Raw genomic sequence first — 72,089 nt, 5'->3', positions numbered from 1 at the left:
GATCAGAGGACACTATCAAGTTTTTTAACATAAAATTATTTTCATGAAGTTGCGACTTCATATCATGAAAATTGATGTATGTAACTATCAACTTTTTAGATAATTTACTAGAGTGAGTAAAATAAACACAGAAACCTACCCCAGCCAACTTGCATAAATGAAAAAATTTATCATAAGGATGTGGTAGTTTAAAAATCAAAAGAAAGTGGACTACCAAGCGTCCGGAAGAAACTGAAACAGTGCAACTCTGGGAATCAGAGTCAGTACCATTAGAATTCATGAGTTCCAAATATCTTTCGTCTGGGCATTGAACTGGGCAGGTTTTCTCTCTGTTCCAGATTCTACTCCCAAGATCCTGGGAGAAAAGTTCAGAAAGATATAGTATGGATCCTATGCTTATAGTGCCTGGCAAATGTTAGCAGCTCAATACATTGTTGAACAAGTAAATAAATCAATGACCAATCTCTCTGGACCTTATATCACTCAATTAGAAAAAAGAAGAAGAAGATTGAATCTGATTATCTGTGAGCTCTGTATCAGTTAGCTAATATGGCTATAACATAGTATGTCAAATTAGTAGCTTAATCCCCTCCCTCCCCCCAACACAAATTATTATTTTTGCCATATGGCTCTGGATGTCACAAGTTTGAAATTAGTCTGATAGAGCTAAAATCAGTGTATCATCAGGCTGGTTCCTTTTGGAGACTCTAGGGGAGAATCAGTTCCTTGCTTCTACTGGGTTCTAGAAGCTGTTGGTATTCCTTAGCTCATGGCCTCATCACTCCAACCTCTGCTTACCTTTTCACAATTCCTGCTGCTGGTTTTGATCCTCCTGCCTGCCTGACGATCCATGATAATCTCATCTCAAGACCCATAATTTAACCAGATCTACAAAGTCCCTTTAAACATGTAAGTTTAACATATTCACAAGTTCTGGGTGTTAGAATATGGACATCTTTGGAGGACCCACCTAAGACCCCTGTCACCTCTATAGTTCTGGAATACTCTCATTGCCAATGGCAATTCTGGAAACCAGGTAGAGCACCTGGTCATATGGTCTGTGTAGCTACAATCTATGACAGGCAAAGCAGGCAAAGCTGGCAAAGCTGGCAAAGCTGGTAAAGCTGTACTATGGTGAATCAGAGTTGTACTATGGTGAACAGAGTATGTATGGAGTGATTCTGCCTGCGGCTATGCGTCTGCGCCATACATTTGGAGATAAGAGCAATGATTTTTGTTTCAGTGCCTTTGCTAATTCCACACCAAAAGAACATTCCTATGAGAGGACACCTTGTTTAAAAGAGAGCTTTCTCTAAAGAAGTCACTCACGTGAAGTTCCCACATCCCCAGAAGCAAGTCTAACTCAGGACAATGCTAAAAACTGTAGGAGACTCCCCAGCACTGAAAAGATTATTTTGCCCTATACTCATTTATAATTAAAAAAAAAACAACACAACTCTAAAGCACAAAATAAATGTAAAGAACTATAACAAATATCTAATTTTATCCATGATAACTAATGCTTGTTTTGAAATATTTCTACCAAATAATTTCATTTTATGAATTGACATCTTCTTCTTATGACTTCTTGTTAATGTAATAAATTCTTCTTAATCTTTTCATTGGATAATATAGCCCTTACAGAAAATAACACAATTCTTAATTATCTAAGTCAGTAATTTCTGCATGTCATTATGTGATACCCTGGAGTTTTATTAATGTCTTTAAGAGGAGCTGTGTTATTCTCCATGATATTATAATTATTTAAATTAGAATGTGGATCCAACACTTATAATACCAAGGATATAAAAAAAAAAATCCCACCATGGTTCTCAGGGTTTTAAATGTTTCATCTGTTAAATAAAATCCCTTTATCTACAAGCATTCCTTCTTTCATTTTTTTAAATCAAACATACTATTAAAGGAGCCTCTGAGCAGCCTGAGATGGAACAGTTGACATTGTTTGAGCAACTGCTTTATACCAGACTATCAGCAAATACTTGATAAGTGTTTTATCTTACATGTAATACACAATTGAATCCTCAAACCACTGCAGGCATTATTGTTATACTCATTATATGACGAGTAAACTGAGGCACAGAGGGGCTCGTTAAATTGATGCAGGTCACACAGCAGAGCAGAAATTTGAACAAGGGGAGTTGGTCACTTTCTTAACCATTACCCCACGCCAGTTCCTAGCATCACCACTGGGGTTAGTCAGATTCAAGGGCTGTCTATGTAGCCTTTGCTTTTCTTTCTCTTTATTTTCTTTTTGTTTCTTTTCATTTTGAGAGTAATTTTATGAACTCCAACAGACTAATGGTTTGAACAAGACCAGTACATCACAATAATGCAAAGAATATTTCCAAAGATGTTTGCCAGATCTAACCCCAGAGATTCCAATTTGGTGTGTAAGGCAAGTAGATCCCTGTGTGTAGGTAAAATTTTTCTATGTGACTCTAACATGGATTCCAGAGGAAGAACCACTGTACAAGGTCTTATAGATACTAAAAAAGTTGCAAAAATTGCATAATTGCCTTCAAAGACATGGAGGAATCTAGGAACTCCAAGTGGGGTTAAAAAGTCAGTTGACAAAAGCATGGAACAACTCCAAAAAGACTGGCTCTACTCTAGACAGAAAGAGAAGTTTTCAATAGAAATGTACCGGGCTTGAGACCTGGCTTGAGACGTCATAGCAAACATTACAAAATTGGGAACATTTAAAGATAAGTCAGCTGCTCATAGCCCTTTGTGGTCCCTTTTCTTGCGTTATGACATGCCTTTGTATTCATGAGAAGAAAGATAAGGTGGAGTGGAACAAAAGAATAAAACTCCAGATTAAAAAAACAAACACGGAACATACATGGTATTTGATGTTAAATAGCCCCCAGGCAACTTAAAAATGGAGCAATCTCACTCAAGAAAGAGTCATGGAAAATAACTCTATGCCTTTTATTCATCTCTAATGCTTTCTGCTCCCCAGGCAAGCTCTCACAATTCTGGAAAAGGGTTTAACAGGCTTAAAAGGCATGGAGCGAAGTCATTTCACAGGATCTGTGTGCTATGACATGCTCATACTGATTTTGGAGTCTCTCTGCATTACTTCATATAAATGATAAAATAATTTACACCCCTTCAACACCGTGACTCCTGTCTTCTTTTAGTTTCTATGAATTTATTCTTTCTGTTGTTTTAGCCAGAAGACAACATTTTGGCTCTCTGCTTTGTTTATGCTTATGAGAAAGGCAAAGAAAATTTGTTTATGTATGCTTGTATATATAGCTAATTTTTAAAATTGGACTAATGTAGTACCCTCTTCTGCTTCCCTGTTGTGAGTTTCCATATGTAATCAACTGACACCGAGTAGTTTATTAGGCTCTACTAAGTTTTTTCCACAGCTCTGGGGCCATCTTATACTGTTTTTGTCATTAGAGCCTCACACATGGCGTTTTCAGTAAACCTTCACTTCCTAGGACCTGGTCTTTTTCTCCATTTAACTCAAGTTTTTCCCATGATTTGCTTTTAGATTATGTAACTGTTGCCATATCAGACATGGTTTTAAGAAACCATCACCACCTCTCCTGATTTTGAATTAGTATTTTAGTTTAACCATGCAGGAGAGAAGTATCAACAGTCACTTATTCAAGCGACAAAATTTTTAAAAAATTTCATCCAGTCACGGCCTGGAAAGAATGAACTGAAATAGCTTCTCACTTTCCTGACCTGACATTGATTTTTTATTTCCATGACAATGATCCCATAATCAACAAATATCAGTTGAATGCTCACAATTCAAAAAGCAAGGGACTGCCAGGGCCTGACCGTGAGATCCGTTAATAATAAGTCCCCACTCCTTCTTTTCCTGTTTTGAAGAGAGTTGGAAGTTTACCCAGCAACCACACCATTTGCTGCTTCCCCTCTTACTACACAGAGAATCTGCCATCCAGTGCGGAGACAGTAGATGCCAGAGACATACTTTCCCAGACTCCCGTGCATTCCAACCATGGGCATGTGTCCCAGACATGGCCACCGGGACCTAGAGGGCAGTCTCCTGAGCCTTGAGTAAGAAATGGAGGAAACAGGACAAGAACATGATTCTTATCTGTGGTCAAAGGATTCTGAGAAAGGCTGCCCCCATCAGACTTCTTTGAATGCAGTTGTTTAAGACACTGCCAAGAAATTCAGCAGCTATCATGCAATCGTGAAGGGAAAAGCTTAAGAACAAAAAGAAACATTCTCTGAAAGAGCAGAAAGGTAGTAAGAGCTCAAGTCTTCTGTGATATTTTGGGCCATTGGACTAAACCTGGAATTTCCCTGCATCTGTGTTTTATATTATGTGGAATGATGATTGGACTTGTAAGCACATCTATCGTCAGTGGGGTAGTCTGTATTTTGCAGCCAAAGGCATCTCAACTAATACACCTCCTTAATTCTTCGTCTTCCTTCAAAATTTAAATGAGGCTTCAATGTTCAAAATAGCATCTTGACCCACCCAGTAGGACCTCCACTTTCATTCCCATCCAGGTGGAACAAAGCCACCCCTCCTTTCAATTCCAATGTTACCCTGGCATACAGGTCACTTTCCTAGAAACAATGTAGGTCCTCAAAGCCCCCTCTCATCCATTAGCTCTCAAATCCAAAGTAACAGTGTCTTGCTGATGTGACCACTTTCCTCATTTGTTGGTGGCAGGCAGAGTTCAACGCCTTTAACTAAAAGGGGGACTTTGCTTACACTTAGGAAAGACAAGGATTGTAGCTGAAAGTTTAAAAGCCGAGGGAATTCTATGCTGCAATGTATTAAAGTCATTAATGGATCAGTCTCCTCCTCAAGATCATAAACACCTTGAATGAACATATGGTGTCTTCTTTTCTTACATCTTAGTTCCTCCAGGACCCTGCAGAAAGTTTAGCAGGTTAGCTAAATGGGCTAATAGTTATAGAATTAAAATGTTTAAAGCTCAATGAGTCCTTAGAGAATCTCTAATATAAGGTTCTGATTTTACAGGCAAAAGTGATGAAGACTGGAGAGTTTATGTAACCTTTCCAATTTGTAAAGTCGGGGGTGGGGGAGAGGAAGAGGCACAAGCTAGGACTACCTACCACCCAGGCCTACTGTCTCCAAATCCAGTGTTATTTCTGCTCTACAAGGAGGATGAATGCATGTGTAATCTAGGTGGGCAAAAAGAGTATTTGAAAAATGTAACTAAAAATGCATGCACACAACAGTAAGTGCTATGCATTGTTGCAAGAGGGGAGAACATATTTTGGACTAGGATGGTCAAGGTTGACTATTATATCTGCCAGGCAGCACAATAGTCTGGCTTCATGGACTTATGGTCATTACTGCTCTGCTATCCGATTGGAGAGGCCCTCCATGACTTTCCAATCTGCCTCATGTATTCTCTCCATAGCACCTTCAACCCAACTTCCCATGTAACTCAGTACATGTATTTATGTGCTTGTCTGTTTATTTAACTTGTACCTTCTCCAGAAGGGCAAAGACCATGTCTATTCTATTCCTCACTCTATATCCAGCACCTGCCATAGCCACTGACAAATGGTAAGTAATCTATATCCAATCAGTCATTCACTGATTCAATAATACCCCAAGTGGTGGGTCTACAAAGATGAAAAATATAAACAAAAGCTGTGCTCTCCTGGAGCTTATAGTCTGCTGAGGGAAAAAGAACATAAGCAATATAGTATAGCAAAATATTGCATATTTAAGAAATTTCAGGTGTCATTAGTGTGCAGGTGCACTGTTACTCTTATGGACAAAGAGAGAGACACCATAAACTTTGCCATGCTGTTAATGTTTCTATGGATCCTAACTTCAGAGATAAAAAATAGGAATAAAAGGGCATCTTAGAATTGAAGAAATGCCGTATATTGTATGTTAGATAATGACACATGTTTTAGTGAAAAAAATAACGATAGACAAGATGTGTCAAGAGAGAGTTCCTTGGATTGATGAGTGAATCCAGTTGGAATCAGGTGTGGAGAGATGAGGAATATCAGAGCCATGGGGAGTTGGAAAGAATTAATGTGCTATCCAGGAACAAGCCTTGAATTCACATAATATTTAGTAACTTCGGTGGCAGATTTATCCTAACCCCCGCCTGACAGTCACTTGCTGTGTGGGCTCAAGCAATGTTTGAGTCTTAGATTCCTAATCTCAAAAACGGGTATTATGAATGGTGATATTTAAGATACTGTACGTAGAAGATCCTTGAATTTAATGAATATCAAATAAATGGTAGTTTTTGTTACCTTAATTATTTTATTCAGCAACTCCTGAATGAAATTTTAGTTGATTTCCTGTTTAGTTCCTTGCTTGTTTGCTTTAACTCTTGGACCATCACCTTGACTTGCCTGCTCTGGGCTTTTACCCACCCCTCTATGGACTCCAACCGCCTCCTGTGTCTGTGCTTCGCACCTTCACTTGTCGCCTACCTGTCTAACTTACTAGATTATAAATTCCTTGAGCATGTGAACCCTGAATTGGTCACATCCATCAGATGCATAGTGCGGTGGTTGACACCAAGTAGATTTTTGAAATACACAGAAATAGCCCATGGAATTCATAGGTCAGTGCTCATCTTGGGCTTTCCCCATCAAACTAGCCAATCTCTACCACAGGCAGTTGCTGCTTTCAGTCTGGTTTGGAGGTTTAGCCCCAGCAGTCCCTTCCCATGGTAAGCTGTTCAGCTGTGCAAGGTTCTAAAAGGAATGCAAATGTTTCTCACTTTCTTGTATGGGTGCCAGAATTTACATCCACCATTGCCCCATGGGAGGGTTGGCATTTAGGTAGTACAAACCAACAGGGAGGCGACTGGTTTCCCTGCCTCATTTAGACAAGTATGCCATTGGGAACGTCCATTGCAGGCCCACTAGCTGGCATGCCAACCTGCAAAGTCATTTCTTTGAAAATGACCTAGCTCTTTTTATTTATTAAGAACTGAGTAGGACATTTAGAAATGTGGAAAACCAAGTTCCCCATTAAAATCTCTCTAGGCAAAAAAAACCTTCTTCTGCCTCTACAGGTCAAGAATCCATTAGAAAAAAGTCATCCCAGCTGCCTAAGGATGGTCTTGAGTCCAGCCCCCAGGCCCCAAAACTAACCAACTGCACTTTGACGCAGGCGGGCAGCCAGCCAGGAAAGGCCGAGCTCCAGTGTCAGACTCTCCCTGTGACTCTGGTCTGGGAGTGGAGGGAGTGGGAGACGGGGAGGACAGCAAAGGAGGCCAAAAACAATCAACAAACTGCAACTTGTCTGCTAGCCAAGCCACTCAGCCATGGAGGAATCCCTCAATGTTGTTGACTAGTTTCTGCACCAGGAACAGGGGGCCAGCCCTGCGTCGGGTGAGTCACTGTAGTCTTCCATCTTGGCACTCAAATAATCAGGCCAGGAGGAACTCTAATAACAGTAGACAGAACCCTTTAGTCTCCAGAAGCTTAAGGTCAAAGGATGGATAATGGCTCTAATCGAGGTAAACAGAAAGAGCTAGCAAGATGTGATGGACTAGGGCAGTTTTAAAAGAATCTGGAGTTCACGCTCTTGTTCTAATTTTGAGTTCATCTCTTCTTAACGGTGCCACCTTAAATTTGTCACTGGTCTTCTCTGGGTGCTAGTTTTTTGGGGGTTTTTTTTTGTTATAAAAATATCAATCGTGTTTTAGCTTATCTACCTGTCAGTTACTGGGAAGGCCAAATGATTAAATAATCAAATGCTACTTTGTCGCTTTAAAAGCATTGCACACATGTTGGGTTTTCTCTTACTGCTTAAACTGTAAAATAATAGGCATTTTAGATAGGCATTAAAGTTATGAATGAGGACATCATTCTTATTTAAACGGTAGACACTGTTTAGAATGAAAGCAGGTTCTGTTTCCAAACAGGCAACTTGGCACAGTAGTCCGCAGGTGGTCTGTATTGTCCCATCCCCCTCCTCCCAACCATTCTTTGAGTGTGAACAGGATGATCCCTTGATCTTTCTGCTTTATTTGTAATGTGTATGGCATAGCTATGCAAATATGAGGCAAATGATGGCTTCTTTATGCACCACATTGTCTTGCTCTATGGACAAAAGTAAATGTGAAAAAGTACTTTAACAAGAGCAAAATGGTTTACGAATGGTGTTTTAAGCATAGTTCTGATCATGCAAACCCTTTGAGCTCCACTGTCTATTAAACAACAGTAGCACCTCGCATTCAAAATCACCCACACTTTCCTTTCAGCTCCTTCCTTTTCTGCAGCCATAGCAACAATGACAAGTCCTCCTGCACCTGGGCTGCTCATCTTCCCTCTGCTGGGACCATGTTTCCCCCCACCATCGTCATCGACACACATCCCACCCCCACCGTCCTCTGGGCCTTCAATAGCCTTGTTTTCCCTGCCTGGAATCTATTCCCCTCTCATATCTGCTTCTTGAAGTTTTCACAGCACCTATCTTTCAGGGAGCCTTTCCAGACACTGTCTGTCACCAGCCCCATTTCCAATGCATCCTCCTGACCCCATAAACTCCAGGAGACTTCATACCCCCCTCCCATCATTATGCCTTTTGACCTCCTACCCCACTTCTTTTTTTGTAACTTTTTGTGTAACAGGACAGGCCAAGCTCTCATTACGAAATGGGATAATAACCTCTCAGAAGGCAAGGAAGACAAGTACATGGACATCCACCTCAGGTAGGTTTCTGAGGCAGGATTGAAACAAGTTAGGAAAAAATCCTGTCAAGTGGAATGACGAAGCAAGAGTCAACATCGCAGGTGGAGAAACCAGAGCCCCCGCCGCGGTGCATGATCAAATAGCAACAGTTTATGGTGGGAAGCTCCTGCTGTGGTCGCAGAAGTCAACTCACACAGAGCCTGGCTAAAGAACAGACCGTTCCAACATGGAGGAAAAACTCACCAGAGAACAACCCCAAAGCTCATTACATCATCAGTATAATGAAAGCAGACACCACAAGTAGAAGCAGGGAACGAGCCATATCAGTAAAATCTGCCCCCGCCACCCGCCCAACCAGAAGGCAGAGTCAGAATTTGGCACCACAGAGCTTACAGACAGCCCACCCTTGGAAACACCTAAAATCCCACGAACTGACAGATCATGCGCACAACTCAGTGGTGAGGTGGCCGACATCCACTCGAACGCATACTTTTGCTTCTTTCTCTACGTGAGGTGGCAGCACCTACGTCTTGGCCTTTTTTTCTCTACTTGAGAAAAACTTGCTTTTGTTCTCACTCCAACTCATTTTTGAATTCTTTCCCACATGAATCAGGAGCCCCGAGGTCCCCGACCATTCCTGGGACATTTCCACAGGGCTGGATCCGCGGCAGGCGCTCCCGGACACACAGGTCTCAGCTGACTTGCCTGCCGTGGTTGCCAGGAGGTTTTCTGCTTTGAGTGCCTGGTTCCTACTTTTAAATAGGTAGTAACTGGAGCATGGACATTCTTTGAAACTATAAAATCTCTGCTTTCAATGGCCTAGCCAGCGTGTCCACCCAGCACAGGGTACAATCACATCAGTGAATCTGATTGCAAGTAAGCCCTGATATTTGCGGAGAGCATTGCTCTAAGCACCTTGCATGTATTTTCCCATTTAATACGTGGAACAGTCTAAGAAGTGAATCATATTATTAGCTCCTTCATTGTGTAGATGGAGAAACTGAGACACAGAGAAATGACAAGACCCCGGGCAGGACGGTGAGAATTTAAACGTAAGCGGTTCAGCTTCTGAGCCAGAGCTACACGGGCTCTGTAGCCTTCAGTCAAATGGCTTGACCGCATTGATTCCTAAACCACCAGAACTTCATCCTATATTACCTCAGCCTTATCTTAAGTAGGTTTTTTTGTAAAGGCCACAGGAAAACCCCCCTTCCACACTTCCCACTGCGCCTGCCTGCCTGTGGGACTTCTGCTTTTGTGGTCCTTTCATCTCCTCCACATCTAACCACCACTAAAGCAGCAGCAGAGCTTCCTTCCAATGTAAATTGCGGTAAGTACCAGGTTGTTCAGAGCCCAAGGAGGTACTGAATCAGCCACTGTTTGTTGCTCCCTCTAACAAGTATCTCTTTGAGATTCTAGAATGACTCAATCACACGTCTCACACCTGCAAGGAAGAATCAGCTGCCCTGAGATCCGAGCTGTTGTGAGAGTACACAGTTCGGAAGGGCGAGGCCGTTTATAGACTCGTTTAGTACAATGATGCACCAGTGAGGAGAAAACAGCCCTCGTTTATGTAACATTGAAAATTCAGGATCGGTATCCTGGACCGGAGCCCAGGGAATACAAATATTGAAATATGACAAATGATGATACCCCAACGTTATTATTAACCAAAGTACAAATATCTCTTTAAAACTGAGCAGCAAATGTTTCATCATATTTCAAATCAATTTCTGTAGGGGACTCATAAGCCATGAACCTTCTGAAATTGAATGCAAAATTTATGTGTGCCGAAGTACAGTTTTCTGGGCAGCAGACCTGTAGCTTTCATGAACTTGAAAGTCCCAGCCACGAGGCTTTCTCCTGCCAGGAAAGTGTTCCTATTAGACACTGCCTGGAATTAGAGCCACTAAATCACCCTTTCTAGGCCCAGACTTTGGTCTCACTGGGCAGAACCCTCCCAGCTGGTCTGGTTTAGAAGTGCCAGGTATGTCTTTGCCTCCACAGGCACTCCTCCCAATAGAAGCAACGTGTCTTTTGAGAGAAGAAATCATAGCACAATAGTGTCCTTCCTACCGGGACCGAAAAGGTGACCTTGACTATCCTCAAGTTCCATTGCTCTCACCTGTTCGATTCTCTCTGACTACATGTGGTGCTTACAGAAATACGAACCTTTAAAGGCCAATGCACATACCCGAGGAGGAACTGCAGCAACAGAACTTGGGTTGCTCTGCACAGTGTTTATATTCCTCCAAAGCCAAGCCCCATCCTTTCTCTCATCCTTCCTCTGAAGTTCAGGCTATCCCCATGTACAGAGCTCTTTCTCTGCCCACTTCCTTGCTCTGGATCCATGTTATTATGTCTATAATTTATTTTAATAGTTTAGCAAAGCATTTTCTTATACACACATTACTCAAGTTCATTTACTCTCTACTAGGAGTCAGTCACCTTAGCCAAGATTCCCATTTCCCAGGAAGAGAATTAGCATTGCATCAGAAGGTCCACATTTCGGGGAATTGGCCCTGCTCGCCTCACAGCAGCACTAGAGACTTTGTCACTAAGCATAATTGTGATGAAATGGGCTCTGGCTGGTGAAATTATGGGTATTCAAGGCATGAGACTGGCCAGAGCATGCATTCACAATATGCGCGGTACATCCTGCAAGTGGGAAAAATTTGTTTTGGGAGGAGACAGGTAAAATGTCAGAGCTTTTATAAGGATTTTATGGTCTACAACCCTACCTGAAAAAATCCTACACCTTAATGTTTACTTCCTCTCCTTAAATTAAGTTAAATTAACTTAAAATTTTCTCCTGTGAGGGGAATAAAGAATAAAGAAGTGGGGGAGTATCAGGCTAACGTATTTTAACATCCTCTGCACCCTTGTAGGAATGTAGCCAACTCTCTGTGTTTTATTTTTAGGGTTGATGAGTGTGGTATTAGCTGTGACTTATCATATATGACCTTTGTATACGTAATTTGTTGAGAGTTTTTATGATGATATGATGTTGAATTTTTCTTCTATTGAAATGATCATATATTTTTAATCCTTTGTTCCATTAATGTGGTGTATCACATTCATTGATGTACATATGTTGACTCATCCTTGTATCCTACAGATAAGTCTCACCTGATCATGGTATATGATCCTTTTAATGTGTGTTCCTAGCGTTTTGTTGAGGACTTTTGTATCGGTATTCATCAAGCATATTGGTCTATAATTTTCTAATGAGTATCCTTGTCTGGCTTTAGCATCAAGGTAATGTTGGCCTTATAAAGTGAATTTGGAAGTATTCTTTTTCTCTTCAGGTTTTTGGAAGAGCTTGAGATGGATTGGTATTAATTTTCCTTTAAGTGTTCTGTAGAATTTGCCTATAAACTATCTGATCCTGGGCTTTTATTTGCTGGAAGATTTTTGATTACTGATTCAATCTCCTTACTAGTAATTGGTCTGTTCAAAGTTTCTATTTCTTCCTGATTATGTGTCTAAGAATTTTATCATTTCTTCTCTGTTGTCCAGTTTGTTGGCATATAGTTGTTTTTAGTAACCTCTTATGATTTTGTATATTTCTGTAATATCAGTTGTCATAGTCAATGGTGAAAAGTTGAACATCTTTCTTCTAATATTAAGAACAAGACAAGGATGCCCACTCTCACCACTTCTGTTCATCATAGTACTGGAAGTCCTAGCCACAACAATTAGGCAAGAAAAGAATAATAAGTAAAATGATCTCTGTTTGAGGATGGCATGGTCTTATATATAGAAAAACCTAAAGATGTCAGCAAAAATCTGTTAGAACTAAAAATAAATTCAGTAAAGTGGCAAGATACTAAGTTGACACAAAATCAGTTGTATTTCTATACACTAACAATAAACTTTCTGAAAGAGAAATTACGAAAACAATGCCCTTTACAATATCATTAAAAACAATAAAGTACTAAGGAATAAAATATTTTTTAGGGTCAGTGTCCTAGGTTTGATCCCTGAACTATCCCGCATTCTACTTCTGATCCTAGGAATACTTGCTTGTGTGAAGGAGTCATTGTTGCTGCATCTGGCCACTGGTTATTATCACATAGCTTCAGGTTGGCCCACAGTGCAAACTGTGTTCAGATGGCCAAGATTTTAACAAGAGCTGGGACTTCATCCCATCATGTAACCACCTGGGGTCTGCTTGCTAACAAATATCTGAGCATATAATAGATTTATAGATCGATATGTTGGCTGCTACTAAGATGTACGAAATGCCTAATCATTCAACAGGACAAAATTGACTTCTAGGTTTAGGAAGTTCTTCAAATTATTGTAAGCAGCAGAGCTAGTAGTTAAGAGCACAGACTCTGGAAAGAGACTGTCAGGACTCAAATCCATTTACTAGTTGTTGATCTTGTACAACTTAACCTTTTGGAACCCCACCCTCTTTTTTAGTAAAAAGGGAAAAACAACAGAATTTACATGAGGGAAGTTAATAAATGTACAGTATCTTAGCACAGTACCTTAGACATTTAAAAATGTTATTATCATCATCATCATTACTCTTAATAACAATTAAAGCTCAAGTATCTGGAAAAATATGTAGAAGCTAAAAATATATAAAAGTTCATGTATGCTTAGGATAAATGTTTCTTTTCTTTATCTGTCTACTTAGGATCCCAGGAAATATTGCTTCTCACATAGCACTTTAGGACTAATGAACTCTTCACATACATCATCTGATTCTCCCCGTATCTCTAAGAAGTACATGTAGCTTCATCAGGTAACTGGAATATGCATTTTACAGACAATGAACCTCAGGAGGCTCAGCGATATTAAAGGACTTAACCAAAGACACTTGGCTATAAATGGTGGCACTAAGGCTCACTCTTCTGCTTCTCAGGACCTAAGGGTTTGATGATGGTTGTCCTGGTGATAATTTGCTCCCTGTTCCCTGTGGCCTTCCGCCTTCTGCTCCTAGCCATATCATCACCACCCAAAATGATCCGTCTGTATATATGTCAACTCTCTTCACTCACATCTTACATCTTAATACACGACAAAGGCTTCCCCCTGTCCTGGAACTAAAGTGCCAAATCCTGACCCTGACCCTCTGGACACTACATGGCCTGGCCTTGCCCACCTCTCTGGCCACCTGTGATTTAAGTCTATCTCCCTCTTGTTCCCTTAGCTCTAGCCTCACTGACTTTTAATCCCACTGCCTGGAAGGCTCTGACCACACCTCTGGATGGCCAGCGTTCTCATCATTCCATTGTCCCATCAGAAGCCACTTCTTCAGAGGGCCCTTCCCTAAGAAGCTCAGCTAATGGAACCCCTTCTTAGCCACACCTTTTCACACTGCCATGTAAGATGATTTCAACTTCCTTATCACTCTCTGAAATTGGCTTATCACCATTGAAGAGTTTATTTCTAGGTTTACTTGATTACTCTCTCCCTGACTTGACTGTAAGCTTCAGAATTGTAGGGGCTATTTATGTCTATATCAGGGGTACAGTGTCTGCCACCTCCTAGGTACCAAATACATATTTGTTGAATAAATGAATGATAAGTTACTTTATTTGAACTGAAACAGATTTCCTTTCCTGGTTTTGTTAATGGTGTCCCTTCAGTCAAATATTAAATAACTTCACTCCACTCTTTAGCTTAACATTCACCTAAAGATGCCTTTTTAAGATCAGCCTTTTGTACGTAAATTTTTATTCCAGGAAGCAGTTCTCTCTCGCTGGCTAGTTTCTCTGAAAACTATCTCATCAAAACCCTTGTTTCTAAGGTTTTGTTTTTTTTTAAAGGAGGGGAGTTTCCCAGGTAGAAGCACCTAATTGGCTATTAAGAGAATAGGTCTAAGGGATCTTATCTGTCATATCTTCATTAGACAGGAGCAGAAAAATTGCATGGGGGTTGGGAGAAGGACAGAATCCTTGAACTGACAGTAGAAATGAGAGAATCTTTGAATTGACTCTAGAGATGAACACATTACCTGAAGGGTTTTGAAGAGGAACTCTGAGTGGGTAGGCAATACTCTCTAACACTCTCCTCATCTAAACTTTTATTTGCTCAGAGTCCTCCAGGAGGGTGGTTGTGTGGGTTATGCATCCCTGTTTAATTAAGGAACCAATTTCTTGGGGCTGAGTAGACACTGAGTTTCAGGAAACCCTGGTCAAAGTGATTAGGGCAATTGGCAAATAAGGTCAAAGTGTTTAAGCAAGATGTTGCATCTCTTCCTCTGGCTCCAGAAGACAACAGAAGTGTTATAATGGTCGGTTGACATTTTTATTCCTTTTTCCCAACTTCCCCACCCAGCAGTGTTATGAATTTGGCATAGTCCTTGACAGAAACTTCAAAGGGAAAATTGTGATGTGTGTGGCATGTACAGAAAATCTTGACCTAAGTTTTCTCTGCTCATGCAGACACTGAATGTAACAGAACTCTATTATTAAAAGACTTCATTAAAGAATGACCAGGATTTCCTCCCTGTTAGTAGCTTGCCAGATTCAGATAGTCAGGGAAGCCACAATCTGTAAATTAGCATTTTACAAGGTTATGTAGCATAAATCATAACTGCTTGAACTATGGAGGCTTTTTTTTTATTAGCTTGAAGAGTTCAGAAAAGGAGAAAAAAAAGAAATTTGAGGGAGAGAAAAAGCATGACATTACAATTATATATACATAACATTTATTGAGCATTATGTAACAAGGAGTATTTCAAAAGCCTGAATTCCCTTGACGATGAAGCATGAGCATACGAGTCCTAAAGGAAGAGGATAGAACAAAACTACTATAGATTCAATTGTGTCCCAGCCCCCAGCTCATCGTATGTTAAAAATCCTAATTCTTACTGTGACTGTATTTGGAGATAAGGCTGTTAGGAGGTAAAGTCAAGGTTTAATGAGGTCATAAGTGTAGGAGTCCTAATTCGATAGGCTTTGCTGCCTTATAAGAAGGGGAGGGAAAGAATTCCCTCTCCAAACAAACACATAGAAGAGGTCATGGGAACACGCAGCCAGATGGTGTCCACCTACAAGCCAGCAAGGACCCACCAGAAGCTGGTACCCTGATCTCAGGCTTTCAGCCTCCAAAACAGTGAGAAAATAATTGTCTCTTGTTTAAGCCATCTGGGCAGTGGTATTTTGATATGGCAGCCCAAGCTGATGAAGACATATTCCCACCCTCCACTTCTCTGGGGCTGATAGCTGTCGCTAAGCCCTGAATTGCTAAGCAGCTCTCTTTATAGATCTCAATTTGAAAAACCAGACTTCCCACTTAAAAAAATGCAGTGCTTCTCCCAACGTTATGTGACAGGGGTGACAGGGTATAATATTAACTTATTTTAGTTATCTTCCCAAAAGCAGTAAGATTAATATTAAGAATGTAAGGTATTGGAAAGACAATTTGACAAAAACTATCGAAATGTAAATTACATGTACCTTTGTCTTGATCGCATTTCAGAGAATTTGTCCTGAAAGAATCCACTGAGGTAAGTGCAAAATCCACTGTGCAAAGATGGGTGGATAAGCCTGCTCATCGCCACATTGTTTCCAACAGAAAAAACCCTGGCAGCAGTCAAGCCAGCCATCAGTAGAGCACTAGTTAAGTACTTGATGGCACCTTCATACACTAGAATATTGTGCTACAGTGAAAAAGAATAAGCTATTTCTATATATGGTTGGGCACGTCCTTGGTCTGTTTGCCTCTACAAAACCATGCCTTGGACCCCCTGTTCCCTGTGTCACAGGAGAGCCCACCAACGCTGTTGCACTGCCAGGTTCTAGTATCTGTCAGCCCTTGTCTGTGTGGCCAACAGAAACCTCTGGCAGGTGATGTGAGGGGCAGTGTTTCTAACAGCAACGCCTGTCTGCTCTGAGCTCACACGCCTCCAGACAGAGCCATGGTTCCAGCCTGCTCCGGGGGAGCCAGGTCCCTACCTCATTCCTTCACCTCCTCCAGGTAAGAGGAGGTAATAGTTTTGCCCTTTTGCTAAGCAGTGTTGGCTGTTATCTCTTGGCTGCCTCCCTGTTCTCTGTTTGACTTCTCAGGAATTCTATAACCCACATAATGAATTCCACATGTTAATTTCTGTCCTTTAAAGATCTCACGCACAATGCTGGTATGAAATGGAAAGAACGTTGAATGGCGAAACAACCTTTGGAACACTATAGGGTATCTGGATTTGCGTGAAGCAGCCGGGTGTCTGTCCATACACCTGCATTTGAACATGATGTGAAAGGTCAGGGAGCAATCGTAAGCAGCAGTGGCTTTCGTAAAGTGGCAACGGAGGTCTGATGTGAAACAGGGATGGACCCTCCAGAGTATATGTGTTAATACTATTGCAATGTTACTTTTACCATAGGCAGGCATTAAAAAATGTTTTAAACCCAGTGAAGCTAATAAAAATACTTTTCAATTTATGCTGTGATATTTAGTTTCAGAAGGTTCTCTCTTGCATGTCTATGTTGGAACCTACTATCCTGAGAGTTTGGCAGGTTAAAGGTCAGAGAACATCGACCCAACAGTAGCTAAAACGATCATGTCCCTCTCATGCCGAACATCCTCCAGTGTTTCCTACATGATCTTCTCACCTCTAGTTAACATACTCATTTTACAGAGTGGTTTAAAGTCACACTGGCTCTGGTACTCTTTCTGTAACTTATTTCTTTCCAAAGAGCACACAGTCCTGTTCATAGTTATGTATTTGTGCAATTGTTTGATCAATTGCCTAGAGTGTCTTACATCTAAGCTCCATCACCTGAAAACTGAAAATACAAGTTCTGGTGTTACAAATGTAACAGGTTACTAACTTGAGGAACAAGAGCATATTCCAGTGGTCAGTGAAAGGCTTATTTTAGTGAAAATGCTAGAGTCACACTACCATTGTGTGGGGACCCATAAGCAGCACCTGCTGACCCCTGGTCTGACACTAACTGGTGACATACTCAACCAGAAAGTACTCCTCTACAGCCCTGCTTTTCTGTACTTTTTTTTTTTTAAGCAAGTACACATCTATTTCTGTACATACTCTTATCACACCTTAAAAGTCAAATAGCTTTTGTCTAGAATATTAATACAGTCAAAATTGTGTTTGTTAATGAAGAAACTGGCAAACATTAATCTAACAAATGGGAATCAATAGGCTAGCTGCGTGGTATTTCTCTTTTCCTTCTGTCCCTTCTCTTATGAAATCAGAAAAGGCTTCATTTTAATACAATGTAATAGCAAGGAATATGCTCTTGTTCCTCAAGTTAGTAACCTGTTACATTTGTAACACCAGAACTTGTATTTTCAGTTTTCAGGTGACGGAGCTTAGATGTAAGACGTTCTAGGCACTTGATCAGCCACTGCAGAGAGCACTGCACACCTTCTCTCCCAAAGGACCTCAGTCAACTCCTGCCCTGAGTTTCTGGCATTTCCATAAGGATGATGTTTCTAAATGGCCTTCTGTATCAGGAGCTTTGCTGCTATGCTTTAGGGAGGAAGTGTTTTCTCACAGGAGCCCCACTAGTCAGGCACCATGTCTTCAGGCCTCAGGAGTGGCTGAAATGGAGGCAAGTTCAATCAGAAACACAGGCAGTGAATATGTGGTCGACACAGGGCCTATCTCAGAAGAATTCGAAGAGGAGAAGATGAAGATTATCCGATGAGGTGTCACCTGGAAAGTCAGCATCACACATAGCTGGTGCCTAGAAACATAAGGTTAAGTCACTGTGACACTCTAATGTCACCTATGGCCCCTGCCAACGAGGGATCTGTCACAGGAAGATGAATGTAGTCTGCCAAGTTCGTGTGGAAATGTCCCCCCAAGGATTCAGTCAGGAGTCCCTGGGTCCATTCCAATTCAAGCCTGAGATGAACTCTAGCTTCGGAGTGTTCAGGGTCCGCAGCCCACAGTAGTGTGTCACATGGAAAGACCCAGGGGGATTGACCAGATTGCTCCAGGAAATGAAATGACCGATAACTCATAGTTTCTGTCTCTTTCCTGTCAGTGGGTGATAAATAAACCGCCCACAGTCAGTCCCTGAAATACAGAGTCAATACACAGTCTATTTTGTGACTCTAGATAAATGGTGTTCCAACTTTTCTCAAGATTACAGGCAAATACCCTTCCACACACACCTATACCAACCACCACTATTACTGTTAGTATTTATACAGTAGTAACAGGGAGCCAGAAGTTGAGTTAAAAGCACAAGGAAAGCCCAAGTTTCCTGTTCTCAAGAGCTTAGAATCTAGATTTCACTTGTGCTGATATAAATGTCCTTAAGATAAGAATATTATTATTATTATGATCAAGTTAAAAAGCACTTAACTTTGTGGTAGACATGACTTTAAGTGCTTTATGTATTTAATTCAACTTACTCCTCTTAATAACCTTTATGATCCTCTGAGGTAGGTAAAATTTTAATACTTGTTATACAGATAAAGAAAGCAAGCAGAAATATCAACAGGTTAGATAAAACTTGCCTGAGGTCATAGAGCTAGGAAGCAGTGGATCTGGGGTTCAAATCCATGTGTCTGTCTCCAAAGATCAGTATATGAGGTACTCTCCTAGACCTCTGTCATCTCATGGCACACACAAACTAATTACTATCATTCTGCGGCACACCAAAAAAAATATATTATATTTTTTGCCAAGCTGACAAAAAAATAGGTATAATTTTGATTCATTCACACCAGACAGCTAGTGTTGTGTTGGATGTTGTCATTCTCTTATTTGACAATCTAAGGGAAAAGAGGTAAGTGCCCCTGACTAGATAGTCAGGTATTGCATATCTTAAAAAATCCTTGTGGCATACCAGTTGAAAATCATTGCCTAGACAATCATAGATATAATTTAGTAAATATGTCCAATGGACCAGCCAACTGTGCTGTTACCTTACATGCATTAGCTTACTTAATGCCCACAATTATGATTAACATTATTTATAAATGCTTTCATTTGCTCTCTCCCACATTTCTGTAATATTAGTATTATTTTTACCTAAAAGATAAAGAACCTGAGGCTTGGAAAGACATGAATTCTTCTAGGGTTAATACTGCAAAATTCAATCCTTGATCAGTTTTCTCCAAGTTTGACACCTGTGTATTGGCATTGTCTTGTGGATACAAAGGGGGCCTCATGCTAAACCTGACGAGCTCAGGGAGTCCACACAGAAGAAAAGTCTTACAAACTCAGAGACTAAAAGTAGTCTGAACACAAAACTTCTTAACTAAAAGCACGAAGGGGGGGTCACCGCATTAGTCACGTCCTAGGCCTGTAGCTTCCTTGACAAAGGTCAACTGCACCTAAGTGGCCTGTCTGTTGTCTTTTGCATCTCAGCATACTTTTGAAATATCAGAGTCACCGTCTTTCCCAGACCCTTGGAGCAGCAGACCATAGAGCCCCTTGTTGTTTTCTTGCCCCTTGTTTACCATCTCCATGTGCCATAAATGTTTGCTATCCTGTACCCACCAATGTGGTAGAAGTATGTAGCTCTTTTATTTTTTGTCCATTTCTAGAGATTTCTTTGCTTTGCTTTCTCCCACTCGCTTAGCCTACCATCAGTGGATTTCATGTAAACCTCATTACATCTCCTCCTTTGATTCTAACGTATAAAATTAGCTGCAAAACCACTATTTTTCTGGAGTATTTTTTAAAATCCATTGAGATTTTTTTTCCTGGCGGTTGTTGTCCATTTGGCTCAAATAAACTCATAAAAATGCTCTACATGTTTGGATGTTTCTGATATTAACAATATTATATTTCAAGAAAAATGCCTTCAAACAATATCCTAGACAAACATTACCCTACTAAAAACAATAATACTGCTGTTTATATAATGTTTTATGACTAACATTGGAATTTACTTGTCCCATGTACTTGTCTCTAAGCGTTAGTAGGGCAGGTCATAGAGGTCAAAGATTAATTTCCAAAGTTGAGGGGCAGGTCTGAAGTGGTACAACATTGTCCTCCTTACTGACCTTCATTTATTCACTAGTTCCCTTAAGAAACTAGCATACTGTTATGTTCTGGCATTGGAGAGAGAAAGATGATTGAGACCTTCTGTCTTTTTTTAATTCACAGTCACAGTGGAAGAGCTGGCATTCTTTTCCTCTAAATGTTTTCTTATTCATCTGCGGATCCACTCAGAACTCCTTGTGGAATCATGTCTATTTGGAGAGGCAGAAGCTCTGATCCCTGCTGGCCCTTTCCTGATCCTTCACCTTTTAATTCTTGAACTTGGTGAAGAGCACACCTTGTCCTTTTCAAGAGATACGTAACTGAATACTTGGACCAGCTGGGGATGCTGGCTCTTGCAGCAACATTTCCAGCATCTGTAAGCGGAGTTCTGGGGAAGATTCGATAACTGATTGGTGATCCACAGGTCCTGGGATGGGACTACAGTTTGGAAGTCAATGGGTCCAACTTTCAGACAACCAAATTTCGGAAGTGGATGGGGAAGGCAAAGCACCCTTTATGAAAGCACCAAACTTCTGTACATACCTTGGGAACATTGGAAGGACCCTGAAAAGGAGATGTTAGAAATTCAGTATGTAGAACATTAAGGTCCCAATAGGCCTTTTGATGATTACGGTGTTAGTGAAGAAAATAGTGGCCAAGGTATCCCACAGCCTGCAATGTTTATCCTGCCTTTGGCTGGAAGCTTTGCTGCTGCTTTCAGGTTCTGTCTAGCTTTAGCCACTCCGGACAGCAAGCAGTGAATGGGAAAAAGCTTGAGCTTTAGATCCAAAAGTAAGAGAAATTCCTTGTATCAGTCTATGCAATCCTAGGGGTTAATGATTACTAACTTCCCGAGTTCTAAGACAATGCGATGTATAAATGAGGGGTCTTGCCATCCACTCTCTCAGAATCCGTGGAGAAGGGGTAGGGACAAGACGGGGATAGAGTGTCTGGGACTCACTCCAGGCTGTGCCAGGGTCTTGGCTGAATGGGACTCTCAGGGTGGAGGAGCCAGAGCGGCTCCCCAGCCTGCGTCCACTCCTCCCACCGCCGGTGGCGGCAGCCAGGAGGCCACCCGCTGGCGGGAAGGGGCCTGGAAACCTCAGAGCCCAGCGGAGAAAGAGTGCCTTGTTCCGCAGCAGCCCCCCGAGGGCTTCCCCCCCCCCCGCCCCGCCCCCCGCCCTCCCAGAAGCCAGACATCCCCGCCCCGTGCCCCACTTGCCCATCTGTTCAGGCGGTTCTTTTTGTCCTGGCTCTGAAAGCGTTAATCCGGAGCTTTTTCTACCGGTATTCACCTCCCACCCCCACTGCTCTCTTCCCAAGGTTCCTAAAAAAGGTGCAAAGTTTCGTGCAGATAGGGAATGAATGATCAAAGCCAAACGGATACTTCCTGTTGCAACACTATATATAACGCGGTGACTGCACGGGCTAGGCTGCGGAGACGCACGGAAGCGCTTTCCCCGCAGCTGCCGCCTCCTCCAAGCGCCTGAGGTTTCCCGGGGACCACAATGAACAAGTTGCTGTGCTGTGCGCTCGTGGTAAGTCCCTGGCTCAGGGAAAGCTGGTGCTTGCGCCCCGGGCGTCTGTAGAGGCTGCCGGCCTCCCGGTCTCCCGGCTTCCCCGCACAGGATGGGGACAAAGCCCAACTCGCTCCCCTCCGTGAAGAGATTTGGGGTCAATTTGGAACAGGAGACCTTTTTCAAGCTGAATGTGCTTTTCCAAGGGTGCCCCTTTACACTGGAAAGTTCCTGGTAGGTTTACGCAGAAGAGAGGAGCTGTAGACCTTTCAAGTTTAAAAGATATTTATCCGATTTACTTACTGTTTTTTCATCTCAGATAACTAACGCTCTCACATAGTTCATACCATCTTTACTTAGTTAACTTGGACGTTATCATTATTATTAACAATAAGATAGTCCTTAGAATCAGAGTAAGTGGGGAGGAGATGACCTGAAACTATTGTAATTAGAATAAACTTTGGATACAGTTATGTGATTGATACATTAGGCTCATCCTCCACTTAAACAAATGTTATAGGAAATTTTGAATAATTAGCACAAGAGCAAAAGATCACACACATACACACACACACTACATAACTGTGAATTTAACATGTTAATAAAATTTTATGAAAATGGTTTATTCCAGTTCTCAATGCCAAAGAATAGGGAAAATATTGGCGGGCTAATGTTAATTATGTTCTAAAATATATTTAAATAATTGAAATGGAGCACTGCATAGGGCTAAAAGTTATTTTTAACATACTGTTAGGAGAAAGTTTGGAGAAGAATGGAGTCTCTGTGACTTGGTTTAGCTTATTTTAAAAAATAGATATTTAACCAATTAAGTGAATAAGATTTGAAGATTATTCTGTGACCAGTGACTCATTTCCTCTATGGTACTAAAGTGAGGGATAGATTGAGATATGAATCAGACATTTACAAAAGGATAGGAAAACCGATATTTAAGCTACATATTGTTTTGAAGTGTTGGAGTAAATTCTTGCACTTTAATATTCAACCCACAGTGAATGGAAGGCTAGGAAGTCTTCCAATTAGTTTCTGAGATACACAAACTAGCTAGCTAACTAACTAAATAATAGGAAAGTCACTAAAGAAAAAGTAGACTAGTTGGGAGTCCACATTTAAGTATGCTAATTTTACGTACTGTCACATAGATATAAAGATATAGATATATCTCCACCAACATAGATACTATGAAGAATTCTTTAAGAATAAGCCTTTGTTAACACACGCAGAGAATTACCCAAATCATAAAGCCTAATGAAGTTTTTGAAAGTGAACACTTGTGAGCTAGCACCCCGATCAAGCAACACTATATTAGCAGCCCCCGGGAAGTTCCCTGGGCTTTCTCTATGTCACTATTATATTCACGGACAGAGTAATCAATATTCTGACTCCTAATACCATAGGTGAGCTTTGCTTCTATTTGAACTGTATGTAAGTGGACTTTATGCCCTTTTTTTGTGCCTGGCTGATTTCACTTAAAGTTTTATTGTTGAGATCATTTTCATTGCTGGGTGTACAGTAGTTTGTCCACTTTTGTGTTGTATAGTATTCCATTGCATGGGCACACCACAGTTGATTTAATCATTCTACCTTTTGGCTAATATAAGTAATCCTGCTTTAACATGGGAACACTTTTATTCTTCTTAGCCTTTAATATTCTCTCAAAGACTTAATTAATGATGTACATATTGCCAATGACTTAAATTTCAGAATTTCCACTAAATAATTTAGGTACCAAATAATGTATTTATAAATAATAAATAGACAAATGCTTTGCTATATAGTCTGTATAGAAGATAGATATTTATGTAGATAATACTAATTATAGATGATACGGCATTATCAAAAGAGAAAACTTTATGTCATGAACACAGTAAATTAAATGGGAAAGATTTCCCTTTCCCTTTTGGTAGTTTTTGAGATTGACTTTATGTTATAAATGACTGGAAACAGACACTTTGTAGTTACACCTAAAAAGCCCAGATGCCCTTTTGTAAATAGAGGTGCAGTTCTAGGAACTGGAAGTAATACTATGTACCAGCCATGCGACTGGGCACTAGAGACAGAGGGAAAACGAGATGGGCACCATTCCATGTGCCCATGGACCCCACAGCCTAGTGAAGAAGCAGATAGTGGACAAATAATTGTACAGGAAATGAGAGTTACAAATGAGCAAGTGCCAGGTGACTTGCGAATAGAAAAGACCCTGTCCTCTGGGACTTGTAAGGGAAGTCGCAGTGCAGTGGTTAGCAGGTGGAGCAAAATCAAATACCAGTACCACCACTTACTTGCTAAATTATGGTGGGCAAATTACATCTTTTGTGAGTTTTAGTTTTCTCTTCTTGAAAATAAAGATAATGATAGGCACACATGCTAGATAACCACAAAAAGTTCCAGCTTTATATTAATCCCAGCTTCTAGATGATGCTCACTGATAACTGTAGGACAATCTACAACCAAGTGGATTATGTATACGAAGTGCTGATGATGCTCTGAGGAGGGAGAAAGGGCCCCTAACTATTACCTGGAAGGAGGAGTAGAATGTTTCATTATTGGAGATAAAATCAAGGTGCCCTGAAACCCAAGAAGGGAGAGAAATAAAATTCAGTGGCAAAGTAGAATTCTAGACTCTTTTATGAGAGCAGAGGGTATGCTGGTGGGCAGCAGTGAGGGGGTGTGAGCACTGAGGTCAATGCCATGGTTCTGGGCTTTCTGGAATGCTCACTAATGGAATTAAGCAGAGAACCTCTCTGCAAGGTGAGGTAGTCACATCAGCAAGTCATTTCTTTCATGGTTGCATGGGGACCACCTCATACTGCGAACATCCTGGCCTTGGCTTAGGTTTTCAACTGGGTGGCTGAAACTCTCCCTCCTAAGTGCCAGAACCATCCATTGGCCTTCTCTATGCTCAGCCCTGAATTAATGTGATGATACTAGGACTTTGGGTAGGCAGGAGAAGGGGTAGGGGGTCCTAGATGCTTTTTCTCAGAACAGTTTGCCTGATCTGTTGATCCTCCTTTAGGCTATTGCTCTTTTTGATTTTTGGTCGTTTACTTTGGTTTCCTCCTCCAATCCCCATGGTTGAGTGTGCGTAGTTCTCTAGCCCTTTTGTTTGTTTGTTCCTTTTAAGAGAATGATCACTGTAAAGTTTCTAGAAGGACCCGACATATACTCAGTCCAAAACAGCCCCAAACCCTGTCCCTAGCAACCTTCCTGGCCTCTGTTGCTCAGAAACCTTCAGCACAGTTCCTAATTTCAATCTGGTCTTTAATTTTACTCCTTAGGCTTAAACCACAGTTGTCATAGTCCATGGGTAGGGAAGAAGGCTTCCCGTGCCAGATGTTTTTGTCTACTTAGGTCTAGAAGGGGAGCTATGGCAATGTCTATCAAAGGGACACTAAACCCACATTCAAGTCTCCTTGCTCTCCTAGTCACTGACTCACCTACTGGGTTTTGCTTTAAGCAACCCTCAGCCTCCTGCCTTCATGTTCCCTTTTCAGAAAACTTTCTGTGAAAAGCATTCTTCCCATTAGCATCTCACTGACCAGCAGCATTTCCTTTAGCTTGAGTTTCTGCTCTGTATCCAAAAAGAAGAGGACTGGGAAGTAGATTGAAAAAAGATTAGTCAAGACCTTTGACTCATGATGCTTGGCTGTCCCTCATGTTGTTACTATAGGACAGAGATGCCAAAATTGTCGGTGAAACTGTATGTTTTACTTTGTAGGGCAGTGGTTCTCAATCATATCAGATTTCTTCCAAGCACCTGTAAAGTAAATCCTTTGTAACAACTCCCTTACTCTTCTGAAATGAAACTCTGAGTACATATACTATGTCTATATACATATTTTTTAAAAGTCAATACACCAACATAAGTATACTATACAGGAGAAGTAAAAAGAAAGTAATTTATAATAAAGTAAGCTTCACTAGAAGACATAATGAAATAGTAATATGTTGGCAGCTTTATATACAAGTGCCATGAATGCACCATGACGAAGAAAGACTAGAGCACATGTGTCTCATTGGGGCTCAAAGCTATGATCAGCATTGGCTTTGGTGCTGTGATTTTCTGAAATGGTGAACAAATCTTGCTAAAGTTTTAAACAAAACAAAGTACAAGCTTCTATCAAATTTTATGTCATTGAATTCTTGAAAAATTCAGTATGTATAAAAAGCATGCAAAAACCACTTTGTGTCTACATGAAATGGAGTTAAAATCTAGGCTCAGGTAATAGTAAACAGGCTCTTTACTTAGATCACTTGTATCAGTTGTCAATAGGCCATTTGAAAGTGTGTGGGACATGGGCTTATTCTTGATCATTGAGGACGTCTAGCAGTCCTCCTGACAACAGAAATCCTCTACAAATTTCCAGAACTTCCAGGGGATAGCGCCACTCTCAGAGTGAACAAAGTCTGAGCTTTTTGCAAACACAGCTTTCTATCTTCTTCATGTTTATACCCCTCAGGTCTCCACAGTGACACTAAATATGTGTTTGCTGAGTCAAAGGAGCTAAGGTGAGATTTGTTGGTGTGTTGTGTAATCTACCAGCAATTTCCATGGATGTTCCAACAGCATTAAGCTTATTGCCAGAGACTACCCACCTGACCAATAATTAAATATTATTTTGTTCATTTTTACTATTAAGTTCATGAAGGCCCATTCTCAGGCAAAAAAAAAGAAAGCCAAAAAACAAAAATGAACTGGTTCATATATTGACCCTTGGCGGTGCTGCCTAAGCTCAGTGAACCTGGGTCTGACCATCCCATCTAGTTGATTCACGTGTGAAGTGCTCATTTTTTGGTTTTAATACATTTTATATGTTTGTAAAATGTGCCAGTGGAGATATCAAGTAGGCGTTTAGATTATGAAAAAATTGGAGCTCAGTAGGAACTTGAGCTGGATATAAAAAATCTACGTTATCAGCATAGAGCGGGTTTTTGAAGCCATAGGGGGAAGGATGATTTCACGTGGCAAGAGAGGAGAGAAAAGGAAGCAGGTCCAGACCACATTGCTGATACCGATAGTCTAGTAAACAAAATGCAAATATGAACAATAATAGCAGCCATGTTTAGAAAAGAAAACAAAAATCAAAATAAAACTTCACAACCCACAATAGCAGGAACTAGTGGATCAGAAATCCTAGCAACATCTGTAAACTATCTATGCAAGAAGAAAGAGTGAGGTATGGCCAACTTGAAATAGATACAAGGACAGTATTTTTATGTGACATGTAATTAGTTTTTGGAACTCACTACCACAGAATATTTTGGGGTAACTAGCAGAGAATGTCTAAAAAAAGAATTCTTTTAGACGGTTGTAAGGGATAAGAATAGTGTTACAACACATTAGGTAAGAAGCTGTTTGGTACCCGTTCCTTCTCATAGTTACCTGGCCTCTCTAAATTAACGTTTCAAAGGCCAGAATCATCTACAGAAAACTAAAATGGTTTTTCCCAATGGCAAGGGGGCATAACTTGCCAGGTATTGGGTAGATTTTTTTCACTCAAATTTCACAAAAGCACTTGAATCAGCCAGACCATAAATGGAGAGAAGACGCAGATGGAAATGCAGTGTCATTCCTGAAGCTCTTCTAAAAAAAAAAGAAAAGTAATGTGCTCCTAATGGGCTTGATTTATTACCTCTTATTGTGATGCTTAAAAAATTCTCTTTCTAAAATTATGGTTTTAATACTGTGAAAACATTGTTTAATTTCCTTGAAGCACCTTCTATAAAAATAAAAAGAATAGCCTTAGGATTTTCACTTCAATTTAGTCTGTACCTCAGAAGCATTTTCTATAAGTGCCTCTTAAATAATCAACTCTAAAATAGGAAAACAGGTGTCAAGATGAATTTAGATTTAAAGCAAGACAGTAATTTATCTAAGCTTTGTGGCTGCCTTTGGTAAATTCAATTTTCTTCTCCGGTCTTTGATCCAAAAATCTCAATTCCCTTGCCACATAGTAATGTTACTTTATTCAGAAAAAAAAAAAACAAAAACAAAGAAACATATCTCATATCCTTAGAAAAAACGGATATCAGGACTGTATTCCTTAGAAAATTCCCCCTGTCATTAATTACCACCACCACCACCAAAAAAAAATGTAATTTAGGAATTCAATTGTGGGACATAGTGACAATGAGACTTCTACAAAAGCAGGTAAAGGGCGAGGAATCTAATTTCTCAGTTTTGCTATAGGCTCTAAGGTCTAGTTTATGATTCCATTTCTTTGGGTCCTACTTTCCTAATCTCTAACATAGGGGTGTTAAACCAGGAGTATATGGAAGACTTTTTCAGGTTTAATCTCTGTCATTGAAAAAATGAATTTAAAAACAGATTGATCACACTGTACACTATTTAATATTCCAAACATGCAAAAATCAAATGGATTGATTCAAATAGGTATTTGTATTTAAATATTGATTTAATATTAGTATCAAAGTTTTAAAATATTTAAAGCAAACTTACTTATCCTTAAAGAAACGTTTTTTAAAAAATCAATTTATTTTGTTGCAGTTGTTGAAGTTTCTTGTGCCCAGTCAGTTTCACATATAAGAAATTCTGTTTAAGTCAATGAGGTCACAAGAGGAAGCAGCTTTCAAATGTTACCTACTTTTAAGTAGAAGGACTTGGTTTCGGATCAGAGCTTCTTTTTAAACCAAAAACTATTTTCCCATTCTGAAACAAGTTCTTGTTGTCTTTAGCTAGTATGCATAGAAGTCATTAATGTGCCTATTTTTTATATTCCATTTAGTTAGAAGCCAGGTCTCAGACATTCCCTCAGGACTTAAGAGGTATAATTATGGTCACTAGCAATCTCCTTATTCTCACTGAGCAGAATTTTCTTTGAATTGTATTCACGAGGAAGAAGTACTTGACAATTGCATACCTCTCTTTAGAATAAATGTCAAACCTTCAGGCAGAGTCAGCGGGATGATGAATAGGTTGGCATGACCATTAAATAACTACATTTGACTACTCCACCTGGCTGATGGACAGGAACCTCTGCTCCCACACTTTCTGCTTCCTGTCTCTTCTTTTAATAACCAGTGAAAAGGGAAAAAAATCAACTCAATTCTGCTAAAATAAAGGTCAACTAAAAAGTATGAATGATGTTTACTGAGCGATGATGTAGTTGTTAATGCTTTTTGTGAAGTGGTCTCATTTCTTCTCCCTTCTAGAAACTTGGTAAGATTGCACCTCACCTCCTTCTGGCGGGGAAGCGGGGTGGTGTAGTGTGGTAGTTCTGGCCAAAAAGTCTCTTCTACATTAAAACATTTAATCGCCAATATATGACCCCCAACATTTTGTTCCTCTTTACCTCTTCCTCAACTAGCCCTCCATGTCCCAGATAGTATTTGTTGTATCATGCTAGGGCCTGGACAGAGGGCAATGCCGCCAACCGTCAGTGGACCCATTAGGGACATAGCATGAGTGAGAAGTACACCTTTGTTACATGTACGCCTACTGAGATTTTGAAGTTGCGAGCACAGTGTAAAACCCAGCCAGTCTTGACTAATACAGTAGCCAAACCTCACTCATATCTCTTTGAGGGGCAGTAACAGCAAAGAGCACTTAAAAATCACAAATGACTACAATCTATGGTTTTAGATTATCAATTTCTACTCCTTTTCCATCAAAGTAATTGTTAGCAGGGCTCCTGCAAGAGCCTCTTCGAGGCTGAAAATTCACAATTTAAGGAACTGAGATTACTTCAAAGCTTAGCAGGGCATCAAAATAGGAAGGTAAACAGATATGGAATGGGAGACTCTAAATCAAACACCCTATTCTGTGAGCTTAAGCAAACAGGGATGTTTTTTCTTTTCATCGATTCCACCTGACCCTTCCTTTGTAGAGGTCCACTCATTTTCATCTTTCATCGGGACATCTTCTACCCATTTCAGTAAAGCCAAAAGGAGGAAACTATAAAACAGAAAGACACCATTCTTAGAATATATATCCTATACGTGAGTCGTACAGGATATATATTCTGTAAGTGATTCACTTAATTTTCACAAAAATCCTCTCACGCAGAAATTAGTATGTAGTTTACAGACAAGAACACTGAGTAATTTTCCCTGAGATTGGTTACCTAGCTGAGAAGTTTTTTCTGCCCTGTAGGAGTTTAGGTCTAATAATTATTGAGTCCAGTGAAAAATACCCATAAATCAGAGCTAAGCTGCTGTGGGTTCCTTCCACCCCAAGCTGTCCTCTCAGCAGGGGTTTAGAATGCGCCAGGACCGGACTCAGGAGGGCCAAATCTGTGGGCGACACCATGCCACCATATTTTTTGTTTCTTTTCCCTCCCACAGCTCCAGGGGGTCACCTTGGTTTTTTCCTGTTTGTTTTGTAATTAAATGCCTGGGCCTTTTTATTGGAAATGAGTTTTAAGCCAGATTCCTTAGGGAGCAGAGCATGAGGCAAACACTTATGTTTTAATACATTATTAGAAAGTGCAACTCTGGGGAAGCAAGAGTGAGCAAGAGAAGAGTAAGGCAGAAAATGAAGGGGAGCAGAATCAAGGGGGCGCATTACTGAGAAGCTGCCGCTTGGTGTACAGTGTAACTGATTGCTCAGCCTCACAGAGAGGCTGTGTGAGCTAACCGTGTTTCAGGAGAGGAGAGGGAGAAATTTACTCACCAGGATGGATGGATAGATAGACAGGTGATAGATAGATAGATAGATAGATAGATAGATAGATAGATAGATAGATAGATAGATAGAAAAATAGATAAGATATAAAGATGGACAGATAAAATGGCCAGCCTGTAGAAAAGAGTTTATTTCAGCCAAACTTTTGAGGACATGCCCAGAAGCAAATTCTCAATGGACTGAGAAGCTGCTCTGGACAATGGCAGTTTTGCAGTCCCTTTTATGCATTTAGAATCAAAGGAAAAAGCATTAAGGTAGGCACATGGAATCCATTGGTGGTAGATGAAGGAGGTAAGAAAAAGAAAAGTGGGAAAGTATGTAGGATTGGATAAAAAGTAAAATGGAGAAGCACACACTTCTTTTACATTGGAGGCTATAAGATAGGTAATAATTAACACTCACAGCGCATATAGAGATGGCATTCGGAGAACAAGATAAGAATGACGGGGTCGTGGTCTCCTGCTCTGGCGCCAGCAGTTGTGCTTTCCAGGGGTAGGAAAAGAAAGTTACTCTGACATTTCAAAGGTATGTTAGCCTAGATGCAGAAGAGCAATGGACAGGGCTCAGCGGAGGTCAAGACTGACCTTTGCTAAGGAAGCTCTGGGCTTGCAATGTGACAACCTGCTATGACATGCCCAGTCAGGAATTTATGATCATATCATTCTCTGTGGTTACTTTTGATCACGAAACTTGTCACATTTGCCAAATAGCCCCCTGAGCGTGTCAGGTTTATTACATAGTTTTTGTTTGTTTGTTTGTTTTTGGGTTGTTTTTTTTTTTGTTATAGATAAAGACAGACAAATGAAAGAGATCTTACTGAATTTTACATTGTGTTGTAGTTGATCATTTATATGCTTATCTCCCTCATAAGACTCTAAGTGCCCAGAGGGAAGAGCCAGTTGTTACAGGCTTAGGTTCACACAGGAGTGGATATGAACCCCAGCTAGAATGTGTGCTAGCCCTGTGGTCTTTGCCAGGTCACTCAGCTTCTCTGGGAATCAGTGTCTTCATCTATAGAATGGGGATAATCCTATTTTCTCAAAGATGGTTGGAGGGAATGGATGATCACAGCAAGCAAAGGGAGAGCTTAGTCTAGAGCCCACTGTATAATAATACTGTAATATACTAAACTGTTATTATTCACCAGACGACACAGGGCTCCTAGTATAGTGTTTGGCACGTCATACGCCCATAGTCAATGTCCACATGTTTAAATAAGATGCTGTTTCATTTCATTTCTACTTTTACTTTCTATTCCATTGCATAACCACCATGGTTTTTCTCTTCTAAATTTCACTGGCTTCCCTTGGCCATATATTGATTGGGCTTCATCCAGGTCATTAGCAACTAAACGAGATTCTTAAGATGATATGAGCCGTGTACTATCTTCAAAGGAAAACACTGTAGAAATAAAATGGAATTTAAAAAGTGATGCTAAAAACTCTCTACATACCACATGTATTGCCAATTCTGAGCCCAAATGCCAGGGGCTATCGATGAAAAACTGTAGCGATCCCTCTCTGTGCTTAGCAAGTGGGTCCCGAATGGATGTAATGATAAGGAAAATCACAACCAGCCCTGCTGTTGCGTTGAAGTTTTTAGAATTGATGTTATATCTCAAATATGGGGGTTAACAGAAGCCCAAGAGAAGAAATATTAAGATCTGGGAGCCAAAATATGTGAGATTTCTACATACATTCCTTGGAAAGTTTTAAGTGTTTACCTGCATTACAAGTTTTTTCTTTCACAGATTTTTTTCCCCTTTGTTTATTAATCTGTCTAATGTTAATTGTCTGTAACACACCTCTGAAGCACCAAAGGCCTAATAAACTAATCTGCCCTGACAACTCTGGCTGATTCCAAAATTAAACACGCTACTGTTAATTAATTTAAAAGCCTTTAAAAGTAAAGTCTAAAGGGAAAAAAAAATCACACTTTATTATTATTGTTGTTGTTATTGTTATTATTATTGTTATTATTAGAGAGGGGGAAGGTAGGGAGAAAGAGAGGGAGAGAAACATCAATGAGAAAGAAACATTGATTGGCTGCCCCAACTTGTGACCCAGGCATGTGCCCTGACCGGGAATTGAACCAGTGACCTTTTGGTTTGCAGGGTGATGCCCAACCAACTGAGCCATACGGACCTAGCGAGGGCAAAAAAACCAAAAAACAAACAACAAAAAAACACGTTTAATGTTAAGTTTTACTTGTAGACAGTTCTTCAGCCCCAAGGGAAACAAAATAGTGTAGAATTTGGCCCAGTGAGTCATCTAATAAATCATAATTGCTTATGTTTTCTTTCCCCTGTTTGCCCAGCAAAAGATGTTGGCAGCAGATCAGTTCTGTATAGATGAACAGATTTAATTCTTCTGCTACAGACATAATCCTCTGCCAAACAACTGGCTGTTGTTAAAATTACTAAGCAGCGGTAGACCCTCAGGTAGGGAACTGGCAGTGGCAGATAAACCTCTCAATGAACAACCTGCTTTTTTCACACACTGACCTGTAGAATGAAAGCTAAATACAAAGGGAACCATTCAGGCAAAAATAAGTTAAAAAAATCTTCCTCGAAGCAAATTGTCATCACTATCATTTTACAGATGAGAAAATTGCAGATTTTATGCTTGTCCTCACAAATTTACCCTTTACATGTGGATATTTATCTGCATCTATATAATCATCAATAATCCTAATTACACATAGTATATACTCATTCACTATATCTATTGGACTGAATAAAATTAAATTAGCTATATTGAATACTTGCTATGTGAGACACTATGCTAAGCATTTAGGAATATGGAGACAAATACTTTTCTATTAAGGCCCTTGGAGGAAACCAATGGCCCTGCCTTGAAACATTTAACCTAGACCAAGAAAATGATACCAGTTGGAAAGGCACTGAAACTGATTTAAAAACAACTCAGAGATGCTTTTTCTTGAGACAGTTAAGAACAGGGTAGATATTCAACTTATGGCACATTTTAGGTATGTTACTTCTTACTGGACAAGAAACTTAAAAATATTTCTGGAATAGAGTCTGATTCAAAATGTCTCCCATTTCTCACATCCTGTTTAATTAGCATATATAATAATGCCTCATACTTGCCTGGGACCTTATTTTTTATTGTTTACTTGTGTCTTTTAACTCATCTAAAATATAACACTTATACAAGGATGTTCTCCTTTTAGAGGATTATTCGCACTTTAGAGGTAAGACACTCTCATTTTAGAGGTAAGATGGTGGCTTGGGGCTACTAACCTGGTGGTCTAACTGGGTTTGGAACCCTGGGGTGCATATTCTAAATGCAGGTACCAAGCTGAAAGTGCTCTTGTCAATTCACATCGATCTAATTAACTGCCACGCCATTTACCTTTTAGATGATTCATTATCCATTTAGTATTCCTGAAACTCTCTGTGATAGTCCTAGTTATTTTAACCTTCTCTCTTTCATTCCATCCTGCAAATGTTTATAAGTCCCAGGGATTAACATTTTTGTACTTTTTGCTTCTATACAATATCATTGGGCAGTGCCATCTGCTCTCTTTTCTTCTAGAGTCCTTTATATGCTTACAACCCCCAAAACTGTGTCCTTAGCTGCATTTCTCTCCTGAATTCCCAGTACCTATATCAATCCATCCAAACTAAATTCATTGTCTGTCTTCATAATCGTCTCCCCTCTCTTTTGTCACTAATTAATGGCAATACCACACGTCTAATAGTTAGAATTCATAAGCATGTTCTTCAGTTGCTCTTTCTAGTCCTCACCCCCATGCCGTCAGCCGATAACAGATCATATCTATCCCTTCCTCTCTTCTGTTGCTAGTGTCTAACTTCAGCCCCTCCTCATTTCTGACCTGTTTCTCTGTTTAGACTTTCTATTTTCTTCTGCAAACAATTGTTTTGCAGTGATTTATGAGTGTTTTACATCAGGCTGGGCTTTGAGATGGATGTTCATATGAAACAAGAACATTAACTTATTCAGTTCCATCGCTTAGTAGTGTTTCCAGAGCAGAGAACATGTTTCAATAAGTGTTTGGGGATGAATGAATAAATGAGTTACTTAAGGACTGGAGAAAAGTGCAAAGGAACTACAACACTATATGACTGCAGGAAGTCAAATAAACTAACATCCATAGAAAAGGAAAAAGTGTGTGTTTTTTTAGGCACTTGAATGGAGAGTGAAAAAAGAATGAGCGAATGAATAAAGCCCTACAGATGTAGCCCAAAGCTACTTACAACAAACATTGCTTTATCTCATAAATTTATTTAAAATATTCCATTCCATTCTGTAGCAGGCTTTGGTGAACATTATTAGAAACAGTTTTTTTGTTTTTGTTTTTTAATAAGCTTTATAGTTCGTACTACAAGAGCTCTTTAGGAAACTCACCATGATATACTCATATATCCTGAAGGTTCCCTTTCTTGGCCAAGATGAACTATAAAATGGCATGGTTTCCAAACTGACCAGTTTACCTAACTCTGGATAGTCCTCAAATAGTTTTCTGCGGCAAAGATCATGACGAGGGATCACAAAAGGAACTCCCAAACCAAGTAGTTATTTCAAGCTTTGCGTGGGCTCCTTTTAATGAATTTTCCCTATATGGAAACCCACTGGGTCACTCATGGTCCTTTAAGCCAGAGGGCAAGCCCAGTAGTACGAGGTTGGCTGCATTGCATAATGCAAAAATAAACTTGCTGGAGGAAGTGTTTTTTTCTTTTGTCCTTTAGAAAGAACCATGCACCGACAGAATGCTGTAGTCAAGTCACTTATCATCTGAGAAATGTCCTTCTCAGTAGCTTTGGACAAGAGCCAGTCTTAGAACAAAGAAAGAAAAATCAGCATCAGGTCACCTTGACTTAAGAAGGCTTTGGTTGATCTTCTAACTTTCATGATCTCATAACTCTGTGCTCTTGAGTTTAAATGAAAAGTTAGCCCCTTAGGGCTACTCTTGGACTGCATGAAGGCTATGGCATAAGTGAGAGCATTTGGTAAATGTTACAGGATTTGGACAAAAACTAGTATTCTGTGGCGGCATGTGCTCTGAGTTTGAACTCTGCCCCTACTCAATGGTTAATTCCTCATTCTAAGACTCATTTTTATAGTTGGCCAGAGACTCGATGATAATGGTAAAACCTCCTAAAGTAGATACAAACCAAAATAGACATTGATTTTTAGTCCACTGCTTGGCACAGAATGTTTGAGATTAAGAGCTAGGTGATTATGAAAAATCAGTTCCATCTTTCAATAATAAAAGTTATACACATATATCTTAAATGTTTTGTTTTGACATAAAACATTTAAATAAACAGTTATTTGCCTATATTTTGAGATTTGGCCAAAGCCTTTCTTGGAATTCGTGCTTGCTAACAAGGGACTCCATGCTACCTTTCTTACAAAATCTTTATCTATAATGCATAGCCCCTTCATTTCATCTTTGAAATTTAAAGATATTTATGAAATAAATTGATTATATATTTCTTCTTGATGTTTTCACCATTTTGTTTTTACAATTGTCTCAGCCCCCTCAAATGTATGGTAGATTTAAAAAATTTTTTTTAAATATTTTTGTAGCTCATCTTATATTAAGTCATCCCCAGAGCATTCCATTTCTTTCATATAGAAAAATAATGATTTTTTCCACCTATGTTTGTTGGTTTACCTAACAGTTAATGGAATTACTTAATGATAATACACCACAGCATTTATATATATATATTTGTGTGTGTGTGTGTGCGCGCGCGCACGCACACACACACACACACACACACACAGAGCACAAGCAGATTTGGCATCAAACACACCTGACTTGTTAAGCATGCCTCTCCACTGCTAAAGGCACGCGGGAGTGGCTTGCTAGAGGAGAAGGCAGAGCTGAGAATTCAGGCTGCTGGTGCACTGGTTGCATTTAGAGAGGAAATGGGAAGCATGGCTGAATCTGAAAAGTGGAGATGGGTAGAGTTTCACAGTCCAAGGGGTTTCACAAATAAAGCAGTGAAGAAAGGAGGTAGGAAGGGGGTTAGAGCAAGACATTTGTTTCCAAGTTCACTGGCTAATTAGGCCCCGTCAAACCGCAGAATATGACAATGGGAGATTTAGAGAACAACGCATTCAGCCCACCCACCACCTTCACACACTGCCATCGTCTGCTGACATCGGGTAGGTGAGGAAAGATGTTGGGTTTGAGATAGATAATTCTTTAACACTGTCCAACATTACACATGGAAGGAGAGAAGAAGAACAAAACTATGAGCGATGGAGCCTGAACTGTCCTTTCAAGAAAAGAGGAGTGGGGGATTCAGGAAGGCTTCCTGGACTGGGGGGGAAGCACCAGCTCGGAGGACTCTCCCTCCGTTCAGGGACAAGGGGTTCACACCAAAGGGTGGACAGATAGGGAATGGGAAGGGGAAGAGAGGAAAATTGGAGAGAAGATTCCATTTAATGTTTTCTTCTATAATCAAGCATAAAACACCAAGGACCCTCTTCTGCAAAAAGCACTTAATGCTTCCACAGACACACCTATGCACATGTCCTGCTTTTGCAGATGTTCCTCAGTGGTTATGCAATTCACACAGGAAAAAAAAATATTTTGAACTCTTACTAGACTTTAAATATTATCAGCCAGCAAGGGAGATAAAGCCAATGTTAAGATGATCTGTTTTCCTATGACAGTTTTTTTATTGCATTTCCAGGAAATGCAAAAGAATGTAAGGGAGAGGACTGATGAAGAGTTCTATTAATCCTCTGTACAGTAACTGGTTCCAGAAATTTTATGTGGGAATTGGGGCTAACCAGAGATTGAAACCTAAACATCCAACTTTGGCCCCAGAGTTCTCTCTTTTTACCAAAGTGGAAAATTTTCAAATAAAACACAGAGGCCCAATGGAACTTACTGAAAGCAAGTCTGCAGTTCCTCAAGGTTTCCCTATTTTTTCAAAATATAGAGGGTAGTTCCATGCAGTGGCCTTGGAGAAAGCGCCTTCACTAATACAATTGCTCTCTAATCCTTAAGTCAACCTTATTTATTTTTTTCTCTGTGGATTCCTTTCACTTCGACTTTCCTGTATTTTGCAGAAAAGGTAACTAATTTCCAAAGCATGGTCTCAGGAAACCAACAGTGGCATGTCCAATTGCCTAGAAAAATACAAATCGATTCAGCATTCTGGTCCGATCTTGTATTCGTGTGGGGTTTTCCCATCTCATCCACATCACTTCTTGCAAAGGGAGATTAGAGTCAACACTAAACAAGTGGACACAGCAGAACCACATCAAAATGGGAAAGGGGCCGAATGGCCATTTCTCAGAGCAATATTCTGCCACTATAGGGTGATTTAGTGACAAATCTCAAATGCAGCAAATTGCTCTCTAATGAGATGCATGATGGATCGCTCTTTTATAGGGGCACTCTCTGAGTTGTACTGTTTATAACTGATAGGTACCTCTATGTTTCACTTCAGCGTGGATAGCTTCGAACTGCAGTGCTTTTTGACAAACACTAGGGGCATGATGGGGAGTTGGGCTGGAGGAGGTCTCAGGACTGCTAGCCCTACCATGGTGGGGCTCAGTCGCAGTCGCATGCAAGACAGGCATCTTCAAAGCAACAAAGCCTTCAGAAATAAGCAGCAAGAGAAGAAAAAAAAAAAAGCATTTCTCATTTCTTTCATTTTCTTTGCAAATTGCACCAGGAAAAATTTTATTTCCTAGCATTGAGGATTTTAGAAGTATCTAAGCCAAATCCACACAAAGGGCCTTGAAAGCTATAGCATAATACATTCAAATGACCAGGAAGCAACAAAGTCCTTTCATCTAGCTTTCTTTTAAAATACTGACTTTACTTGTAATTATTTATTTCTTCTCTGCTGTCTGCTTCCTCGCTAGACTGAGCTCCTGAAGGCATGGCTCATTTTTGTTTTGTATGCCACTGTATGCTAAGTGCCTTCTACAGTGCCTGGTATGCAGTGGGTACTCAATAAATGTGTGTGGAATGAATAGATTCCATCTATTTCTGTAAGATATTTAGCAAACTGGTACTTTCACCCAATTCTGGTTCATTTCTTTCTTCTAATGCCCACCCACTCTCACTGATCCAATAAGAAACCACAGGGAAATTTAAGAACATTTTCCCCAGAATAACTCAGGTTATGAAGGTGTCTTGAAAAAGACCACCAAAACAGCCTTGCTTTTGCTCTGTATTCTATGTTTTTGCACTGTATTCTATGTTTGTTGATTACAAGGCCTTAACATCATAGCATTTTAAATATTTCTCTTGGATAAAAGGTCCATGGCCCTAAGGGGATTATTTTGTTCTTTTCTTCCGGTTTATCTGCTCACATCAGCTCCGGTCAGCCCTGATGTTTGTTGTGTTCCAATAAGAAATGAATTAAATCACTCAGATTAAAGTGCCCAAAAGCTTATTTTAAAAAGGCTGTCTTTACCTTTGTCACTCCTAATTCCAAAAGTAGTGCATTTTCCTAGTTTGGCACGCTTTTCCCAGGTCAAGGGGTTTCTGTGAAAAGTCCTGAGTTCTACAAAGAAAAGAGTTTGGAAAAAATTTATTATGTTTGGCCTGCCACCTCCCCAAAGCCTGAAAATAGTCACTGTTGGTCCCTTTCCCCAAAAGCAAATAATAAAAACCAAACAAACCACCCCCTACGCACAAATAACACTATTTCTTCTGAGCATGTGTTTCCTGTAACTAGTGTGAAGAACTACTTCAATGCTCCCTAGAAGACCCTTTGAGATTTAGAATACAAGATGGAATACCTAGCTAGAGCTGCCCTCCCAAGCAGCACCCTTGCTTGCAAAATCCCCCTCCTTCTTCTCTTTCTCCTTCCCTTTCCCTTTCCTCCTCCTCCTCCATCTCCTTCTCCTTCTCCCCCTTCTTCGTCTTCTTGTACAGACTCCTTCCTGCCATATGTATGGATACTTATAAAACACTGCCTGCTCCTGAAGTTTTTCCCAGTTAACCGGAGGAGAGGTGTTCATTTAATTTTCTAGACATCACTGACCTATAAGAGCCAAGACTGGGCCATGTGATGTTCTGGAGGAAACATCAGTCTTAAAGTTCTAGGATTCTTTCCAGTGGATTCCAAGCTCCATGGAGACAGGGATCATGCCTTACTCACCAGCATATTCCTGGTACATTCCTGGTAGACATGTGATGCATATCTGTGGGATGAATGAATATTTGAATGATCAGGATTACTGTCGATGTAATCATACTTCACACATCTCCACTTCTTGACTTCACTACACTTTTGGAATCATTAAGTCTTAGAACGGGTAAACTATAAGTGGATATCACCTAGCCCTAATTGTGACTACTATGACTTCCTCAGTTAAATATTGTAAACTCCCCTTCACTTCCATGTTTTCAGTCTCTTTCACTTGCTCATTTTTCTTACAACACTCTTCTTCAAACATATAATTTACCTGTAGTTTGTTATTTATTTTCTTACTGCTCCAGTTGGGTTGTAAACTCTGCAAGTGCAGGGTTTCTTGCCTGTTTTATTCACTGCTGATTCCTAATGGCCCAGAACAGAGCCTGGCACATATTAAGGGCTCAATAACTATTTGTCAAGTGAATAAACAATAAGATCATTTTTGTGTATGGACTGCAAGAGTTTTTGTTAAATCCTCAGCCAAACTCCACACCTGTGGAAACAGAATGTTTAGAGATGTGGATCCCAGGAATCTACATTTTTATCAAAGAGTGTAGTATGGCTCTTCAGAGAACCACTAGTTCATCCAACTCAGTCATCTAGAAACAAACTTGAAGTCCAAGGAGATAAAGTGTCCTTGAGGCCCTGTGGGCCCTTTGCTGGTACACCTAACTGTAGTTATTTGTTTTCTGATGAGCTTTCTACTCCAGTGACCTCTGGGCTGGATTTACCTAATACAGGCGCGCTGTCATCACCAGCTTGGTCTTTGAGATTAAGCTAATAGAGGCAAAAATTATAGTCTCTGAACTTTGTGGTGCCACTCAGAAGGCAGGAAATTTGTAAAGGACCTTTGGATGTCTTTGCACAGAAGAGCCACCCTCCTTCCCTGTTGACGTGCGACTATTTCCCTTCTTCTTCTAGTTCCTGGACATCTCCCTTAAATGGACCACCCAGGAAGTATTTCCTCCACAGTACCTGCATTATGACCCAGAAACTTCTCGCCAGCTGATGTGTGACAAGTGTCCTCCTGGTACCTACTTAAAGCAACACTGCACAGCAAGGCGGAAGACCGTGTGTGCCCCTTGTCCTGACTACTACTACACAGACACCTGGCACATCAGTGACGAGTGTCTGTACTGTACACCAGTGTGCAAGGAGCTGCAGTATGTCAAGCAGGAGTGCAATCGCACCCACAACCGCGTGTGCGAGTGTGAAGAAGGGCGCTACCTCGAGCTGGAGTTCTGCTTGAAGCACAGGAGCTGTCCCCCGGGGTTTGGAGTGCTGCACGCTGGTATGTGTCAGCTTTCAACAGGCCGCAAAGTTAATTAGGATTGTATAACATTATAATGTCAAGGAGTAGGGAAGGGTTAAGGGAACACCTTGGTCTGATGCTATCACAGAATAGCAAACTGCAAACGTAATGGAACCTGCTAGGTATGTGCTGTGTGTCTGGATTGCTGCCGAATGGCCATTTCTCAGAGCAATATTCTGCCACTATAGGGTGATTTAGTGACAAATCTCAAATGCAGCAAATTGCTCTCTAATGAGATGCATGATGGATCGCTCTTTTATAGGGGCACTCTCTGAGTTGTACTGTTTATAACTGATAGGTACCTCTATGTTTCATTTCAGCGTGGATAGCTTCGAACTGCAGTGCTTTTTGACAAACACTAGGAATCTTAATTGATACCAAGAGAGTAATTATGCTGATATTGACGAGACTCTGGAGTGCTAACAATGAAGAGTTATAATTAATTATGCAAAAAATGAGAATGGCTAAGGGAAATGCATTTCATTATTTAAAAAATGAAGCTAGTTCCTCCTTTAGCATGGGAGTTGAGTTTCTGGGAAGATAAAGGCTGTAGCAGTGTCTCATCAATGAGCTTATTCTTTATCTTTGACAAAACAGATTGTCAAGCCAAGAATAAGCACTTGTCTACAAAGTACTTTCTCTTTTTGCATCTTGAACAGCATAGTTTAAGGTCAGTGTGCATTGAATCTTTTAAGCTGCAACCACATTTTTTTTCCTACCACCTTCACGAAGTTTCCCTGTAGTCTCATAGCTTGGGAAAATTAAAGAGTAAATCACTTACTTTTCTGGAAGAAGTAGTAATCAGTACAGATTCTGGTTACTCAGTTTGAAGCAATATTTCTCAGCCTCTACACCACTGACATTTTGGGCTGGATAATTCTTTTTGTGGGCAGCTGTCCAGTGCATTGTAGAGTATTTAGCAGCATCCCTGGTCTCGTCACTGCATGGTCCTCCTGTAGTGGTGACAACCAAAAGTGTCCTCAGACATTACCAATTGTTCCCTGATGGCAAAATTGTACCTGGTTGACAACCACCCGTTTAGAAGATGCTACTTATTTTAAATTGCAGGGGCTGTGATGTACAGAGTTCTAAATTATTGGATGACAAATACAAAGCAAATATATTCAAAAATTGAAATCTATTCCCTCCTAAGCTGTGAATCTTGTAAAATTAATCACAGTAGGTGTAAATTACATGATAATTCCTTAAAATACCTCGAGTATGAGTATTTGAGGGGAGAAATTGGTGACATTTCCTAGTTTTTATTAGGTGATATTTTGGGACTCAAAAGCTAAACCAAGTGGTGCGGGCGAAAGCCCATCCAGCAAAAATGAATTCATTTAATTCAGTTTAGTAAGTTGTATATGTAGAAAAATTAATGAAGGGACTAGGCAGCTTGGAAATGAGTAAGTTTTGAAAAAGAATGGAAATTGCAAGGATTTTTCTCACCTAAGCTTTTCTCACATAAGCGTGGCAACCTGTTGGTAGAATGAAGTGAGCTGGCAGCCAGAGGACCAGCATAAAGATGCACATTTTCTCTTGTGGCACCACAGTGGGCTTTGCTTTCCTCTCACTCTGTGAAAACCCGCAGGGCAGTTCCTCATGGACAGTATGAGGTTTCCAGCCCAAGGGGAAGAAAGGACTATGCAATGTTATTCTAAAAAGTATTCAATAACCATTCCTTTTTGTTGTTGTTGTTGTTTTTTTTTTTGAAGTCAGATCATCTCCATGTTTAGTCACTCTATCTGTTAGTCTTAAGATCCTTCTGTGATTCCTATGGCTAGCATGGTGAAGTTCTCCACTGTAGAACAGAACTCCCCTCATCATTATGATATTTGACATTTGGTCTGCCAGATGATACATTTTAAGTTTGTTATGATTAACATGAATCAGGCCAAATCTTTTCCTTAGATGGGTGCATCTTTCTTTATGAAAAGTTCTATCAATTATAAAACAGAGAAATCCTATTCAGCAAGGTCGTTATATAAAGCCTCCAAAGACAGTAAGAAACTTGACTTCTGTCATTCTTGGATTTCTTTTATTAAAGAATTTCAAAGGCTAAGCTACCCAAAAGGATGTCATATCTCACACCAATGACTTTCTCATTGGGATGCTTGCAAGGACCAATCTGTCAATGTGTTTCTGAAGAATGACAAGTTCTTCTTTGTGCAGTTGACTATCTAGAACATGTGGCTGCTGGCAAGGGGAGACTTGGATCCAGGTGTTCAAGTCCTCTTATTTCTAGAATATTAGCAATGAAAGAATACCATGGAATCCCTGCCCAAGTATCTTCAGTTAGAATATTGTAGAGTTTGTTGTGGAGTTGAATGTCATTTAAAAAGAGGAATGCAGTAAGAAAGTTTTATTGTTTTGTTTTTTTTAATATTTCCCTCTGTATGTTGGTTCCTAAGATGTTGTCACTGCGGCACTGGAGGTGGTACTTAACATGTCAAAGTTTCCTGGCTGTGGTTCCCCACGTCCCCTTTTTTTTCTGCCAGCCCTTCCTCATTTTTACTGGTCAATGCATCATTAATCCCTTTAGAAGAAGCGGGAGATGAAACTAGAACCAAACCATTTTGTTTTTTCCCTGGATTTGATTCAATGAGGTGGGAGGTTCAAATTTTTAATAACTGAAGTTTATGAACTTTCTGTAGCTTTCATTTGTCCCTTTTGCATTTGTTATCTTGCATAAGCCAGAATTGGGCTATAAAAGCTACTTTTGAATACTGAAATCTAAATCTGTTCAACTAGCTTACACTAGATGGAGGTGTTTTCATATGCAAATGCACTCTAATGTATAATTTATCCATGAATAATAGAGTCAAGGGTTTGCAGGTATTTATTTTTTTTTAATGGCATCTTTAGTTGTTGACTAGTTCAAGTTGGTTTACCAATGATTTCTCCAGATTTTTCAAGTATCTTTCCACTATGAAATAAAATGCCCTTGCAGTCATCCTTCTTTGAAATTTTAATGACTAGACTCTTAAAACTCAACAGTTTAAGCAAATGGTATATCATCTTCCATTTACTGTGTAGCTTAACTGCAGGCTTACGCTTTTGAGTCAGCGGCCAACTTTATTGCCACCTTCAAAAGTTTATTGTACTGCTGTAAATTTTTACTCCTCAAGGTTAGCATGCTTATGAGTTACTTCACAATTAGGATTCAGGAGAGAAAGAACTTCGGTAGGAACGGGTCGGAATTTAACGACGCAGCATCGGCGGGTACTGATTTCGGAGAATGATAGCGTAGCAGTTATACAACATCTATCTTGATGCTTTTCCAGGATAATTGTGTGAAGGCTATGATAGCAACACTACTGACATTGTAGCACACACAGGACTAATGAACACCCTCCCTGCTTTCCTTCCCTCTCACATTTCGGAAGTGTTTTGTGGGTAACAGCAAGACCAACTGTGTTTGTCCTGCTAGGAGGGGAGACTGCCTAAGGGGCTTACTGGAGAGTTTTGCTCTGTGTGTCTAATGAGGTGAAAAATGAGAATGCCTGAAGTTTGGTACAACATAAATAGTAAAAACATAGCAAAACAGCTGTTAAAACTAAGTGAGAAGTCTTCCTAAAACTGTGTTGAGGGTATCTACTGTGAAAGTGTTTGAGAAGAAGGTGCTAAATTATTTGGTATTTTCTGTAGGGACCCCAGAGCAGAATACGGTTTGCAGAAGATGTCCAGATGGGTTCTTCTCGAATGAGACGTCCTCAAAAGCACCCTGTAGAAAACACACAAATTGCAGTGCGTTCGGCCTCCTCCTGACTCAGAAAGGAAATGCAACACATGACAATATATGTTCTGGAAATAGTGAATCGACTCACAGATGTGGAATAGGTAATTATCAATCAAATAATTGTACCACCTCTGGCCACCTTCTTAGTCAAACTCATGTTTTCCCTGTCTTGAAATTTAACCAGCTGGTCTATTCTAACACTATTCTCTGTGCATAATTGCTAAAGCCACACTCGAAGTCCTTCAAAAAGTCTTCATTTTCTCATAGGTCATGCTCTAAACCTGACTTTCTTCCTTTCCCACTTGGATCAAATCTCACCCATAGGGAAAAGGGTGGTGTAAACATTGTATCTGAGGCCAAATTAGCAGAATCCAAATTGCAGAATTTTTTGTTATGCATTTTTATCACTTTTTTAAAAAGATTCTACTTATTTCTAGAGAAAGGGGAAGGGAGGGAGAAAGAGAGGGAAAGAAACATCAATGTATGGTTGCCTCTCATGCACCCCATGCTGGGGACCTGGCCAGCAACCCAGGCATGTGCTCTCACTGGGAATCGAACTGGCGACCCTTTGCTTCATAGGCCGGCACTCAATGCACTGAGCCACACCAGCCAGTGCCATTTTTATCACTTTTAAGAATACCTGTATTATTAACCCAAGTATAAATTGGGTTAAGAAGCACTTTGACATAAATTGATCACAAATTAAAACTAGTTTTTCATCTATGGTATTGCTGTATCCATTACACAGAAGTTCCAATTTCCTCTTGCCTGAAACTCTTTATTCAGGAAGGGTCACTAGCTCAGAGCTCAAGTTATCCAAATGTATCCCATGTTGGCGATGACACTAATCAAATTGGTGTCCTCAGCCTGTCACTCCTACCGTGAAACTAATCTCACACCTTCTAGCAAGGACTTATTACACCAACGATAATCTGTCTTTTAGCATTTAGCAAATCAGCATCATGAACCAGCCTGACTCTCCCCAAGCATCTGTTTGTACTACACAGAAGTGCATGAAGCGTAAGAATGTGAATTGGGAGATGCAAGGTTCCAGCCCAGTCCCAATGTTTTTTTCACTGTTTAATTGAAATCCTAAAAAAGTTAGCCTTTCTACTTATCTAAAAAATGGAATAAGGGAAGGAGTAGTAAGAGGTATGGCTTAAACTTTAACATTCTCTTTAATACATTTAAAATTTTGTTTTTATCATCCATTGAGCACTTACTATATGCCAGATACTTTCCTATATGGGCTTTACAAAAACACTATTAAGGCTCCTCAAGATCAATATAGGGCATGAATGGCAGAGTCAGGATCAAACCCAGGCCTGATGAATCCAAAGTCAAACTCTTCCTTCCTGGGATATGTTGACCTTACCCACACATTCAGGCCATTGCACCTCTTTTCTAAATGACATGTTTCCTGTGTGTGACTATTTTCTCATTTAATATGTGTTTACACATTTATATCTACTCTTATTCCCAAAGGTAAACTATGTGTTTTTTTATGTACAGAAAATAATATGTGACTCCAGATTACTTCCAAGCTCCTTTCAAAGCAATGATTATATTTGTTTTGGCACTGAACTTGAACTTTCTTGTGGGCACTAGGTACAGCTTTAACAGAATGTTAATATTTACAAGCAAATCAGAATTTTTCTATTATTTATTTATAACAATATTATTAAACTTCCTCCCCTGAAATGCCCTAAAAGAACATAAGAAAGGAAAGAAGTCCAGTTGGATTGACAATTGTCCCACTAAGACCAGCCAGGAGAAGGCTGGTTTTATTCAAATTTTTCAGTTTAGCATATTTTATCTTGGACAACGCAATTGTGTTGGTCTTTAAATTTTGCATTTTGGCAAGTAGACTTCCAAGAGTCCAATTGTTGAGACAATCTTGGTTTTCCCAACTTCCATTAGATGTCACCCTGTGTGAGGAGACCTTCTTCAGGTTTGCTGTTCCTACCAAGTTTACCCCTGACTGGCTCAGCATCCTGGTGGACAATTTGCCTGGCACGAAAGTAAATGCAGAGAGTGTAGAGAGGATAAAAAGACGACACAGCTCCCAAGAACAGACTTTCCAGCTGCTGAAGTTATGGAAACATCAAAACAGAGACCAGGATATGGTCAAGAAGATCATCCAAGGTATGGTAACCTGAAATAGACAAGTGGATCGGCAATCAAATACACCGTTTAATCATGGATTTAGTTGCATGAAAGATGTTTCCTGTTTGGAATTAGTACTGGAATGAATAAGTTTTCATGAAGCGATGGTGTGGACGCTGTTCTTAGAACAGTCACCCAGGGTTTTATTTTCACCTCATCCACATCCCCCGACTTTCTTTTTTGAGTGTATATAGAAGCCACGATGCATTTCAAGGGCAGAGTTAGACCTCAGGAAATCTGACTCTAAATACCTTAGCAGTTTTATTAGCATCCCCTCTGACCTTCCCAGAAGTTCTTTAACCGCTTTGGATCTTACCTTGCATTTCTACCAAGAAGCTCTGTCGTATCTATTCAGTAATTCTCTCTAGAGAGCCTCCGGGTATCTCACGGATAGCCTCTCATTAATCCTCACAAGGTAGCCTATTTCAAAATTACCATTTTAATAGCATATGTTGTAAGGATTAATGAGATAAGGTCTGCAAGGTATTTGAGTTTCTTGGCAAAAGGGGCTAGTTAAAACCAAGGACTCTCCTGTTTTAGAGTTTTCTGTAGAATCTCCTTTAGAAAGTGAGTGAGTGAGTGAGTGAGTGAGTGAGTGTGTGTTGGGGGGGGGGAGGGTGCTGATGAGACAATGCAAAGGGAAAAGAAAATTTCCTGCAGTGCGGACTGGAAGCTTTAGGTTATACAGCAGAAAGAATTCTGATTTCAATTAACAATGGGAGGACATGCCGGGGAAAAAAAAACGAGGGAGGTTTTTCATAAGGCAGACCATGTCAATGAGAAATTCATTCTCCTCTCCGCTAGAGGTAAATGAGTCCTAACACTACCTTAGAATCCTCAAACATCTGAAACTGGAGCAACAGATTTTAGGAGACTTCATTTCTCTGGCAGCTGAAGGCATTCACTTGTGCAAAGAATAAACTTTTCTCCTGTTTCTGGCAAACAAAATATATTCTTTGAAAGTATAATTAGCCCTGAAGCAAAAAGAAAAGAAAGGAGAGAATCAGAGACTGTTAGAATCGGAAGAAACTAAATCCGTATTTCATAAATGAGGACATTTCAGCCCAGGAAGATGAACTGACTTGCCTTAGGGCTCAGATACTAAATGACTCATGTCATTAATAGAAACATTAGTTACTCCCTCTTATGTTTATGTCCTCGCTCATTATGGAATATTCTCTAGACTGCATGTATCTATGTCCCTGAGCCTCATATTACTGGATTTTCAAATTTTCTCCTTGGTGGTGGTAATCCTCTTGTACTCTTTATTAAAGACCATTTGAAGCAACTAACTCTTTAAAATAGCACATACGTTAGATATCAACTACTGAAAGTTTATATTAAAAAATAACTAATGTGAATACTTTGGGTTTTTTTTCTGAAATGTTATGGTTTTAATTTCTCAAATGTTTTTTGGAAAAACTGAGAATGGTATGCCTGTAATTTTCCCAATTAGGGCTGCTTACTGAGCTTTGATGGATACCTAGAATATATAGCTTATCACCTTACAATAACAGCGAGCAATATCTTAGTTCTCAGAAATAACTAACATCACTCGAGTCCCCCTCCAGAAAAACGAAGGCAAAGGTTATCCCCAAAGTTATAAAACTTGGAGAACTTTTGCCTTGGGTGCCCAGGGTGGCATTAGAAGAATAGACATGACGTGGATGTCTCTCTGTGCTTTTGCTCTGTGCAGACATTGACTTCTGCGAAAACAGCGTGCAGCGGCACATGGGCCACGCAAACCTCACCTTCGAGCAGCTCCGCAGGTTGATGGAAAGCCTGCCAGGGAAGAAAGTCACAGCAGAAGACATTGAAAAAACAACGAAGGCGTGCAAATCCAGCGAGCAGATCCTGAAGCTGCTCAGCCTGTGGAGGATAAAGAACGGCGACCAGGACACTCTGAAGGGCCTAATGCACGCACTGAAGCACCTGAAAACGTACCACTTTCCCAAAACGGTCACTCAGAGTCTGAAAAAGACCGTCAGGTTCCTTCACAGCTTCACGATGTACAGACTGTACCAGAAGCTATTTTTAGAAATGATAGGGAACCAGGTTCAATCAGTAAAAATAAGCTGCTTATAACCGGAAATGGTCATCTGGCTGTTTCCTCACCTTGGACCAGATCCGATGGATGAATAAACTGTTTCTCAGGCACTTGAGGGGACACCATGGGTTCTTTCTCATACCAAGGACTAGATTTGGCCCCAGGGCACCAAAAAATTAAATTAAATTAAATTAAAATGAAATGAAATGAAATGAAATAAAATGAAATGAAATAAAATAAAAACAAGCTATGGTACGAGAAAAAATCTCCAAATAGTTTATCCAACTGACAGATCTGGTCCAATATCTACTGACTATATTTTCCCTTATTACTGCTTGCAGTAATTCAACTGGAAATAAAAAACTAGATTCCATTGTGCCTTACTAAATATGAGAATGTCTAACTTAAATAGCTTTGAGATTTCAGCTGTCTAGAGGCTTTGATTTTAGAAAGCCATTTTTTTCTGTAAAAGTACTAATATATCTGTAACACTATTACAGTATTTGCTATTTATATTCAGTCAGATATAAGGTTTGTACATATTATCATCCTAAAAGGAAACTGTGTAAGACTTAATTTTAGAAAGAAAAAATTTATATATTCTGTTTATTATTGACAAATGAGAGAGATAAAATATATTTTTTAATGGAAAGTTTGTAGCATTTCCTAATAGATACTGCCATTCTTCCTGTGTGAAGTGTGTTTGTAATATAATTTAACCTATATAAGCTATGATATCACTTTATAGAAGATGCATTATTTAGTCAATCGTTTAATGTTGGAAAGTGTTTGAAATATAAATTATCTGAATATTAGATGCGCTGAGAAATTGAATGTACCTTATTTAAAAGATTTTATGTTTTTACTATATAAACAACATCATTAAAGTTTTCAAATTATTTTTCATTGCTTTTCCTCTTGTTTTTATTTGAATGAAATATTGGTGGGTATGAGTGTTTTATACTTTTCTCCATTCTTATGTCACCAGAGCCATCAGGGAACTGTTAAAAATGCGTATTTCTGGGCCAATTTATTGACAAACTCTGAGGAGAAGGGCAGAAACCTATTTTTTTAACAAGCTCCAAAGCACTTTTTATTACATTAAAACTGGAGAACTTTTAAAGTCAAGCTTAGCATACAGATGGTGCAAACCATTAATAACTGCTGACATTAACACTGAGAGGCCCAACACGTAAGGTATTTTGGTTGCAAGTTACAGAAACTGGTACTACCTAGTTTAAGAAAAATGTAATTGGAATCGTGGTGTATTGGGTTGAATGGTGCCCCTTCCCCAAATCGATTCACTTTATAATGCCCAGAACCATAAATGTTACCTTATTTAGAAAAAGAGTCTTTGTAGATGCAATTAAATTATATATTTTGAGATGATGAAATTATCCTGTATTTTAGGCAGGCCCTAAATCCAATGACAAATGTCTTTATAAAAGATGGACAGAAGAGAAGACGATGTAAAGACAGAGGCAGAGATGGGAATTGTGTAGCCATAAGCCAAGGAAGCTAGGGGAAGCAAGGGAAAGATCCTCCCCTGGAACCTTGGTGGGGAGCACAGTCTTGCTGATTTTGGACTTCTGGCCTCCAGAACTATGAGAGAGTTAACTACCACCAAGTTTAAGGTGATTTGCTGCAACAGCCACCGGAAACTAACATGGGTCGTATCCTAGCCTTGCAAACGACAGAATTAATTTCACTCTGGCATCATTGTGGGCAGAAGTTCCTGTACGCTTTCCTAATCCTACATTTCTGTATCTTTCAGTTCAAAATTTCAAATTCCCAGGAGAGAAATTCTGGTTATCCCACATTGGCATAAAGACCTGGCCAGTGAGGACCTGCCTTTATCAGTGGCAACACCCAAGAAGTGGATACTGTGACTAGGGTTCACTGTACCCCAGCTGCTCCCAGTCTGTGTTCTTTTCTCTTACTTCACTATGACTTAAAATATAATGTTGACACAGATCAGCACTACCTTGTGAAATAGACCAGGTACGGTAGATCCAGGTAAATATTACACAAACTCATAAATCCGGGGAAATGAAAAACAGAGGGAAAGTCAAGGGGCTCAAACCTGGAGAGTCAGAGCCCCAACGTTGTAATACTGGAAGTGGAAAAAAATGTGGAAATTAAATGTTGCAGCTATAAGAGGGAGGGCAGGAGTTAAATAATGGTCTACACTTTCCCTTCAGAAGCTCCAGTTTCTCCGTCAAAATTTCTAGTTCTGAATATTGAAGTGGCCCACTCGCATCCGTTAAATTTAAGAAAAGTTTGAAAGTTCACGATATCGAGTCTAAATCATTCAAATGCTAATTTGTTTGGTTTTCCTGGCTGCTCCTTTGGGTGAGGTCTACCTCCAGCCTCTCTTCCAAGGGAGATAGAATACATACATTCATGTCAGCTTCTCTTTTTTTAAACATCTTATTTTGAAATAATTTTAGATGCACAGAATCATTGAAAAGATAGAACAAAGTACCCGCAGTGAACTATTTTGTAAAACATGCTTCAATCATTTTTTCTGATGTTTCTCATGAATAGACTGATATTATGGGGAAGAATACCTACATATATGGTGATCCTCACATCATAGATCAAATGATATCAGCATAGCTAATTACTGCTGATATTAACCTTGATGACTGAGTTAATTTTTATGGAAGATGTAAGATATGTATTGGATTTTTTTTAACATAAAATCATCCAGTTGTTCCAATATGATTTGTTGAAAAGGCTAAGATTTCTCCATTTAATGGTCTTTGAATCTTTGTCAAAAATCAGTTGATTATATTCATGTGGGTATATTTCAGGACTTTATTCTATGCCATTTATTTATAAATTTATCCTTTTACCTATACCACATTGTCATAATTACTGTCACTTTATGATAAATCTTAAAATTATTTCTGATGATTACACATCACTTGGGAGTGTGTGTGTGTGTGTTTTCCCTTACTTTTTTGTGTGACTCCTAACTTTTGGCTAAAGGTCAAATATATTGTTGTGTAACCCAGTGGAAACTACGATATATAGTTTTTATACCTGGATATGGGCATGCCTTCCCTTCTGCTAGAATTGTAATGGAATACTTTGCATTAATTCAATTAGTAATTGGACTAGTTTTTGCTGCTATTCTGTTTTTGCTATGATTATATCCAGAGCATCACAGGTTTCAACTTCCTATAGCACATTTTTTGGATAGTGGATATGTATTCGATCAATGCTTGTTTGATTCTGAGTTTTAGATCTTCCTTAGGTCTTCCCCTTGAGCTATGCCTCAAAGAGGTTCTTTTTGCACATTCTTGGCCTTCTCCCATTCCTCATCTGTCAGTAGTTTACTGTTACTTGGCATTTGAAATTTCTTAGCTTCATGGTAGAGGAAGGGAAGTGCAGTCTCTGTTCTGATAAGCCCTTTAAGTGTGCCTGCATCCCCCCGCGGGTATTAGCCTTCTCAGTTCTCAGGCCCTTTCCCAGGCTGCAGTTGTGCATTCAGCACTTAATCCTGCCCCTTGTGGCAAGAACGGACTTTGCGTGCTCCTGTTCCCTTTCCCCAGCTGCAATGAATGTTCACCATTATCTTAAAGCCATCACTTTTATGCCCCCACCCCCAGATTAATACTTTCATCCTTCTGGGTGTGGCGCCTTGCCCTCACTGCAGGGCTACTGCCCCTCCTTCCAATGTCTCACGGTTCTTTTTAATCTATTCAGTGAGTGCTCATTGGGGTTCATAGAGAAAGAGCCTGCAAAGATGTTGGGAGATCATCAAAGGGACTTGACCCTCAAGCTGGCCCTGGGCAATCAGAGGCTCCAAACCTCCTCCCCTGTCCTTGGAACATATGTTCTGTGCACTCTTCCCACAGTGGGAGCCATTTCAAGGATGACTTCTTGAGAAACTACGGTGCTGTTGAGACCATCTGGACTGAACACATGACTGAATCCCATTAAAGCCTCTTATAAACTTTTAGACTCTGGCAAGCAGATGCAGGGACCTACTGATCTTGTGGTCACTCAAGATAAGCCTCGTAGTAATTTCCCTTATGCATTAAACCTGCCACCTACCAATCTGGGGTGGTTTGGCTCTTTCTTTGGTCTCTCCTTGCCTTCTGTGTCACAGGGGGAGCATTTTCAGATTTCACCTGGGAAGCCCCCAAGGTTGAGAACCAACAGAAAGGTGCAGATGCCCCCAATTCCTGCAGTACCCAGGAGTTTCACACAGTTCCATCAGTCCCAAGACAGCCTTTGTCAATGTGTCAGCTCTCCTAGCTGAGCTTTTTGTGTGTGTATGTGTGTGAGTGTGTGAGCTTTCTTCCATTTTATTTAAAAAATTATTATAAAATTTATGTGCTAGTAAAAAATTCAAAGAGTAGGAGAAGGTGTACATAAGAAAGTCATTTCCTCACTCCACAGCCCCTCTTCCAGGAGTTTGGATAGCGTTCTAGAAGTGTCCTATCCATACATAAGCGTAAATATTTTTCACATAAAGACTACATCCATATTTCATGGCTGTCTTTCCACATCAGCACATTCAGACCTGCTTAGTTCTTTCAGGACTGAGTAACTGATTTAACCAGTTGACTCTAGATGGACATTTTGATCGATCCCAGTGTTCTATGCACAGCATCTTTAGGTGCTGGTACATTGAATGGGAGTGGGTAAACACTAGGAAACATTTATCGTAAAAGTTAACAATATTCATTGACTAGAATAGATTCTAATGATTGGAATGGACTTTGGAAAGGAGTATGGCTAGGCTGTCGGGTGGACCCAACGCCGAGGATCTCATTGCTACTAAGAGAACAAGGTCATTCCTATGGCAGTTCTGAAACAATCACATACTAGTTCTCTCTCAGGTGAGTAACTACGAAACCCAGCAAACAGTCAAAAAGTAGCTTACACATAAAAGGACACTGTCACTTCATGTCAAGGAAATAATTGAAGTAGCTCAGCAAATAGCAAAATAAAGAGAAATAAATGTTTCAGAACAAACTGTTATATTCATTTGGTATCAGTAAAGTGGTCCAAAACAAACCAGAAAGCCATGGCAAGTTATAGCTGTGTAAATGATGAAATCTGATATTTTCTGTTTAAATTCAGCAGCTAAAAGAATCCCTTTGTAAAGAAGATGAAAAAGAAGTTTACGTGCATTAGCTCCAGACTGCACTACTTTTTGGAAAAATATGACCTACGAGTTAGAATTTGGATATTACTGTTACCTTTTCCTTCATGTCTGCATCATGGTGATCAACTGAGGCTCTCATTTTCTGGGCACATTCTTCTTCATGTAACAGGAAAAGTGGTGAACCTTAGCTGAAAGTGGGCTGAAAGGCTAAATGGCCTTCCGTTCTGAGGCAGTTATTTATATTCTGAAATAGAGAAATGATTCAAAGAAGAATCTCCTTTGCCACATAACCATCATAAAGGAATGATGAATCCACTGGGGCACAAAGCTGTCCTTCTGTCATGGCTGGATTTTCAGACAAATTCAACAACACTTTCACAACTTGAACCTTGGTGCTTCCATTTCATGTAAGCGACACTTGGAACAGGTCTGTAATGTAACTGTTATGCATGTGCTGGTGGTCATAGGCAACAATCCTGTTTGTTAACAGTCTCAGTCTGGCCAGCTGAAGGGGGCAGTTCAGGGGACCAGAAAAGAATCCTCACAGACTTGAGTATACTTTTCTCTTGATTTGCTTTTCAACATTCACACACAGGTTACTCAGTGCATTTAAAGCCTTCTCTTTAATACTGTGGTTGGGATCATTGATTTTGTTTCCAACAGTTGTAATACCACCCAATTCACAAATGACGATTTGCTTAGCTGAAAAGCCTTCATTGTTACCCAGAGTCACTAAAGCACCTTCAGTAATCACAGGCTCCTCATTTGACTCAGGCAAATAGAGGAGTTTCTAATGTTGTTCAGCATTTAGGATGTCGTCATATGAACAATTGGTTAAGGCTTCTGCAGACCCAGAAGGACACAGCCAAAGACCCTGGCCTCCTCATCCCCAGCCCCACATCAACCTATAAATGCAATAGCAGGAATGGCCTGGAGGACCAGGCCTGCTGCTACCCAGCCTGTATGTCCTGGGCGCCGTGCAAGCTGCCACTGGCTGGGGCACGGCACAGGGCCTGGCTCAAGAGGCTTTTGGGCACCAGCGCAGGGATCAGTGAAGCAAGTGGGTCCCCCAGTTACCCCAGCTGGAGCTGAACCTCCAGAGGAGAAAGGAAATGGGAGTCCAGCTGAGCTCTTCTTCCTAGTGTCCAGTGGCATCTCCCTCAGGTAGCACATGTTGCATGCCTGCCCTTCCTGGAATCGCTGTCACTTAGATTTTAGGTCACTTTTTTTTTGTTCTGTGACCTCAAGTCACCAAAAAGTGTTTGCTTGTTTGTTTTAAATTAATACTATTTTTAAAGAGCAGTTATAGGTTCATAGAAAAATTAGAGGAAGGTACACAGATTTCTCATATACTCCCTTCCCCAACACATACAAAGCCTCCCTCATTATCAACATCCTGCACCAGAGCAGTGCATTGGTTATACTTAAAGAACCTACATCAACACCTCATTATCACTTGAACTCCATAGTTTACGTTAGTGTTCACTCTTCATATTATTCACCCAATAGGTTTTTTTTAAGTCATGAATTTAAATTTACTTTTTTTGTTTGCTTTTTGTCATAATTTTGAGAACATCACTAATTCCATCTCTCTACATTCTCCAGCTCTGTGGATTTGTCGCAGGAAGAAGCCAGAACTCAGTCAATTATGTTGTTTAAACACTCAATGCTACAAATTCAATGGGAGTTAATACTATTCTCATGAGTCCAAACCTATTGTCTCCTCTTGTCCATCCAAAAACCTACAGAAGTTGTAAAGAATTTCTGAATACTTTGTATTATAGACTAAAGAATTCAGACCAAGAAAAGTATTCTATGCAGACTTTGTATTTATATAACCATGCTTTTCTGTTCTATTTATTCTACCAAGCATCTTATTCAATATACCATCTTCAGTATTTTATTTACATGTTGAAAATCTAATTTGTTAATTCAGTGAAAAAAATACTTTTGAGTGTTCAGTGTACTCAATTCAAAACACTTCATACTCAGTTCTAAGCAAGAGATACAGTGGCAAACCATTACTACTCTCAGGAATATCATCTTAAGCCGTTTTCACTTGCTATTTGTGAAACCCTCCCTGTCAAACACAACAGTGTTTGTGTTAAAGGTGCAGAGCTGAATGTGAGGGAAAGAGAGAGCTCTAAGGACAGAGGACCCTGCACTCCTCTCATCTGTGCAGATTCTAACACTTAGCGCCTTTGGAGATATTCCCTAAATTGATGCCCAGACTCAATCTGACAATCTGAGGGGTAAATTTGTACTACTCTCTTCCCTTAATCAAAGTTCATAACAGTGGCTATAATTAGTATAATTATGATTATTGATATTGAACATAACTATACTCTAATTCTTTAACTTTCTTGCTATTTTCCAAATTTCTTTCTCCTCAAACCTAGGAAACTATAAAACATGAATTTAACAGTACTAATAGCCTGCAACAACAATCTCTGTAACTGAGTTTAAATACATACATCTGTTCTGAAGATGGTTATAATCTAGTTGGGGAGACAAGATATACACATGAAAGAGTAATTGCTAATACCAGATGGTACATACTTAGTGCCAATTGAATTGCATAAACATGGCACAGTCATCAAATGTCTTATCTGAAGCCCAGGGCAAACCGAGAAGCAGTAACTTTAGCTGAGTCTTGTAGACACATTTAGGCAGAAATACATGGGATATTTTAACATAAGGAATTCTATTGGAAAAGCTATAGAGGCTAAAATGTACATAGCATGTTAAGAAAACATTATCTAGACTCATGCAGTTTATATAAAAAATTCAAAGAGTAATATAAAATAAGCTCATAGAAATTTATTACTAACACCCTGTCGATTGTAATAAGAAGACTAATTGCTTTGTTTACCCCCAACTCTTCATTTTAGTCTAGTAAGCAGCTCCTTCTTTTAGGGAATTTTTCTCTCCCACCCAACCCCATAGCCCCTCTTTCTGTTCACCCCAACCCTTTACCACTGCTATCCCAAGACATTCAATAAGAGACCTTTCATAGGATCTGTGCACTTGAAATTATGTAGAATTTTCCCCTGCCCAATGAAAAGCTATAAAAGTGTAAACCAAAAGCTTCCAGAGGCCACAGAGGAAGGGAGCTAGCAGGGAGAACTAGAAAGAAGAAAGGCAAAGAATCCTGATGATGTTCAAGCCCCTGGTTCTAGCCACATCTTTTCTTCCTGTTACTTACTTTTGTGAACCATTGACTTTTCTTTCTCATCTACGACAGTTTCTGTCATTAATTAACAAGAGTCCTGACTAATATGTGGAGTAAAGAAGAGGTCCTTAAATATCAGACAAAGATATTTGAATTTGAGAAGCTCATTGTGATGATTATAAGGTCCTTACCACCTGAGAATTCTTTAATTTTATATTTACCTATAAACACAATAGGAGCCACTGAGGTTTTAAGAGAGTTATTGATGTTTGCAAAACAACATTTTAAAAAGATCATTCTGGCAGGGGAGAAAGAACGGATTGCAGCAGAAATAGGTTAGAGTCAATTAACCCAGAAGAATTGCCTATTAAAATAGTTCAGCCATAAGGTAAACAGACAACTCAGACTGGAGGTGGGAGCCTAGAGGGGAAAGGAAAGGTCACATTAAAGAACGATTGATCTTTCCAGAAGAGTCATCAGAGGAAGACCATCATTGTGCATTTAGTTATGACTAATGGATTGAGATTCCTGTCTTTTCCCAAATATTTAATACCAAATAAATCTCTCATTTCCTCGGGTTTTCTTGAGGGTTATTTTTCCCAAGGAAATCCACCTCATCTTTTGAGACACAAAAACTTAAGTCATATTTCCACAAATATTCTTCTAACTAAAACAAAGACATCTTCCAAACTGACATTTCTGTAGCAATTTTGGTTTTTCATGACTCACTGACTTCAGACAAGAGGAGGTAAACCGGGCAGATCATGCATAAAACCTGTGTCATTCTTGTGGAATCATCGGTTTCTGAGAGACAACATGAGGTCATCTGTTCATCCCTCCTGCCTTGGTCCAGCCATTCCTAAATCATCCTGGAGAGTGGTGACCTCAAATATAAGCATTTTACAAATAATTGTATTGCTATAGTGATCCCCCAACACCTCACACACACACACAGCTAATAGAACCCAATTCCAGGACTTAATGGCTCCCACACTGAACTTGAGACTAGGCAGACATGGCTTCTTTAATAGAAACTCCTACTTTTTTGGAATTTTAGAGAGTAAATGGGCCTTTATACATTGTTCAGTTTATCATAAGCATTACTTGGGATATTTATTCAAAATGCACACTCCTAGCACCCTCTCAGGATGCTTTTAATGCCATGGTTCATGAGCAGGATGCTAGAGTTCTTATTAGCCAGTTTTGGGAAATATGGTATCTAATCCTTGAGGATCTGAATGAGGCTGTGAGAAATTACATTGCACAGCTAGTAGAAGTACTCAGAGCTCCTCAGTCTTACTAAGACTCTTACGTAACTTTGTGCTTCTCTTAAAGAAGATGGAGAACAACTAGCTTTCCCTCTTTGGGTGATTTAATCACACTGTGCACATATATATCATTGCAATGATTACCTCATTGTTTAATTCTCTCCCTTGATGCTAATATTAATAATAATAACAGAAATAATAATAATAATCATCATTATTTATTAAATGCTTTCCTGTTTGCCCCTAGATTCTGGATCCATTAAGTTCTTAGAAAACAGCGTTCCATAAAACCAGAAGCCAGGAAGTAACTGATTTATCTTCAGATTTATGATTGTTTCTACACTGACCCCTAGTACTGACAGTTAATGCCTTTTGTTGAGAATTTGCAAAGAGCACAGCCCTCCGCTTAAGACCATTATAGACATCATCTCATTCAATCCCCAAAACCCCATTGGCTCCCTTCCCCAAGTGGCTTATTATAGCATCACCATTTTACTAAATCCTAACAGCCTGGGCAGCGGACTTCCTCTGACACCCACCATTCTTTTGTTGGGATCTCTTATTTTCTACTCCTTGGACTGGGCGCCATGTTTACCGGATCCAGTCACAGATCTCCCAAGTCTTATACATCTTACAATGATCTATCCTGATTACACATTTGGATTTAAGCCTGAACTGCCCAAGTTACTCCTGAAATAGGATAACAGCAAGTGTCAAGAAAGAAAAAGTCACAATTCTGAAAAACCAGAAATCCACAAGCCAGGAATCCAAGAGTAATGGTTTTGTATGGAAAATTACATCTGCTTTCTGCTGGGTTGGGATCAGATGTTTTTCCCTCCAGCCAGGAGAATATGCCACTCTCAAGGATCAGCTTTGGATGGCGACAAGATGTACTCTTCCATTAAGCACAAGGAGAGCAGCCAGGATATATTTATTAAGAGGAGATGGCAAAAGAAGCAAGCTTTGCTAAAGCCTCCAGAATAAATTTCTGTTTTAACCCAAACCATGAAGGTGAGACTGGGTATGTAAAAGACATTAAAGCTGGCAGGCTTGCACTTTGATACAGCTGGCACTATATATCATTTCCTAATTATTTGAAAATTGGCTTTGTTGACTAAGCCATGTTTTCAAAACAGCATAATAAAGTTTCTAGAAAAAATAAAATTTGATGGACTCTGGGAATAAAAAGAAAATGAGAGCAGATTCCACTGAGAAATAAGTAGCTGTCTTTCTCAGAAACAGGTCCACGTGGGTCAATAAATCTTTAGTAAAAGGATAAAGAGCTTTGGAGTGAGACACACCTGACTTTCAATCCTGTCTCTTTCCTAAATAGCGGGATTGCTTTGGGGCTCAGCCTCCCAGTCCATGTAATTGACAGAATAAAACCTCAGAAGCTTATTGGGATATTCCTGTTTCTTTCTACCACAGCACTTGGCATAGTAAATGTGTCATTTTTTTACACTTTTCCTTCACAAGAGAGAAAGGTACGCAGGGGATGTTCTCACCATTTGTGTGGTCGTTTTGAGGGAGATGATAAAGGGACGTTTTTCCAGAAAACTACACTGGTTATCTGGTGCAGAGCAGTAACCACTTCACCACAAAATGGAGGAAAGTCAAGTCAGGAGAAGGCAATTAAAGAAACAGGAAGGTATCCGCAAGCCTGGCTTTCATTCTGGGCAACCAGGTTTGCTGGGACTCCCTGGAAAAGTCACTGAAGCTTATTATGTGCCTATGAGAATGGTGCTCTGCAGAGTGTGGACACAGGGCACCTGCCACTGAGAGAAGGTTTGTGACAAATGGGCACCAAGCAATGGCAGGCACTGTAGGAATGGCCTCCCTTCACATGCAGAGCAGAGATCATATGTGTTCTGTAGTCAGACCCTCTTGAAGACAAAACTGTCTAACAGACACTGACATTTGAGCAGTCAAGTCAGCAAATTCCCCGAAAGTCAGAGAGATTGTTGAACGTTCAGTGAAGCCACATCAATCACTCCAACTTCTTTTTGATGAGTCAGGATAAAAGGAAATCTCTCTCAGAAATAACCATTCAAGTTGGAAATAACCCAAAGGACAGCAGAAAATAACATTCATTGAGCATCTGTCATGTGCCAAGATCTTACATTTTTAATGTTCATTCTTTTAACAGCTGTACAAATTGGACCTTAATATTCCCATTTTAAAGACAAAGAGCTACGGCCCAAAGAGAACAAGTTCCTGCCTCCCATTTCATAGCAAGTCAGTAACAGAGACAGAACTTGAGTTCCAATTTGTCTTTAACACCCCTGATATTTCATTCTATCACACTGGCCCGGAGACACTGGGAAGGTGGGTGGGCAGTCAGTTAAGAATCGACAAGTGGGCATTAAAAACTTGTATTTAAGGTTCTCTTCATTTTCTTTTTGCCCTAGCATTGAGGGGAAAGTCACAAAATTCTGAGTTTTGCCTACACATGCATAGGTCATGTCAGCATTTACCTGTTCTGTTTCCTCCCAAGTGGGTGAACAGAAATTCAATTCTCACACTAAGTAGCCAGAGTTAGCACAGACTTTGTAAGGTAAAGGCAAAGTCCTCCACAAGACTACCCTCTTTAGGGGCCAGCTGCCAGCCACAAGTTGCAGGGGTCTCCAGGCTACCCATACTCTGACAGGCTGGCGACAGTACAGGGGTTCCCACAACACCCTCAGATTTGAGAATTTGTAAGGATGATTCTTAGAACTCAGGAAAGCTTATGATAAAGTTTATTATAAAGAATACTCCTAGAGGCATGATCCGCAAGGGTCCTGGATATGCAGCACCTGTGCCCTTTCCATGAGCAACCAGGTACATTGCCCTCCCAGGACATCAATAATGTGTTTAGCAACCAGAACGCTCCACTGTTCAGAGTTTTTACTGGGGTTTCATCACATGAGCATGATTGCTTGAACTCAATTTCCAGTCCTCTTCCATGCCTCAGAAGCCAAGATAGCTCAAACTCCCAACACTTTAAGCAACACGACTGGCCTTTCCTGTGACCAACTCCCATGCTAAAATTATCTAGAAGGCTACCATGAGTCATTCCATTAGCATAAAAAGATATTCTTTACTACTTGGGATAGTCCAAGGATTTAGAGTGTCCCTTCCAGGAACAAAGACCAATCAAGTTCTTTATTATAGGCCACCACTCAATCCTAACCCACTCCTCAAACTTGTTGCCCTTTTGTAGCATCCTCAGTTTTGTCAGGGGCACTGCCAACCCCCTGTCAGCCTGCCACACCTGAAAACCTGGAGTTGTCGTTGACTCTGCCTTTTCTTCGCCCTTCTCAAGTAGGATGATCCGCTCTGGGTTGATTTACTTCTCCAGGTTTCCTGGATTCATCCTCTACTCTTCATTTCCACTACCACCCCTAACGCGGCCCCCAGGATTCACACCTTCAGAGGCTAAGTTGTTGGTCCAACTTCTTGACTGATCTACCTGCCCCCAGTTTCATTTACTTCAATCCTTCTTGTATGCAAATATCAGATCAATCTTCTTTAAAACAGCCAAGTAATTAGCAGTGATTTGTTCTCTAAGCAAGTTGAATGAGAAACCTTTTTCTCTCTACCATTCGGTCCCCTGGGACATCATGCTTCCTTGTCTTTTGCTCAAGGGAGAATAGGAAAACCACCAGAGTTCCAAATGATCTTGAGGCAAATCACACAGTATGGTAACTGGAATGAGCACTGAATCCTGGCTCAACTTCAGACTATGGATGCTTACATTGTTAGAGGTATTGCATAGGGCAGGGATGGAAGAGACTCAGTATGTAGATGATTATACACAAAAAAATCTAATGTGCAGTTTAAATGGGCATTTTTTACTGTTACCACACATTTCTCTAAACTCTTCCTTTTTAAGGCACTGTATTAACTTTCTAGCTGCTGAAACAATACTATAAACAGTGGTTTAAACAATACAAATTTATTTTCTTACAGTTCTGGAGGACAGAAATCCAAGATGAGTTTCACTGGGCTAAAATTAAGGTGTTGGCAGGGCTGTGTTCATTCTGGATGCTCTGGGGTAGAACTTACCTCCTTGTCTTTTCCCGCTTCCAGAGGCCACCTGCATTCTTTAAGTCCTTCTCCATTTTCAAAGCCAACAACATTGGGCCAGCTCCTGTTCAGGCTGCCATCTTTCTGGTTCTCCCTCTTCAGTCTCCTCCTCCCACTGTTAAGGACCCGTGTGATTACATTGGGTCCACCTGGATAACCCAAGCTAAGTCCCCATTTTAATATCAGCTGATTAACAACCTTAACTCCATCTGCACACCTACTTCCCCCTTTCCTTTTTTGGGGGGAGGGGGGCATTCATGTTTTATTATTTTTCTTTAAATCATGTTTATTCTATTACAGTTGTCTCAGTTTTTCCCCCTTTGCCCACCTCCACCCATCCCACCCTGCCCCCCTCTCCCACAGTCAATTCCCACTCTCTTGTCCATGTCCATGGGTCATTCATTCATGTTCTTGGTTTAGTCCCTTCTTCTTCTTCATTCCCCCGTTTTCCTTATAAAGCAACATATTCTGAGGTCTCAGAAAATAGGATATGGCCATCTTTGGTGGGGATGGTAGACATTATTTTATCTCATGCCAAGTTCAGGTATATTACTTAGAAAGCTTTTCCTGGTAACTCTCACCTGTAGTGTTTTCTTTGTTCTAATCCAGTAGTCTTCAGTCTTGTCTGATGAAGATGAAGACATTAGATTCGTCTACGGCACTCTAAAAAATATTGATGTCTGGGTCTCCTCCTTGAGAGATGTGGATTAAACTGGTCTAAGGTGTGACCTGAGCAAAGGTCTTTACAAAGCACTCCCACCGAGTCTAGTATGCAGCCTGGATTAAGAATCAATAGTCCATTAAGTTTTTGTATTTTCATCTTATCGGTTAATGTAAGGAGGAGGTATCATATGATGATTAAAAGGAAGACTAGAATATGCCTATATTCAAATCTCAGCTCCACTTCTAACTAGTGATCAAATCTTGAGCTATTTAAGCAATCCCTTGGTGCCTCTGTATCTTCATTTGTAAACTGGAACGAATAATAATGCCTCATAGAGTTGCTGAGAATACTACATGATATAGTGTACATAACAGTGTTTAGTATAGCTCATGGCTCAGAGTGGGTTCCCAAACAATACTAATAGTGTGGTCATTCATCTTCTCTTTGAAACTCACCAAGAAGCATTGCCTGGGCATCACTACCCACTCTTCCTGTAGTTCTCAAAAAAAAAAAAAAAAAAAAAAAAAAAAAAAAAAGACATGGTATCTGGTAGAAAACAAGCAAGCATGGCCAAACCACGTGATTGCAGCTATTTGAGCCATAAATCTGTTTTTCATACTACTTTTAGAAGAGTTTGGTCATATCTTCACTTTCCAAGTATCTTTAACCAGTGTAACCTGGATGCACATTAGAATTATTTTAGAAACTTTTAAAAATTACCAGGCCCAGGGCCTACCCCCCAGAAATATTAACTCACTGGGGGCCCAGGTATCCATATCCTTTAGCTCTTCACATAGTTACAATACATGGCAAGGGATGAGAATCCCAGACCCGGACTACATGTCTGCAAGTGTTGCATTCTGAGTATTTCTAATGAAGCTAATGGTTTAGTAATGGGAATGCCATGGCAGGTCTATTTATCATAAGAGATTATAATAAAGGGAAAGTAAGGAAAAAGGTGTTAAGAAAAAAAAAAAAGAAACCAGAAACAGAGAAAGTCCCATACACCTAAAAGTTATCTCTTGACCACCTGTTGGCACTTACTCTATATATTAACTAAGTTCTACCATCCCCAGGAGGCCTTTAAGGGGACGTGGATATCCTTGTACATCATCTGACTAGAGGAGTGGAAATTTTGTGCCCTTCCCAGAGTATTCACTCAAAATACATTTAGGAAAACCTGAGTCCAGAGCAGCACAGATTTGTTCTGTGGCCACTCAGGTAGTATTGGAAGAGGTGTAAAAGAAGACTAAACTATTGCCCTGGCTGGTGTGGCTCAGTGGACTGAGCACCAGCCTGTGAATCAAAGGGTTGTCAGTTTGATTCCCAATCAGGGTATATGCCTGGGTTGTGGGCCAGACCCCCAGTAGGGGGCATGTGAGAGGCAACCACACATTGATGTTTCTCTCCTTCTCTTTCTCCCTCCCTAAAAATAAATAAATAAAATCTTTAAAAAGAATAATTAAAAGTAAAGAGACTAAACTAAAAGTTTGGGGCTATTCCTTCAACAACTCTGAAGAGGAAATTCCTTGCTCGCCCTGGGTAGGGCACCGGTCATTATGGGAACTGCAAGGAACGTGAGTCAGAGGCGACAATTACTCAAGAAAGTTGCCCAATCTCCGGACATCCGGTGGTGGAGGGAGGCTCCAACTAACCTCAAGGTGACTCCCAGGCATCAAACACCAGCCAGTCAACAGCATCAGGCAGGTGGCCGCAGCACAAAGAACTTTCCCATCTGTTGCAAAATAATCTTTGGCAAAAATTGTCATAGTTTGAATATAAGTATTTTGCTTAATTTATAAAATCTTTTCCCACTTATGAACTTCGCTGGCTTCTTAGGAAAAACAAAAAAATTTTGTAAGGTTCATAGTATTATCCTCATACCTGAGATGAAGAGTCGGTCTTAGTAAGTGAGTGAGTGAGTGATGGAGAAAAAGGCTTCTGGTCTTATCCAGTTTTTGGATCACTTCTTCCTTTACAGAAATAGAATTAATCATGGCATAGGTGATTATAAAGTAAACTATAAGTATTTAAAAACAAATTCTACACATAATGAAAATTAACATCCATAGGATAACAGTAAGGCTCCATCCAAAAAATCCCTAGGAAAGGGGAGCTTAGAGAGATATTTTTGAATCATGACAAGTTCCACTGGGAAAAAGAAATTTAATATACACAGTAGTTTTTACAAGAAAGAGGAAAATATATACATATATGTATAAACATACCGCTGTACATGTACTACTTCTGGAGTGGAAACGAACTCTCATTTGCCAAATGTTGTTGTGGTAAAAGTCATATTTAATACTAACTACTGATTAGTAAGTATCTCAGTAGAACAATGCCAGATTCTTGTGCATTCACAATCTAACCCTAACAACTGCCCTACAACAGACAAATACTATTGTACAAGGTAATTCTCAGCCACATACAAGGAGACTGAGGCCCACCAGCCAGCGCCCCACAGCTGGGGAAGGCAGGGCCATGATTCAGACCAAGGACTCTCTGACTCCAAGCTCATGCTTTTTCCGCTGCCCTGTGCCATCTCCTCAAAGCCCATAATTAAGCACAATAATATACTCTTCACAAATGAAAAGATCTCATGCGCAAAAGTGACGAGACGACTTTTGGTTGATGAGCTTCCAAATATGCAACGGATCCTTTTTCTGGAAACCGCATTTGGCATAAGGGGCCTAAAGTCCAGACAGTTTCGATGACGGAACTCAAGGGCTCCGTGGATGTCGGCCTTGAGACTGAAATAGCCCTGAGCCCTCCCATCCTGGCGTCTCCCCACTACCCCCCTCAGCGGAGCTCAGACTTCCCACAGGACTTGCAAGTGGGTGAGGTGACAGTGCTTGTGGGGTTTGAAACAAGGTACATTGTGATCTCCGTCTCCCTCCCAGTAACTATTTCCGCTGCCCTCCCTCTCTCTGGAGCTTATTCTCAGCTCTGTAAAACTTCATGCTTGTTTGTTTTACTTTCAGCTTTAAAAAGGACTCTTAGCAGCTGTTCAAGACCTTTATGAAATTATCTATTGACACTTAGAGCAATCCAAAGGGTTGCTGAAAAGGAAAGAGTGCGAGGTGGTGCTTGAGACCAGATTTTAAGTGGAATCTGGGTTTGGTTTTTTGGGTTGTTTTTTGTTTTTTTTTACCCCACTCCCATCCACCTTGTTTGAGTGAAAGAGCATCTTCCTTAAATCTAACAGTCAGTCAGCAGGTGCGCAGGGTCCACACCACGCCCGGCAGCGTCACCTGTGAGTCCTCATGATCTGTGGCTGTGGCTTCTCCAGTGAGGCCATCGCCCTCTGTCTTCCTTGGCCTTGTGTCTCCTTCTTCCTTGAGATCATATCCTTTCCTCTACCAGGTTTAGTTTTTTTGTCAAAAGGACACAATAAGAAGTATTGTGAGGCGGTATTGGAATCAAAGTCCAGAGAGCTCAATCTGAATTGACTTCCCTCTCTTCTCAGGTATCTATGGACTGGTCACTTAGCGGTCAGAACGTCCTTTTCTCAGATATCAAGTGAAGGTCACATAACACTTGCCCTACTTACCCCCCAGACCTAGAGGAAGGATCAGGAAAATGAAAGATAGATGAAAAAGAACTTGGGAAAATGCAAGGGAAACAGTTTATTCACTGGCCACGCTCGGCAGAGAAATGTGCTTTCACGGAGCTCCCTTTCAAAGGGGGGACACAGAATTGGAAGCGAATCGCTATGAAGTACAATGTGACGGAGACATATGCAGAGTGTTGTGGGTACCTGGAGGAGGAGCCCGGCTGATGTCTGGGGATATGGGGTGCCAGCCAGGTTGTAGAAAGAACCCACAGAGGAAGTCAGATTTGAGTTGGACTATGAAGGTTGAACGGGCATTCCTGAGGAAACAGGAGAAAAGGGCATCTTAGGAAGAAAGGCCAGTACAGATAAAGAGACTCTTAAGCTAATAAAAATTTGTCCTCCAAAGTTATTTGTAAGTATGTGTGTGAGGGACGGGAAGGCAAAATAACAAAAAAGCATATGTTAGATCATTTTATAGGCAGTGGAGCAAGGAAAATGAGAAAAATTAATTGCTGTTGTTGTTATTAGAGGTTAGCACACACGTGAGCCTGAGTAGAGACTGAGTAGGAATTGAGCCAAGAGTTTTGTTACCCTCTTCACGAAGGGAAGAGAGCAAATCTGGAGCAAGACTGCAAAGGAGACACAGACACGGGCCTCCATTCCAGGCAATGTGACGCCCCTGAGTAGGAGGAAGGCTCTTTGAAGGGACTGTGGGTTCCTACTCTCCATAACCCTAAGAAAAAGTGAATGCTGGAAAATGAAAGGGACCCCAGGGTGACAAAATTTATCTTTGAGCCCCAACTCAAAGGTGTCCAGATAAGGTCAAGGACATTTTTTGACATGTGTGAAAATATCTTCTGATATGAGAAGCAGTCCTGCAGGCATATGAGGAACACCCTTAGGCTTATTATGTCTGAGAGTCTCCCTAATAAATAGTGGCTTTCATTCCTTTGTCTTATCCCAGAGCCATCAGCCATGTCATGGAAAGCTCATTAACTGGCTGGTCTCAGATGTGCTGCTGGGAAATAAAAGTGCAGCCTCCTCAGACTCAGACCACAGCAATAAAGAACAAAGCAGTGAGAATAATGGTTAACATTTAGCGAACATTTTCTTGTGCCAGTAACGAAGCGTTTAGGAGCTTCAGTGGATTGTCTTATTTTCTCAACAATTTTGAGAATGTAGAACTCTGGTTAACCTCATTTTACAGGTAAGGAATCTGAGGTGTACTGTAGTTAAATAACTTGCCCAATTCACAAAGCTGATAGGTGGCGTTCTGTCTCCATAGACAATTCTCTGAGCGGCTGCCCTGAACTACCTCCCAGCATATGCTCACAAGGGGGTAGCGGCTTTGGTCTAGGCAGGCAGTGGGCACAAGCATCGAGCGGGTGCCAAGGAGACAGGCAGGGTCCTGGGGAGCTGTCTGAGTCCGAGAAGCCATTGTGGGTCCACGGCTGAAAGATGGGAGAAATGCAGCAAAATCTTCACATACGGGGTGATGGGAGCTGTGGTCTGGGGCTGCTCTGAGAGCCACTGGAGGAGCCAGGGAAGCTGAAAGTGAAGCCCAAGCTCCTGCTCGTGGTGACGAGTGGCATCAAGCCAGCAGACTTTAGCCTAACCCAGTGGTGTCCAACCTCTCTCATCTCATGGCATCTATAAACTAATTACTGAAATTCTGTGGCACACCAAAACTATACACATTTTTGCCGATCTGACAAAGAAATAGGGATAATATGGATTAATTCACTCTGGATGGCTATTGCTGTGTTGGTTGTTGTCACATTCTATTTGACAATCTAAGGGAAAAGATGTCAGTGCCCTTGACTAAATAGTCCGGTATTGCATGTTTTAAAAGTTCTTGCAGGATGCCGGTTGAAAACCACTGTCTGACCCATGTGGCTGTCTTTATGAGTACAAGCTGGTGAGGCCCTGAGGACATCCAGATTGCCATTAGATGGCAAGTAGTATGTGAAAGGCAACAGAGAAAAAAAAGAAGAATTATCAAGAATTTACAAACAGGCTCATCATCAAATTTCAAAGTTGAGAATTTCTGAGAAAAGACTTTTATTCCACAAAAGCCTAAACAAATTACACAGCAATAGCCTGCTGTTTTTAGAGCCCTCTGACTTTAGTTGCTGTTCCATTGTCGGCTCCACTGTTACTAATGAATTTTCTGGTGGAGCGCAGTACTTGGCAGCCTAAGGAAGGAGCTGGCAAGCAGTGCCACATCAGAAATTCCCTACAGGCAAATAACCTCAGTGTGCACTCAAAGTCATGCTAGTGTCTTTAAAACCCATCCCAAAGGACCTGCATCGTCGAGTCTTAGCCAAGAGACTCCATTCTCTCCTGGTGAAGCCTCTCCATCTCCATAATCCCTGTAGAAAGTCCCAAGGTTCACAGATGACCTCACCACCAGAACTTTTCCAAATAAGGAAACAGAATTTTAAGGTCCCTGCCACTCAAAATGGGCAAATTTATACCATCACCAGCAGCATCTGGAAGCTTGTTAGAAAGGCAGAATCTCAGGCCTCACACAAGATATAATGAACCAGAATCTCTGTTTTACAAGATCTTCAGGTGAGTGGTGTGCATGTTAAAATTAAGAAGTACAGCTTGAGTGTTTGAGGTCTTTAAATATCAGTCACCACAGAGGATGTAGTAGACATATTGCAACATTAATTCAAGTATGAGTTTGTGTCTCTTGGGTAATTAATGAATCCATTAAGTACTGACCTCTCAACATGTGTCCTTTACTCTGCTAAACACTATTGATAATTTAAAAAAAAAATCAAGATATGATCCCTGTTGAGAGCATGCCTACAATTCTGTTGGAGAAAGAAAATATACAGATGCTCAGAGTGACCTTTCAGAAGAGTAAATCAGACCCCATCACTGTTCTGCATAAAATAACCAGCATTCCCCAGTGCCAGCTAGATGAAGTCTAGACTCCAGCAGAGCACACAAAGCCTTTGAACAGTTCAGTGCACACCTTCCTCCCAGTCTTACCCAGAGCCACCCTCTCTCCCACAATGCTTTGCTCCAGCCTCACTGAACTTGAAGTCCTCTAATGTGCAGAGTTTGCTATCATCTCCATGCTTTCCACCTGCAGAATGACTCTGTCCCTTTCTGCCCTTCTCCCTTTTTACAGTAACTCCATTTAATTCTTTAGATTTGCTTCAGCATCATCTTTCTCAGCAATCTTTTCTATGGCTTCAACTTTGGGAGAAATGTTGCTCCTGTAGTGAATTTCCATTGCAAATTCTGTTTAAGACTGTCTTCTATGGACAAAGACACCCAGTAAATGCACAGTTGAGGGAAATAAAAATGGTATATGAGACAGCTATAAATCAGTGGTACCATAAGCATCACCCTCTCCACCTAAGACATATGTAAGAGTCCTGTCCCAGGACACAAATGCCCTAACCCTCCCCACTCATGTTCCTCTTGCCCATCATCTGGCCTGCTAGCTAAGACCTGTGCCATTCAGAGGCTCAGTACTGTGCTTGGGATGTCCTTCCTGACCCCCTTTGCTTGGGAGACTCTTTGCATCTCATCTCAAATGCAACGGCCTCTAAAAAGCTTCTTTCCCTTCCCAAGAGGGAGCGGGACCTTCCTATCACTGTGTCCCAATGTCACTTTGTACCTATCTCCATCAAAGATCTTATTTGAGTGATTGTGAATCTTTGCTTGCCTCTCTCTCCCACCTGACTATGTTTCTAGAACAGACAACAGACTTGTCTTCTAAGGCAGGAATAGGACTGGTTGTGTTTTGTTTGTGTTTCTATTTCCAGTCTTTTGCAAGTGCCTGGCACAAACTAGGCAAGCACATCCCAACCTCTGCTAATTGATAATTAGAACCAACCATATGTCATTTAAAAATCTATATGCCAGTGACTCATCCCCAAACACCCTGTTTCCCTAAGTCTAGGACAGGGTTCAGGCATGTGTAATTTGCAAATGCTCCCCAGGTAGTTCTGATGTCCAACCAAGACTAAGAAACACTGCAGTAGACCCTTAGTGAAGTGGGTTTGTAAAGGAATCATCCATTCTCTATACCTGGACATGACCCATTGCTTTTTGAGATAAATTTGAGGTACCTCCTTGACATCTGCTTGATTGGATTGTCTAGGTTCTTTTTGGCTGGATATACCTTATACCTATTCATATCCTATCTTCACTGAGATGTTAGAAAGCTGTATATACACTCATGGGATCAATTGTGTGTAGCCATCTCCATATGTAATAGTATAATAGGAGGCAGACAAGAGCATGATGGATTGTAATTGGGGCAGAATAATGGCAGAGACCTTTCAGGCAGACCTAGTCGTCCCTTGCCCAATGTTGCCAAGACATCATGCCCATACCTCTACAACATTGTCCCTTAACTTCCCTGCAGTGAGCATGTCTGTGCTCTGACTAGACTGTGCTCTAGCTAGGCCCTTGAAGGCAGAGCTATGCTGTAGTCTGAAATCCTATCCCAGTGTCTAGCACATAGTAAGTGCTCAATAAATGTTTAATAAGTGACTGACTCCCTTCAGCCTGATGGTCTGAATGAATAAGTGAGTGAATGAGAGGAATCAGATAGATGGGAAGGAGGAAGAAAGATATTTCTACAGGGTTGGGGATTAGGAATCAAGGTTTTCACAGGTCTAGTGAAGAGAATGAGCTTAGTACCTGCACAAGATAACAAGATAAGAAAAGAATTTGTGATGCTACCTGCTCCATTTGGGAGAAAGTTGGAGGCCTCTGTGGTCTGTCTGTCCTCATGGGTTTTCTAACAATGGGCTGCTGTACTGTGCAGGAGGAAGCTCCCCTGGAATCAAGGTAGAGCCATTCCTGACTCTTCCATACAGTTACTATGTTACTATCAATAAGGGAAAGAAAGGAGATGACAGGGAATATTCATTTAGTATCTGTTTTGTGCCTGTTGATTTGCATATGTTAACTCCCTGAATCACAACAATAGCTTCCTGTGCTATTACTGCCACTGTTGCAGTGATGGAATTTAAAGTAAGAAAGTTTAAATGACTCTTGCCACTT

General features: G+C 40.3%; 1 protein-coding gene and 1 pseudogene across 1 annotated transcript; one reads left to right on the top strand and one right to left on the bottom strand.

Annotated features, from left to right (window-relative positions):
• Positions 1–22,051: 22,051 nt before the first annotated feature.
• TNFRSF11B (TNF receptor superfamily member 11b) lies at positions 22,052–49,330 on the top strand. Its single transcript, XM_054590080.1, has 5 exons — positions 22,052–22,131; positions 40,857–41,226; positions 44,896–45,087; positions 46,907–47,131; positions 48,849–49,330. The coding sequence occupies exons 1-5, from the start codon at positions 22,102–22,104 to the stop codon at positions 49,235–49,237; spliced, it is 1,206 nt and encodes a 401-aa protein (XP_054446055.1). The 5' UTR covers positions 22,052–22,101; the 3' UTR covers positions 49,238–49,330.
• Positions 49,331–54,394: 5,064 nt separating this feature from the next.
• Positions 54,395–55,497, bottom strand: LOC129084432 (armadillo repeat-containing protein 10-like; annotated as a pseudogene).
• Between the last annotated feature and the right edge of the window lie 16,592 nt (positions 55,498–72,089).

This window comes from Pteronotus mesoamericanus, unplaced genomic scaffold (assembly GCF_021234165.1).
Source record: "Pteronotus mesoamericanus isolate MK-2021 breed Mesoamerican mustached bat unplaced genomic scaffold, CSHL_Meso_final scaffold_174, whole genome shotgun sequence".
NCBI classification, from domain to species: Eukaryota; Metazoa; Chordata; class Mammalia; order Chiroptera; family Mormoopidae; genus Pteronotus; species Pteronotus mesoamericanus.
This window is presented reverse-complemented; position numbering and strand designations above follow the sequence as displayed.

Bases quoted from the DNA above. Each gene is read 5' to 3' on its own strand.
- TNFRSF11B (XM_054590080.1), top strand. From the start codon at position 22,102: ATGAACAAGTTGCTGTGCTGTGCGCTCGTG. The intron at 45,088-46,906 runs GTAATTATCAAT...AACTTCCATTAG, and splicing joins GACTCACAGATGTGGAATAG to ATGTCACCCTGTGTGAGGAG. The intron at 47,132-48,848 runs GTATGGTAACCT...TGCTCTGTGCAG, and splicing joins GGTCAAGAAGATCATCCAAG to ACATTGACTTCTGCGAAAAC.